Source organism: Triticum aestivum, chromosome 3B (genome assembly GCF_018294505.1).
Source record: "Triticum aestivum cultivar Chinese Spring chromosome 3B, IWGSC CS RefSeq v2.1, whole genome shotgun sequence".
NCBI classification, from domain to species: domain Eukaryota; kingdom Viridiplantae; phylum Streptophyta; class Magnoliopsida; order Poales; family Poaceae; genus Triticum; species Triticum aestivum.
This window is the reverse complement of record NC_057801.1, coordinates 503,601,605-503,673,693: the sequence shown is the minus strand read 5'-3', so window position 1 is coordinate 503,673,693 and position 72,089 is coordinate 503,601,605.

The window sequence follows — 72,089 nt, the reverse complement described above, 5'->3', positions numbered from 1 at the left end:
ATCCTTCTCGTTCTTCTTCTTCAGCAACTTCGTCTAATACGTGATCTAATCGTCGCAAGGAAATAACGAGAAAATAAGGCAATAGTAAAACAGAAAAACCAAAGTGCTCAGAAAAATGTCAACTTATTTTTGATAAATACTAGGGGGAAATATAAGAAGGGAAAAATTACTATTTATGGATTTGGAGTTGTGGAATAGGGTAAATGGATTTTCAGAGGGGAATATAAATGCTCAAATTTGAATTTAAATTTGAATAGTGCAGAAAAGTTTGATGGATATTTATGAAAGTTACACCATTAAATAGGTGGGATTTTTAGAAAAATATGGGAGTTGGAATTATTGCATTTGGGTGAATATTTTATCGTGTGGAATTTTTATAAAACAGATAGAAAAAGAAAAAGAAAAGGAAAAATGGCACTGTGCCACTGGGCCAGAAAGGCCACAGTGCAGCAGGCCCAGAGGGGATTCAGCCCGTGCAAGGCCGCCACGTCGAAGGCGTAAAGGCAAAATATGCCTTCAGCCGACGCAGCGAAATGGTTCGCGCGCGTGTGTGTTTTAAACCTGACAGGTGGGGATCACCCGTCAGAGTGTGAGGCTGACCGACGGGCCCCACGGCCGTCATCGTCAACCTTGGGCCAGAGAGGGCGGCAAGCTCACCGGCGCCACTGTGGTCGACGGCGAGGCGATCTGAGGGCACCGCGTGCTCAGGACGGAGTCGCCGCTTGGGTGGAGGTGGTTGCGGTCGCCGGGGTGGCCTGGTTCACCGACGACGAGGTCAGGCGGCGGAGGAGCTTCGGGTGGCAACGGTTCCGGCTGATTCCGGCAGCTACAGAGAGGGGAAACAAGGGGAAAACAATCAGGGGTGTTTGGGGGTTCCAGATCAAGGCAGAGGAGGAGCGGGGCAGGCCTGTACCTCGCGAACTCCGGCGAGCCGAAGCGCCGGAGCTCGAGCTCGATCTCGAGCTCGGGTGCTTCTAGAGAGGATTGGGTGGTTCAAGGGGGTGTTTTGGAGCTGCATAGGTCGACTGGTGAGGAGAGGAGGGCTCGGGGAGGTCTTATATAGCCGGGCCAGGGCTTGTCGTGGACCCATGTGCCGGCAAGGTTGTTGCCGTCGTTGTATGTCACGGGGGCGTGCGTGGGCATGTCTGGGGTGCTCGTGGGTTTGGTCCAGAGCGGGGGAAAGAAGAGAGAGGAAGAAGGAGGGGCCAGAGGCGCCGGGCGTGTGAGGCCACTTATTGGAGCTCTCGGGCGGCCGGTGCGCATGCGAGCAAGGGCAGCAGGAGGGAGAAGGAGGAGGGGGACAGAGGCGTGGCATGCTGAGGACGTCGAGGAGCATTGGCGGGCGTGAGGGGGAGAGCCGAGGTGGTCGGAGGTGCCTGGCAGGGGGCGGCTATAGTGTGGGAACGCACTGTAGCATGCTCCAGAGCGCCCAATTGGTCGGCATGGCCATTTTCTATGCAATGTGGGCGCGGCGAAAGATGTCTGGTAGCTCTAGGGCAAAGTAAAGAAGAGGGGAGGGGCATTGGATGCCCTGGGGAGCCAGTAGGAGAGGAGTAGGGTTGAGAGAGAGGGAAAGGGGCTGTCCAGAGGGGTAATAGAGGTGGTTTCACCCCTCAATCATTGAGCTAAGATGCAGCCATTGTTACTGGGGGTAGAGGAGGACTTGGAGGAGCTGTGATAAAAAGTTGAGGCCATGGAGAAGAGTGGAAGTGGTCAAAATAGGGGTTTTAGTAAAATGGCAGAAGGTGTTTGTTGCTGGTTTGGGCAAGAAGATGAACTCCTCTTGTCATGAGGCTTGACAGGGTCTAATGGCATGAGATAATAATAGGTTCCACCAAGGTTGAGTCCATTTGGGCAAAGTTGCCAATGCAACTTTTGTAAATCCTAGAAATCAACATAAATGAGTTTTCCAAGATCTAGACATGCAAGACTATTCTCCTTGATGCACCACTTGGTGAAGTGTCATCATTTGAGGTTCTGAACATGTCCACAAAAGTTGAGATCAAAAGGAGAAAGTTGCCAATGTAGAGTTGTTCAAATTTGGTTCTGGACAGAAGGGTTTTGGGGCCTTTGATCAAGTTATCATTTTCTCCAACTTGTGCCATTTGGTCTAGATGACATAATTAGACCATTGGAGCATGTGCACCAAGTTTGAGAACATTTGGACATGTTTGGCAATGTAGAGTTGCTCAAACTTCAAAATGGACAGAAATGGTTTTCAGGGGATTTGATGATGTTATATTGTTCTCCAAGACATGAGACTTGGCAAGATCATCTAATATGTCATATGTGACATGCTAGAATTTTCTTGGAATTTTTAGAGAATATTTCCTTTGTAAATATTTCAAAAGCTTGAAATATCCAGAAAGGGTTTTTGAGGGGTTTGACCAATATTTTGAACATTACCATGTGTTGAAACTCTTATATATGGACAATATATGTCCACTGAGTTTCCCTAAATTTTCACAAATATTTTTAAAGTATTAAAATTATTTTAACCTATTAAAGACCATTCCTGGCCTAAAGAAAAAGCCTTTAAATAAAATAGCAAAATGACTTTTGAAATTATAATTTTGTGGTTTTTGGGAGTCCTATACCTAATGGGAAGCAAACATACTCTTTGAAAGATTTTTCATACCCCAAATCAAGTACTTGCAGTGCAAACCTCAATTCAGGGGTCTTTGGAAAACTAAATTTAGAATATACTTTTTGGCCAAATTATTTTTGTAAGAAAATTCTATATTGTACTATACACATGATATGATCATTGGGCAGAAGTTTTGGATCAAGGAAAGGAAGTATAGAAGGTCAAGCTATGTTGACTTTAAAGAGCACTTGAAAACACGGAGAGAAAACCAACTCAAATAAAAAGTCAAATACTGCAAAAGTTTTTGTCAAACCACACTTTATCATGATTTATCATCTTAAGTGTTGTGCCATGAAAATCAGGGTGTGACATAAAAGTGAGCAAAGACGGTATTGCAATGCTTGGAAACTGTCGGTGTTCTGGGAACGGGAGTCCCCAGACATGCCTGCCTGCGGCCTGCGGCATGGCTCGAGCAGTGGCCCAGTACGACCAATCTTCATCAACGCAAGACTCGAGACCCTCGCGAGGGGCCAAGCCTCGCGGGGCGGACGACACAAGACTTCCTCAGGAGCGGCCTCGCCAGGCAGGCTGGCGAGGAGGCGGAGAGATCAAGGCAAGGGTACCTCGTGAGGTGCTCATGACGCAAGCCGTGACGATCGAGACCAGGCGGGCGCCAGGCAGGCGCCGGCCTGCGCAGTGTCCTTGTTTCCTCTTTGGTGCAAAGGGGGCAAGCACATGCATGGGGTACCGAAGCATCATGCAAAGGTTACCATTTCAGTGCAACGAGACCAAGACCAGTAGAGCGGCGAGATGGAGGTCACCGTGGAGCCCAAGGTAACATCATCACCAATGCCTTTGGCAGCCGAAGACCAACTTTAGTCAGGATAACTTGTACTAGATGTTCCCCTTCAAAATGGCCATTGTTAGCGCCCTTCCCGCTCAATATTTGGGAAGAGGACCAGGGCCTCTATAAATAGGGCTAGCCACCACAGGGAGAGGGAGGGGATTAGATCGAGAGCCGATCGAACTCATCCAAGCAGTTCATCGCACCAGCTCAAGAACACCTCTCGCGAGGCTGTTCGTCCTTTGTACTGTTCATCATCAGCCCCTGAGGCAATCCACCACACCACACACTGGAGTAGGGTATTACACCACAACGGTGGCCCGAACCAGTATAAATCTTGTGTCCCTCGTGTTGTTCATCATTTTGAGCTTAGATTCTCGCGAGGCGATCAGATGCGGATAGGTAGGGGGAAGATCTTCGAGTGCACCCCAGAGTTCGAACCTTAAGGGTCTGCCGGAACCCAACATCCAACATTTGCCGCGCCAGGTAGGGGTGCGTCAAAGCTCTCCCTTCCGTCGGCTCGCTCTCCATCAGCACCGCGCTTCTCCCTCATGGCGGACATCGCGCTTCCTACTCCGGTGCCCGGCGCCAGCGCTGGGGCCAGGGGTCTCCGGGCCTTGGCTCCCGCCTTGCGGCAGGTGCAGTGGCCGAACAAGTTCAAGCCAGACATGCCACACGCTATGACGGCACGACGGATCCGCTAGCTTTCCTCCTGGCATATGAAGAGGCCATCCTCAAGGCTGGGGGCGGCGACAGGGTCATGGCTAACTGGCTGCCTATGGCCCTCACCGGCGTTCTGCGCATGTGGCTCCTCCACCTGCCAGCGGCATCGGTGGCCTCCTAGGAGGACCTGCGCGGCCTCTTCCTCGCCCATTATGCTACGCCGGCTCCCCTGGTCATCGCAGCTCTCCTGGGCGGCTCGCAAGCCCCACCCTCCAGGCGCCACGACAAGCCGCTCGTCCGCCAGATCGACGCCGCCCTCAAGCGCCGCGAAGCTCTTCCTGGCTGGGCGGCACCCAAGGCTGACCTGACCTTCAGCTCGGATGATCACCCGGGCACGCTCCCAATGCTATGCACCCCCACCATCTGCCAGGTGGCCATCACCATGACACTCATCGACGGTGGTGCCGGCCTCAACATGCTCTCGGTGGAGGCCTTGAGCCTCCTCCACGTGCCGCTGGAGCGACTCCAACCCAGCAGGCCCTTCTCGGGCGTCGGAGGCAGTTCCACCGGCTCCCTGGGGCAGATCCGCCTCCCTGTGACCATCGGCACCCACGACAACTTCCGCACAGAGCTGGTAGACTTTGACATCGCCCCCATCGGCTTCCCGTATAATGCCATCCTCGGCTACCCTGCCTTGGCCCAGTTCATGGCGGTGACTCACCCGGCCTACAACCTCATGAAAATGCCCGGGAGAAGCGGCGTCCTTACCGTGCCTGGAGACGCGAGGGATGCACTGCAAGCACTCAAGCTCGCTTTTAAGGCGGCCGCAATGGTGCAGCCCGCCAGCACTGACGCCCTCGATCCCAAGGGGGCTGCGCCGGCTAAGAAGAAGCAGCTATTCACCCAAGACAAGGCGGAGACCAAGCAAGTACCAGTCGACGAAGATGGATCCTCTAGCGCCACCTTCACCATCGGCGCCAATCTCGACCCTGAGCAGGAAGAGGCCCTGGTGAAATTTCTGTGCAAGAACAAGGAGGTGTTTGCATGGGAACCTGATCAGTTAGCAGGGGTCCCAAGAGAGGTGATTGAGCACCATCTGAACGTGTGCCCCAACGTGCGCCCCATGAAGCAGAAGGCAAGGCGACAGTCCACCGAGAAGCAGGCCTTCATCGTCCAAGAAACCCGCAAGTTAGAGGCTGCGGGTGTCATTCACGAGGTTCGTTATCCTGAGTGGCTGGCCAACCCTGTCATTGTGCCGAAAAAGGGAGGGAAGGAGCGCATGTGCGTCGACTTCACCAACCTCAACAAGGGCTGCCCTCAGGATCCATTCCCGCTCCCTCGCATCAACCAGATCGTTGATTCAACCGCCGAGTGCGACCTGTTGTGCTTCCTGGATGCCTTCTCGGGCTATCACCAAATTAAGATGGCGGTAGAAGATGTGGAGAAAACGTCTTTCCTGGCCCCGTGCGGAGTATACTGCTATACCCGAATGCCGTTCGGGTTGCCCAACGCAGGCGCAACCTTTCAGCGACTGATGCACATCGCCTTGGGCCGGCAGCTCGGGAGAAACGCCGAGGCCTACGTCGACGACATCGTGGTGAAGTCTCGGGAGGCGAAGACCCTGATACATGACCTGGAAGAAACCTTCGCGAGTCTTTGCGAAGTGGACCTGCGACTCAACCTAGAGAAGTGCGTATCTGGAGTCCCTTCAGGCAAGCTTTTGGGCTTCCTCGTGTCCCACGGAGGTATCGAGGCTAACCCAGAGAAGGTCAAGGCAGTCGAAGACATGATTCCACCGAAGACCCTCAGAGAAATGAAGAAGCTCACCGGGTGAGTAACCGCGTTGGGACGCTTCATCTCCAAGCTGGGAGAATGGGCACTGCCCTTCTTTAAGCTGATGAAGAAGAAGGGCCCATTCGAATGGACCGAAGAGGCTAACAAAGCATTCCAAGATCTCAAGAAGTACCTAACCAGCCCTCCGGTAATGGTGGCCCCTCGCCCTCGAGAGCCCTTGGTACTCTACCTTGCAGCCATGCCCTACTCCGCCAGCGCAGCACTGGTGGCGGTTCGGGAGGAGCTCCGGGTCAAGACCACGTCGGTCGCAACCCCGGCGGCGGCAGCACAAGGCCAAGAAAGCCTCGCGAAGACTACGACCACAACAGATGGGGATCAGTCTCAGCAGGAGGACGCACCCAGGGCGGAGGAGGCCCCGCTAGGCGACCAAGTGCTGGGAGCTCCAACGTCTCGGGAGGCGCCTCGACCTCCGGAAGACGCAGGCCACACCAACACCATCAACCTCGTCGAGCATCCCGTGTACTTCATTAGCACGGTGCTGCGGGATGCGAGGGCGCGATACCCCATGCCTCAGAAACTCCTCCTTGCGTTGCTAGTGGCCTCACGCAAGCTGTGGCACTACTTTCAAGGTCACCCCATCAAGGTCGTCTCAGCATATCCCTTGGAAAGGGTGCTCAGGAGCCCTAACTCAGCTGGAAGGGTCATTGAATGGAACATCAAGTTGCAAGCATTTCAGCTGGAATTCAGCACGACCAGGGTCATCAAGGGAGCCGCTTGCAGAATTCGTGGCAGAATGGACGGAGGCACCAGGGCTCGAAGCAGGCGAGGATCGGTCACTTTCCCCAGGAAGTGAAGCACCGGACGGCTGGGTCATGTACTTCGACGGGGCGTTCTCGCGACATGGTGCAGGGGAAGGCGCAGTGCTCATATCTCCCACTCAGGACAAGCTCTATTATGTCGTGCAGCTCTGCTTCCAGCATGGAGAGAAGGTCTCCAATAACATAGCAGAATACGAGGGCCTGATAGCAGGCTTGAAAGCTGCAGCCGCTTTGGGGGTAAAGTGCCTCATCATCAAGGGCGATTCACAACTCCTCATCAACTTCTCCAACAAGGTGTACGAGCTGAAGGATGAACACATGGAAGCATATCTTGCGGAGGTCCGCAGGATGGAAAAGCAGTTTTGGGGGTTAGAGTTGTAGCACGTGCCCCGCGGAACCAATCAAGAGGCTGATGACATCGCCAGGAGGGCATCCAGGTGGCTGCCTCAGGAGCCCGGCGTCTTTGAGGAATGACTCTTCAGACCCTCAGGAGCACCGACACTGCCAAGTATAGCGCAGCCTCGGGAGGAGGTCCCTCAACCACCTGCCTCGGGAGCCCCGGCCTGTGGCCCAACCTCGGGAGCTCGCCTACTCCTGGCACTAGAGCCTCAGGAGGGATGTTGGACCACATAATTCAAAGATTACCTGACGCAAGGGACTCTGCCAGAGAAGGAGGAGGACGCAGAACACGTGACGCGGCAGGCCACGGCCTACTACATCCAAGACGGAGAACTCTACTAGAAGCGGCCGAATGATGTTTCCTTGCGTTGCATCTCCAGGGAGCAAGGGAAAGGGTTACTGGAAGACATTCATGGTGGGGACTGTGGGCACCACTCGTCTTCATGGACCCTCGTCAGCAAGGCGTTTCGGAGCGGGTTCTATTGGCCAACCACACTCAATGACGTGATCGAACTGGTAAAAGCTTGTGAAGCCTGTCAATTCCACGCTAAGCAGATTCATCAGCCGGCTCAAGGCCTGCAAACCATCCCTCTTTCATGGCCATTCGCTGTTTGGGAACTGGACATCCTTGGCCCGTTTCCTCGGGCACCAGGGGGCTACCGCTACCTCTACATCACCATCGACAAGTTCACAGAGTGGGCAGAGGTGGAAGCTGTCCACACCTTCCCAGCTGGCTCAGCGGTCAAATTCATCAAGGGCCTCGTGAGCCGGTTTGGGGTGGCTAATCGCATCATCACCGACAACGGTTCACAGTTCACCAGCAATCTCTTCAAAACATATTGTGCTAACCTTGGAACGCAGATATGCTACGCTTTGGTGGCACACCCTCATAGCAACGGCCAGGCTGAACATGCCAACACGGAGGTCCTGAAAGGCTTCAAAACCCGGACCTTCAAGAAGAAGCTGGAGGCCTGCAGCAGGGGCTGGCACGACGAGCTTCAGTCTGTGCTATGGTCCATCCGCACAATCGCTACCAAGTCGACTGGCAAAACCCCGTTTTTCCTCGTCTACGGGGTTGAGGCGGTCCTTCCTCACGAGGTCAGGCATCGCTCCGCGCAGGTCCTGGCTTTAGACGAAGCACATCAGGACGCCATGTGGGGGGTGGACCTCGTGCTAGGAGAGGAACACCGTCGGGAGGCTGCGCTTCGGGCAGCGAGATACCAATAGGTGTTGTGGCGGTACCACTGCCGCAGCATCCACCCTAGGACCCTCGAGGTAGGTGACCTCGTGCTCAGGCGGGTGCTCTCCAGGAAAGGACTACACAAGCTCTTGCCCATGTGGGAGGGCCCGTTCAAGGTTGTTCATGTCTCCAGGCCTGGCGCCGCACGCTTGGAGACTCAGGAGGGGGTGCCCATCCCGAACGCGTGGAACATCTAACACCTCCGGAAGTTTTACCCTTGAAGGAAGGCCCAGCGCCTGTAAAGAAGGCCCGACGCCTGTGAAGCTAGTCGTACCAAGAAAGGCCTGGTGCCTGTGAAGAAGGCCAACACATGTGAAGCTCATCGCCCCGAGAAAGGCCCGAAGCCTGTGAAGAAGGCCAATGCCTGTGAAGCTCGCCGCCCATGACACTCTCACGTAATAATGAGTTGGGGCTGTACACGCCCCAGAATCTCTGGAGAGCTGCCCTCGGGCCTCGGGGCTCCCGCCCACGCCTAGTGGCAGCACTTAGCTCGGCGCTGGTGAGAAGACGTCAAAGACTAGATTAGGTGACGGACACGCCTTTTTCATTTGCTTTCTGCAGTTGGCTGTTCATCCTTATTTGAAATTTTATTGGAGTTGCTTTTAGCGTTGTTTCCATCCCCGACCCGTGATTCTCTGTCTTTCTCGCCCACCTGACTCGTTTTCTCTTTCGCAAGTCTCGTGAAGGGGCTACGCGGGTGCCCTCGCGAGTGTTTTCTGACCCAGTCTCGTGAGGCTTTCCTATCCAAGTCCACCGTGGGAGCACTCCTCCCGGTCCGTGCCCCACGGGCATCGCGATGCGAGCATAGGACCAAAGCCGGTTACGCTCACGACCAGGTCCGAAAGTTATCCCCCCTGACTAATTCTTACAGGCCTCGCGCGATGAAGCCTCAGCCTCAAGAAGCAAAGACTGCGGCAAGTCCCCCGAGCTAAGTGGTTCCTACATTCGAGCACGCAGCACCAAAACACAACATGGGAATAACGAAAGTAGCATAATAGTTCAACGACAACACTCCAGCACGCCCCTACGGGGCCCCACACTACTCTCTCTTTATGTAGGAAAGGGAGGAAAAACAAAATAGACATGGCTTGCCCGGCGCCGACTCATGGTGAGGGCTCGTACTACCTCCGGAGCTCAGTCAAACCCCTCCTCACGCTTCACCGAGGCGCGACGATGGGCTGACCCGCTACCTCCCTCAAGGCGAGCACGACGGTGCGGGGGCTGGTCACGGTCACCGCTGGAGGAGTTGCCATCCGAAGGGGAGCCGCCGAGGCTTGGTGAGCTGCAAACGCCGCCGGCCACATGTCCACCTTCATCTTCATCTCGGCCATCGCCGAGGCTGGGAACCTGGTCGCCGTCATGATCTTTGGGGCAGCACCCAATGCGGCAGCCATCTTCTCCGAACACCCTCACGTAGAGGGTGGCGTCACCGTCAAACTTGAAATGCAGGGTGCACCGCCGGCTCAGGCCATGCGCACGGGCAAACATTTGCCAGCTGCAGGCCAGGGCCACGTTCCCGGCGACGGAGATCTCCAGTGAGGCCCAGGAGGCCTTGTTGCAGCAACCATCCGCTTGAAGCCAGAGGCCACCAGGAGCGCCGGTCGGGAGTTCGCCCGCAAAGAAGCGGGGAAGCTGGAGCCAGCTGCCGGTTGGGTCCACTGACCACACGACGAACTCCGCCAGCACCTCCGCCAAATGGAAGCGCGGCCTGGGACGCCGCGCGGCCACGACGCGCCTTCCCTCACCCACCAGGCGCCAATCGCCACGTGAGAGATCGCAGCCACGACCGCGGGGAGCCGCTGCGGGAGTTGCAGGATGCTTGCGGGGACAACCACGGCCGTGCTTGGGCGGGGGAGAGTCAGGCCCTTCCCGACGAGCGTTTCCCTTCTCCGCAGCCGAGAACCTCTTCGGTGGCGCCATAGAACACGGCAAGTAGCTGGGATTGAGAGAAAGAAGAAGCAAGGAGGAAGCTGTGCAGCGGGGCCTGCGCTCTCTCGCATTTATAACCGAAGGAGGCCAACCGTCAGCCTCCACGATCTCAAGTAATCATGGCTCATTTCTGCATGCAGGGACTTGTCAAGTCGAGCGGTTGCCAAGGTGGCATGGGGAAGCGGAGGCGCCCACGTCCAATCAACCGCCACGCGACGCCCAAGGCCGCAGGCTGATGGGGCCCGTAGCACTCCGCACTTGCCCCTTCGCTTCTCTGCTAAGCCAAGTCCGAGTGCGCCTTGGGCCCGGGGGCTACTGTCGGCGTTCTAGGAATGGGGGTCCCCAAACTTGCCTGCCTGCGGCCTGTGGCGTGGCTCGAGCAGTGGCCCAGTACGGCCCATCTTCATCAACGCAAGACTCGAGACCCTTGCGAGGGGCCAAGCCTCATGGGGCGGACAACACAAGACTTCCTCAGGAGCGGCCTCGCCAGGCAGGCTCGCGAGGAGGCGGAGAGATCAAGGCAAGGGTACCTCGCGAGGTGCTCGTGACACAAGCCATGATGATTGAGACCAGGCAGGCGCCAGGCGGGCGCTGGCCTGTGCAGTGTCCTTGTTTCCTCCTTGGTGCAAAGGGGGCAAGCAGAGGCGTGGAGTACCGAAGCATCAAGCAAAGGTTACCATTTTAGTGCAACAATACCAAGACCAGTAGAGCAGTAGGATGGAGGTCACCGTGGAGCCCAAGACGGCGTCATCACCAGTGCCTTTGGTAGCCGAAGACCAACTTTAGTCAGGATAACTTGTACTAGATGTTCCTCTTCAAAATGGCCGTTGTTGGCGGCCTTACCGCTCAATATTTGGGAAGAGGACCAGGGCCTCTATAAATAGGGCTAGCCACCACAGGGAGAGGGAGGGGATTGGATCGAGAGGCGATCGAACTCATCCAAGCAGTTCATCGCACCAGCTCAAGAACACCTCTCGCGAGGCTGTTCGTCCTTTGTACTGTTCATCATCAACCCCTGAGGCAATCCACCACATCACACACTAGAGTAGGGAATTACACCACAACGGTGGCCCGAACCAGTATAAATCTTGTGTCCCTCGTGTTGTTCATCGTTTTGAGCTTACATTCTCGCGAGGCGATCAGACGCGGATAGGTAGGGGGAAGATCTTCGCGCGCACCCCAGAGTTCAAACCTTAAGGGTCTGTTGGAACCCAACATCCGACAGAAACAAGACCTAGGGTTCATACTTTCACTGGTGCAAGTTCTCTCAATAATGATAACATAACTATATCATATGGCAATCCCTCAACGTGCGACAAAAGTCACTCCAAAGTTCCTATGATGGAGAACATAACATGAAATTGCTTATAGGGTACAAAAACCAGCTCAAAGTTATTCTTTCCGATCAATCCATTGAGCTATTCCTATAAGTGCCACAAACATTATAATATTCAATCCAACATAAAGAACCTCAAAGTGTGCCCCAAGATTCCTACCGGAAAAACAAGGATGAAAACATGCATTAACCCCTATGCATATATTATTCCATGTCACTTCGGGAATCTGCGAGTTGAGTGCCAAAACATACATCAAGTGAATCAATAGAACATCCCATTTCACCACAGATATCCCATCTCAAGACATACATCAAGTGATCTCAAATCCATAATAGTAATCAATCTGATAATAGTGAAACCTCAAAGGTAAAACTCAATTCATCACAAGGTAGAGGGGGAGAAACACCATATGATTCAACTATAGTAACAAAGCTCACGGTACATCAAGATCGTGTCAAATTAAGAACACGAGAGAGAGACACACACACACACACAAACACACACAGAGAGAGAGAGAGATCAAACACATAGCTACTAGTACATACCCTCAGCCTCGAGGGTGAACTACTCCCTCCTTGTCGTGGAGAACGCTTGAAAGATGAAGATGGCCACCGGTGATGGTTTCCCCCTCTGGCAGGGTGCCGGAACGGGCTCCCGATTGGTTTTTCATGGCTACAGAGGCTTGCGACAGCGAAAATCCTGATCTAGGTTTCTTTCTGGGGGTTTCGTGATTTATAGGAATTTTTAGCATCGGATTCACGTCAGGGGGGTCCACGAGGTAGCTGCAAGACAGGGGGCGTGCCCTCCACCCTTGCCGTCACCTCGGGACTCTTCTGGCCCAACTCCGGTGCTTCGGGGGTCTCTTTTGGTTCATAAAAAATCACCATAAATTTTAAGCCCATTCTGAGAACTTCCGTTTCTGCACAAAAAATGACACCACAGTAATTTTGCTGAAAACAGCGTCAGTCCGGGTTAGTTCTAATCAAATCATACCAAAATCATATAAAATTGTTTTAAACATGGAATGAACACTTCATAAATTATGGATACGTTGGAGACGTATCATTGAGCGTGCCCATCACACCCTAAAGAAGGCCGTGTCGGACGATGCTGCGGCTGCAGGCGAGCCCCATCGCTTGGCTAGGGTCTTCCCCCGCCTCATGATCGGTGGGGAAGGCTTGCGGGGGCCCGCCCATCTTCGGCGGGGGCACGGGGGCTGAGCCTCCATCATCCGCCCCCCAGCTGGGGACGGCGCCCCGCGTGAACCCATTCCTCCGCTCGAAGATGGCGCTGATGCCCGTGGTGCCCAGCCGCCAGGGACAACCAGCGATGGAGGCCCTGGGACCACCCCCGTGAATGGAGATCCACGACTGAGGAAGGACACCAAGAACGCAGACCCAGAGCCCCCCAGGGGAGCCTGGGCTTGTACATGGGTGCCTCCTCGTGCGCTGCCACACGACTCGCGAGGTGCGAAGTCGTTACAGGACCAACGTCCTCAAAATATGGTGGTGGAGGCGCGCTCGTTCCTTCACCAGAAGGGGACCTGAGGAGCAAAAGTTCAAAGAAGCACTGCAAAAAAAGATACATCCATGACATTTTGGGCTGAACGGATTTTTTTCCTGTCATGCTTATGACACTTCTCTGATGATAATTGTGACAAAACTCAGTATCATGACAGAAATGGCTTTTTCGTCCTGGGCGGGCCGGAGACACAGCTGCATGACATTCTTTGGGCCGTCCATGATAGAAAAAACTATGGTAGAAGCAAGGGCGAGGAAAATATCGGGGAGTTCCCGGTTACAGTGGGTGGTCGCGGCCGAGCAATGCACAGAGGGATTGCATGTTTCTCTCATACACGTACGTGCATGGGTGTGAGGCATTGGGCTCTAACTAAACCCGAGCGAGGCGTTCGCCTACTCAACCCGAGCGATTGCACTGGCTATGCATTACTGAACGCGAGCGATATATCGATCCCTAGCTGTTAACTGAACCCGATCGAGCGATTCCTTCGCCACTATTGCTAACTGAAGCCAATTGAACCTGCTACCTCTTGATGAACAATGAGCGTTGTTGGGGGTTAGATGAACAGGACCCCATGGTAGTTGAGGCCGTTGTCGTTGGATGAACAAGACCCTAATCGAGCCGGTTGGGATGGATGATCAGGACCCCGTGGAGGGCTGGTTGAACAGTAGCCGGTGGAGAGCAAGATGAATAGTAGCCCGTGGAGGGCTGGTTGAACAGTAGCCGGTGGAGGCTGGATGAACAGGAGCCCGTGAATGAACATGAGCTGGTGGAGACAGGAGGGAGACACCGTGGATGAACAGTCACATGTGGAGGCTAGAGGAGGTCGACGGTGGATGAACAACAGCCCGTGGAGGCTAGAGCGAGGCAGTGGACGGTGGATGAACAGTAGCCCGAGGAGTCCCGTTTTGTGGTACGCCACACCCCTCGCGATAAATCGGACCCCCGTTTCGACCATAGGAGGTCGAAGAGAAGTACGTTTCCTCTGTTTTGCGGTACGTTGCACCCCTCTGGATCAATAGGACCCCGTTTAAACCGTAGGAGGTCGAAGAGAAGTCTGTTTCCTCCGTTTTGCAGTATGCCAGACCCCTCCCGGTGAACATGATCCTATTTCGACCGTAGGCGGTCGAACAGAAGGCCGTTTCCACCGTTCTACGGTACGCTAGGCCTTGTTTTGGCTGTTCAGCCCAAGCCGGTTGGCTCCCGATGAACAGGACACATTTCGTTGACTCCCAATGAACACGACGCAGTTTCTCCGTTCCGACCCAGTCGGCTGGGTACCGATGAACAGGATGCTGTCGCTGTACGCGTTCAAGACCCCGCCCATATGTACGTACGTAGCCATATTTACTTTTTTGCAGCGTGGTTGTACGTACATGTACACGATATAGAAGGGACTGCGTGACATGCTACGTCCGCGCCTCTACTACGACATGTGCCGCTCCTTACTCGGTCACGGTTCATCGTTGCAGAGAGACCGATCAACCAGTATGTGCACACACGTTCATGACCAGACAGACAACTCTACACACGGTTCGACCGGGTGGGTCCCAGCTGTCAGGGAGGTAAGGAGGCACTACCTTGTGTGCGAAGATATAGCTAGTGGGTCCCAGCTGTCAGGGGGAGAATCATATTTTTTGCCCACAATATGGATGCACTTCCTTGTGTGCGAAGATGTAGCTGGTGGGTCCCAGCAGTCAGGGGGAATGTTTTTTTGCGAAATACGATGGCCCGTCCAGTGGGTGCCTACTGTCAGGTGGAGGAATCATTATTTTGCGCGTAATAAGGAGGCACTTCCTTGCTACGGGCCTGGACCCAGCTGTCAGCCTCTCCATGTACAGTCCTCTTCCGATGGAAGTCGTTCCTTTACCACATTGACCACGGTGCGCCAAGAGCACCAAGGCAATGGACGACGACAAGGCCTAGGAAGGGGACGATGCGGAGCCAGGAAAGACGTGATAGTGGATGCCCACACGGAGAGAAGTACAAGGGTTCACTGGTTCGGCTGTGGTGTCAGGCTGCCGTCGTCGCAGAATAACAGGGGTTGTGGGTGAGTAGAGGGATGACCTGGCCAGAGGTTGGAGCAGGGTGGGGCGGTGAGGCCTGCACGGCAGTAGAGCCGACCATGGGAGGCAGGAGCAGGCGGCACGACCGACGCTGGTTTGGGCGGCTGGAGCAAGAAGACCAGAGGTTGAAGAAGCACTACGGTCGTTGAATGGACAGCATATGGTCACTGGAGCTATAGAATCATTCATATTGACTAAGTTGACAAAGCCCTCCGTCCATGTCAACTTAGTAGGCCCACAAGTCAGCCTCCCACTATGGTGGGTCCCAGCTAGCAGGGGGTATTCATATTTTTGTGCATGATAAGGAGGCACTTCCTTGCGTGCGAAGATATAGCTCATGGGTCCGAGTAGTCAGCCGGAGGAACATTTTTTTTGTGAAATACAGAGGCCCTTCTGGTGTGTCCCAGCTGTCAGGTGGAGGAATTATTATTTTGCACATAATAAGGAGGCACTTCCTAACGTGCGGCCATGGACCTAGTTGTCAGCCTCTCCACGTGCAGTCCTCTTCCGATGGATGTCGTTTGTTGACCACGTTGACCATGCCGCCGAGAGCACCAGGGCGGTGGATGACGACGAGGGCCCAGGCTGGAACGACCCGGAGAAGCCCCACTATTTTCACGTAATAAGGAGGCACTTGCTCGTGTGTGTCCCTACTGTCAGCCTCTTGATACGTCTCCAACGTATCTATAATTTATGAAGCATTCATGCTATTTTATTATCTGTTTTGAATGATTACGAGCTTTATTATACACTTTTATATTACTTTTGGGACTAACCTACTAACCGGAGGCCCAACCCATATTGTTGTTTTATTGCCTGTTTCAGTATTTCGAAGAAAAGGAATACCAGACGGAGTCCAAATGGAATGAAACCTTCGAGAGCGTGATTTTTGAAAAGGATATGATCCGGGAGACTTGGAGTTCAAGCCAGGGAAGGCTCGAGGAAGCCAGAAGATAGGAGGGCGCGCCCCCTGTCTCCTGGGCTTCTTGAGGCTCCCCCGACCGACTTCTTTCGCCTATATAAGTCCACGTACCCTAAAACATCGAAGAAGAAGATAGATAGGGAGTTCCGCCGCTGCAAACCTCTGTAGCCACCAAAACCTCCCGGGGATCCCTCACCGGCGGCCATCTTCATCATCCCATCGCTCTCCATGACGAGGAGGGAGTAGTTCATCCTCGGGGCTGAGGGTATGTACCGGTAGCTATGTGTTTGATCTCTCTTTCTCGTGTTCTATGGCACGATCTTGATGTATCGCGAGCTTTGCTATTATAGTTGGATCTTATGATGTTTCTCCCCCTCTACTCTCTTGTAATGGATTGAGTTTTCCCTTTGAAGTTATCTTATCGGATTGAGTCTTTAAGGATTTGAGAACACTTGATGTATGTCTTGCCATGTTTATCTGTGGTGACAATGGGATATCACGTGATCCACTTGATGTATGTTTTGGTGATCAACTTGCGGGTTCCGCCCATGAACCTATGCATAAGGGTTGGCACACGTTTTTGTCTTGACTCTCCGGTAGAAACTTTGGGGCACTCTTTGAAGTACTTTGTGTTGGTTGAATAGATGAATCTGAGATTGTGTGATGCATATCATATAATCATGCCCACGGATACTTGAGGTGACAATGGAGTATCTAGGTGACAGTAGGGTTTTGGTTGATTTGTGTCTAAAGGTGTTATTCTAGTACGAACTCTTGAATAGATTGATCCGAAAGCATAACTTTGAGGTGGTTTCATACCCTACCATAATCTCTTCATTTGTTCTCCGCTATTAGTGGCTTTGGAGTGACTCTTTGTTGCATGTTGAGGGATTGTTATATGATCTATCTATGTTATTATTGTTGAGAGAACTTGCACTAGTGAAAGTATGAACCCTATGCCTTGTTTCCTAGCATTGCAATTCAGTTTACACTCACTTTTATCATTAGTTACCTTGCTGTTTTGATATTTTTAGATTACAAAAACCTTTATCTACTATCCATATTGTACTTGTATCACCATCTCTTCGCCGAACTAGTGCACCTATACAATTTACCATTGTATAGGGTGTGTTGGGGACACAAGAGACTCTTTGTTATTTGGTTGCAGGGTTGTTTGAGAGAGACCATCTTCATCCTACGCCTCCCACGGATTGATAAACATTACGTCATCCACTTGAGGGAAATTTGCTACTGTCCTACAAACATGTGCACTTGCAGGCCCAACAATGTCTACAAGAAGAAGGTTGTGTAGTAGACATCAAACTCTTTTCTAGCGCCGTTGCGGGGGAGGTGAGTGCTTGAAGGTATATCTTTAGATCTTCCAATCGAATCTTTTTGTTTCTTGTTTTACCACCAGTTTAGTCTATAAAAGAAAACCAAAAAAATGGAATTGAGTTTGTCTCATACGCTTCATCTTTTTAATATCTTTCTTGATTATGATGAAAAGGAAAATTGTGCTCAAGTGCTAGAAGAAGAAATCTATAGAATGCTTGATACTAAATCTTTGTATGATGAGCATGATTGCAATGTTGTTAGTATGAATTCCTTGAATATCCATGATGCTAATGATATGCAAAGCCACAAGCTTGGGGATGCTATGTTTGATGAAGATGATATTTTTAGCATCCCAAGTTTTGATATGCAAAGTTGTTATGATGATAGCATGCCTCTTACCTATGATGACTATATTGATGAAAGTGGGTTTGGAAGAGTGTCAACTTTAGGAAGTAGTTATCCCAATATTTTGGAGGATGTTGAATATTATTGTGATGAATATGAAAGTGGATTTGTAAGAGTGTCAACTTTATTTAGTGATGATTCCACTATCTTGGGAGAGGTTTCAATCGATTATGATGAGAACAAAGTTGCTACTTATGATGATTATTGTGATGAAACTTATGCTATAAAAAGTAGTGATGATTATATTTATAAAACTTGTCATGATTATGATTACCCTTTTTCTGAACATTACTCTTTTAATGTGGAAACAATTTATAGTATTCAAGTCTTTTATGATACTCCCACTATTCCGAATGAGGAGAATTTGGCTTATGTGGAGAGTAGTAAATTTTATATGCTTGTAGATCATGAAAAGAATGCTTTAGGTGCTGGTTATATTTTTGAATTCATTCATGATGCTACTGAAAATTATTATGAGGGAGGAACATATGCTTTTAGGAATTGCAATAATGTCAAGTTTCCTCTCTATGCGCTTCAAGTTTTGAAGCTATGCATGTTTTACCTTCCTATGCTAGTTGATTATTGTTCCCATAAGTTATTTTCTCACAAAATACCTATGCATAGGAAGAGGATTAGACTTAAATGTGCTAGTCATGTGCTTCATGATGCTCCCGTTACATTTCAATTCTTATCTTTTATGTGAGCATGATTGTCACCATCATGCCTAGCTAAAAGGCATTAAAGAAAAGCAATTGTTAGGACACAACCCAATATTTATCCTTACTGTTTTTGTGTGTCCACATTTTTATGCTACTGTATTAATCATGTTTTATAGCTTTTGTTTCAATAAAGTGCCAAGTAAGACCTTTAGGATAGCTTACGGTGATAGTTGTGTTGATCCTGCTGAGAATTAGAAACTTTTTCACCCAGTAAATTAGTTTTCCTAATTCACAGAAATGTGCTTTTGATCTGATTCTTTTTGCTCTGGATTGTACACCAATTGCTAAGGACTTCCTAATTTGGTAGGATTTTTGGAGTTCCAGAAGTATACATTTGATACAGATTACTACAGACCGTTCTGTTTTTGACAGATTCTGTTTTTCATGTGTTGTTTGCTTATTTTGATGCATCTATGGGTAGTATCAAGTGGTATGAACCATAGAGAAGTTGGAATACAGTAGATATTACACCAATATGAATTTAGAATGAGTTCATTACAGCACCTAAGTGGTGGTTTTATTTTCTTATACTAACGGAGCTTACGAGTTTTCTGTTGAGTTTTGTGTTGTGGAGTTTTCAAGTTTTGGGTAAAGATTCGATGGACTATGGAATAAGGAGTGGCAAGAGCCTAATCATGGGGATGCCCAAGGCACCCCAAGGTAATATTCAAGGACAACCAAGAGCCTAAGCTTGGGGATGCCCCTGATGGCACCCCCTCTTTCGTCTTCGTTCATCGGTAACTTTACTTGGAGTTATATTTTTATTCACCACATGATTTGTGTTTTGCTTGGAGCTTCATTTTATTTTGTTAGTATTTGCTTGCTGTTATTTAGAATAATGTTTTGCATCTCTATTTTCAATAAAAATGTCAAGGATAGCCTTTACCATGCTTATTTTTCTAGTATACATGTTGTTGTTTGAATAAAAATATAGATTCCAGCGTGGGCTCAAGCGGCGACAGGAGCCGTCTGGGCGACTCGAGCGGTGAGAGCAACCCGACGCTCGGCGCGGACTCGGCGAGCGTCAGACATGGACACGACGGAAAATCATACGCGACCAGCGGGAGAAAGATTCCGGTGCACCCCTACCTGGCGCACCAAATGTCGGATTTCGGGTTCCGACAGACCCTTGATGTTCGAACACTGGGGTGCACGCGAAGATCTTTCCCCTACCAGCCCACGTTTCGATGCTCGCAAGGGATCTAAGCTAGAAGGAAGATCACACAAGGGACATAAGATTTATACTGGTTTAGGCCACCATTGTGTTGTAATACCCTACTCTAGTGTGTGGTGTGGTCGATTGCCTCTGGGGCTGATGATGAACAGTACAAAGGGAGAACAGCCTCGTGAGGGGCTGTTCTTGAGCTGGCGCGATGAACTGCTTGGGTGAGTTCTGTCGCTTCTCTCTCTCTTTCTCTCTCCGACTGATCCGTCCCCCTCCTCTGTGGTGGCTAGCTCTATTTATAGAGGGAGGCCCTGGGCCTCTTCCCAAATAATGAGAGGGAAGGGTGCCAACAATTGGCCATTTTGAAGGGGAACATCTAGTACACTTATCCTGACTAAAGTTGGTTTTCGACTGGCAAAGGTTCTGATGATGATGCCGTACTGGGCTCCATGATGACCTCCATCCTGCCGTTCTGCTGGTCTTGGTCTTGTTGCACCAAAACGGTAACCTTTGCCTGATGCCTTGGCCTGGACTTGCCCCCTTTGCACCGAAGGGGAAACAAGGACTCTGTGCAGGCCGGCGCCCGCCTGGCGCCCGCCTGGTCTCGATCGTCATGGCTTGCATCACGGGTTCCTCGTGAGGTACCCTGCCTTGATCTCTCCGCCTCCTTGCGAGCCTGACTGATGAGGACGCTCCTGAGGGAGCTTCCTGTCGTCCACCCCGCGAGGCTTGGCCCCTCGCGAGGATCTTGAGCTTGAGCTGACGAAGCTGGGCCACGCACTGGGCCCCCACTTGAGCCACGCCGCAGGCCGCAGGCTGGCAAGTCTAGGGACCCCCATTCCTAGAACGCCGACAGTAGCCCCCAGGCCCAAGGCACGCCCGGACTTGGCCTAGCAGAGAAGCGAAGGGGCAAGTGCGAAGCTCCGCAGGCCCCAATAGCCTGCGGCCTCGGGCGTCACGTGGCGATTGATTGGACGTGGGCGTCTCCGCTTCCCCACGACGCCTCGGCAACCGCACGACTTGTCAAGTCCCTGCATGCAAAAATGGGTCATGATTACCAGCGATCGTGGACACCGACGGTTGGCCTCCTCCGGCTATATGTACGGAACGGCGCGAGCCCTTCCAGTCTATCCCTTCCTGCTACTCCCCTTCTTCTTCCTCCTCGCCCTTGCTCCTCCTTACGCCAATGGAACCAATCCGCTGATTTTCTGCAGAAGAGAAGGATAAGGCCCCCCGGGAGGGTCCCTACCCGCTTCCGCCGAAGAAGCGGCTAGTCCTCTGCCGCCGAGATGAGGGTGCTCGGCAGGAGGTGTCGAGGCCTTGGTTCGAGCGGCTGTCGCCTGGGTTCCCACTACCCTTGTACGCCCAAATCGAGGGCCCTGGAGAAGAAGGCACCGAGCGACACCGACGGTGCCGCTGTCGACGCCGGCGGGTTATGGCGATGTGCGTCGTTCCTCTTGGAGTCCACACCGAGGGCTCCTCTCGCGAGCTTGTGCTCCACGCCGCCATGCCTCCTCGATCTTGGATCCGCCTTCCTCCCTCCTTCGCCTTCGAGATCCCGCCGAGGGGGCCTCTTGAGCTCTGGCTACAGCATGCTGACAGCAGTACCCCTGCGACCGAAGCGGAGGTCGAGGTGGTCGCTCCGGGCAAGGTCTACATGACCCGTGGCTAGGGCGAGATCACCCAGGTCTGCTAGACAGGGGGCGCCCTCGTAATCCACCTCGAATACGATGGCGCCTCCTTGCTATTCTTCAAGGTCTTCGACGCGGAAGGACGCCGACTGGAATGCTGCCCCGAGAGAGGAGGTCGGGGCATCATCGTGGCGAGGACCAGGCCCGCCAACCGCTTCCCCAGCTGCTCCTCAGGCAGCAGTGGAGGTGCCGGAGGGTCCAGCAACTCCATTGAGCTCTACGTGACTCCAGAGATAAGCAACAACAGCTATGAGCCCCCGAGCTCTCGCCGTGCCCGGAGCAGGGGAGCTGTGTCAGGCCACCAGCGCCACTGATCTGTATGGGGTGGGTGCCAGCGCCTGATGGCCCACTGTTGATGATGGTGTCTTCGGCGGAGGCACGCGCTATTATCCCTCCTTAGGATTAGTACTTTTTGTTCCCTGCGAGGAATCATAGTACCACCCCGCGGGGCATGTAAGATGCTGGCCATGCCTTTTGTGAATATTATGTTCTTATTATGAGTCGATGCAAGATGCTTGTCCTGTCTCGGCTCGGTTCCCCCTTTCTTTCCTCACGAGGGCTCGGTGCTCTACGCCGACATGTCCTAGTCCCTAGGCAAGCTTCAGCCGTCGCTGGTATGCCAGGTCGCGATGTCATGGTCAAGGCCAGGAGGTGAGCGGCCCAAGGTGCAGTAAGAGCCCCTGAGTCGCGATGCTCAGGAGGTCCCCTTTGGCGCTCAAGCAGCCTCCGCTAGGCAAGAAAGGCAGACAGCATTGCCGTGATAGAGCTGCAGTAGGCGAGGGTTCAGCGAAGAGTCGGTTCAGTTTTTGCGTGACTTATTTGGTAGGTTGGCGTAGTTTCGATGAGATGCCCGGCCTGCGTGGCGGCAGTTGAGGTGTTGCTGAGTTAGGTCTTCGCTGGCTTCTTCCCGCTACCCCGCACATTCCTTCGTGCTCTACGTCCTCAGGTCCTGGCCCTCGAGCGAGCTCAGCCGCCGCTAGCATGACAGGTCGCGATGCCGTGGGTCAAGGCCAGGGGGTGAGGGCTGGAGAGCCAGTAAGAGCCCATGAGTCGCGATGCTCAGGTGCCCCCCTTTTAACGTGCAAGCGGATTGTGCCGACGAGGAGAGAAGGCTCACGACGCCCCCAGCGTTACTCCTAGAGCGGGTCCTACGTATCAATCACGAGGGAAAACAAGGTCTGTTGTCACAGTTCCCAACCAACCATTGGTCGCTCCGAGGGAGTGATTGGGGCACTGAGGGCCTGGTGAGGTGGCGCCTTACGGGGCTGCCGCGGCCAGAGCTCGACACTTAGACTTATCGGCGTTGCGGGGATGGACCCATGCGCAAGTGCCGTGCCAGAGCGAGCGGCTCCAAACGTGGGCGTCAATCGAGCAGGTGATTAGGTCAAGCATGTTAAGCACGAAAGGAGCAAATCCATTTAGATAGATGTAGAAAAAAGCAGACGCCACTGGGTCAGGCCCAAGCGGCTTGGGGATAATGCAGCCCATGGGGCGCGCCCAACAAGGTAGGTAAAGAACATAAGCAAAATGGATACATGCCGCAGGGATGGACCCACGCGACCTGGGAATGATGCAGCCCTGTGGGCGCTCCCAGCTGAAAACAGAACTTGAAAGATGTCACCTGATACGATTGAAGATGAAGGGATGCTGAAGCAGCGGTCGACGCGTGGTGAAGAAGCCAATCCTCACGAGCCTTCGGTGCCCTGAGCCTCGGGAGGCTCTGGAGGTCCGGGCGGCTCGGCAAGGTCCATCTCCATCTCCTCCAGGAACGAGCGGCGCCTGGCCACCTGAGCCTCCATAATGCTCCTCATCAGGCGCTGGTGGGTAGCAGCCGCGTTCGGCAGGCCGAAAGGCATGCGAACATAGCTGTGAGGTGGACCCTCATAACGCCCCACGCGCGAAGGCCAGAGGCACTCCTGAGACGCGGCTCAGTTGAGCCCCGGTACGTCGATGCAGACACGCATCCCACCATCCTCGCCTGGATGAGGGGCTACGGCGGGTAGGCTGCGGCTGCCGCGGATGACTCTTGACTCCTATAGCTCCTGAATGTTCCTCGTGATGAACTCCTAAGGGTTTGGCCCTCCATGCCTCCCGTCTTCCTGAGGGAAACGTGCCTTGAAGCATGCCTCCAAGTGGTGCCCGAGCGCCTCCCTCGTGACCTTGGCAAAGTCGGTGGCTCCCCAAGAAAGAGCCCCTGAGCCCTGCCCGAGGAGGGCGCCGGGCACGCCTTCCTATGCGACAGAGGGTGGCACCACCTGAATGGGCGCCAGTCCTGACGCAACGCCTCCGGTGGTGCCTGGCTCGCGAGGGTTCGGGCTAGGCGAAGCCTTCTTCTTCTTGGGGACTGCCTCGGGAAGCCTTCCGCTCCTGTGATCTGGGTCTTCAATTGCCGCAGCCTGGAAGGCACGCTTAAGAGAACACACTTCATCCCTCTCCTCACAAGGCACTGTGATGACTCCACTGCTGCCTGGCATCTTGAGGACATTGTAGCCATGGTGAGTCACTACCATGAACTTGGCCAGGGCTGGGTACCCGACGATGGCGTTGTAAGGCAGGCGAATGTGGGCGACGTCGAAGTCAATGAGCTTAGTGTGGTAGTTGTTGTGCTCCCCAAAGGTGACAGGAAGGCGAACTTGCCCTATCAAAACGGTGGAACCATCAGTGACTCCTGAGAAAGGCTTGGTTGGCTGAAGCTGGTCATATGGCACTTGAAGATTGTTGAATGTCTCGACAGACAGAATGTTGAGCCCTGCTCCGCCATCGATGAGGGTCCTGGTGACTTGCACATTGCTGATGACCGGGGAGCAAAGCATCGGGAGGACTCCGGCCGTGGCTGCGCACGTGGCCTCAAGCTTGGGGAGGACTGCATTCACCTCGCGAGCAAACTGCTTGAAGATGCGCTGAGAGGCTGGGGCCTCAGCGCCGCCCAGGATGCAAGCAATTGCACGCGGCTCCTGGAAGCCCCCATCCCCCTCGTCCTGATGATGGTCTTCATTCCTCCTTAGTGGTGGTGGCAGAGGAGGGAGGCCTGCGTTGCCCTGAGGGTGGTCCTCACGAGGTTGATCCGTCCATCCTCCCTCGCGAGGCTGGTCCTACCAGCGATCCTCGCGAGGTCGGTCACGACACCCTTGGCGAGGGCCACGGTCTTCCCATCGTCCTCCGCATCTTCCTCCTCCTCGGCCATAGCCCCGGTCGTTGCAGTTGGGGCGTCGGTCGATACGCCCATCTCGCACGGCCCTGAGCTCTTCGCACTCGTTGGTGTTGTGGGTGTGGAGGTCATGGTACATGCAGTACCGGCTGCCCTGGGATGACTCAGGCTGATCCCTGCCTCGCTTGGTGTCCGGCTCCGCTGCGAGCACAACAACCCCCTTGTGCTTCACGTCCTTGACCTTGGGCTTCTTATCTTCCGGATCGGCAGCCGGAAGCTCGAGGAAGGAGAGGCGCCCTTCCTCAGCCTTGGCGCACTTGGTTTCCAGGTTGAACAGCTCCAGGGATGTGCACAGGTCTTCATGGATTGCTAGCTCCTCTTTCATCTTGATGTCACACACGCCATCGGAGAAGGCTGAGATGATGGCTTCCTCAGTCACCTTGGGAATCCTGAGGCAAGCGTTGTTGAAGCGCTGGATGTACTTCTGCAGGGTCTCTTCTGGCTGTTGCTTGATGCAGCGCAGGTCGCTCATGGCCGGGGGGCGGTCGCGAGTGCCTTGGAAGTTGGCGATGAAGCGGGTGCGCATCTCGTCCCAGGAGGAGATCGTGCTAGGAGCCAGGTTCAGGAGCCAGGTGCGGGCACCGTCCTTAAGCACCATGGGAAACCAGTTCGCCATGACCTTCTCGTCCCCGTTGGCGGCTTTGATGCCTAGCTCGTAGAGCTGGAGGAACTCCGCGGGGTCGGCAGTGCCATCGTAGCGAGAAGGCAGGTCCGGCTTGAACTTGCCAGGCCATGCGACGCTACGTAGCTCGGCGGTGAAGGCGTGGCAGCCTGCAGTGGTCACCGGAGCTCTCTGCTGATGCGGGGCTTGTTCCTGGAAATTCCCACGCGCCGCTGCTTGGAGCAGCGCAGGGTCTTGGCGTGGCGGCGCAGGGATGTGGTCACGACGCGCCTGTGCCGGGAGGACACGAGCACCTTCTAGGGGGCGAGGGATTTCTTGGCAGCTCCTTTCTTGTTGTGCAGGCACCGGACACGGAGGGTCTCGTCCTGGGGCCACGCGCATTGGAGCCAAGGCGCCTTCTTGGGGAGGAGGTGGCGGAGGCACCTCCTGATCCTCGCCTCCTGCGCAGGGTGGAGGGCGAGGGCGCGAGAGAGACGGCAGAGGAGAGCCCCCTGCGGCGGTGACGAGCTCGGTGATGCAGGCGAGCCAGTCCTCGTAGAGGTCGTCGACGGGACGGTAGTGTAGGAGTTCACGCGCCAAGAGCAGCGCAGCGTGCGCGTCCGTGGGGGCGCGAGGGCGTGGGACGACGAACCGTCTGGAGTCAGCGACGGGGTGGCGGTGCGGCCTTCCCGCTGCACCGAAGGATGCAGGGATGAGGCCTGCTGCTCATTCCCCACCGGGCCGGTGGCGGCGTTGGCGGCGGGCGACGGGGAACAACGGGGGCGTCCGCCGACAGGAGCCGTCTGGGCGACTCGAGCGGCGAGAGCAGCCCGACGCTCGGCGAGCGTTAGACATGGACACGGTGGAAAATCACACGCGACTAGCGGGACAAAGATTCCGGCACACCCCTACCTGGCGCACCAAATGTCGGATTTCGGGTTCCGGCAGACCCTTGAGGTTCGAACACTGGGGTGTGCGCGAAGATCTTTCCCCTACCAGCCCATGTTTCCATGCTCGCAAGGGATCTAAGCTAGAAGGAAGAACACACAAGGGACACATGATTTATACTGGTTCAGGCCACCATTGTGGTGTAATACCCTACTCCAGTGTGTGGTGTGGTGGATTACCTCTGGGGCTGATGATGAATAGTACAAAGGGAGAACAGCCTCGCGAGGGGCTATTCTTGAGATGGCGCAATGAACTGCTTGAGTGAGTTCTATCGCTTCTCTCTCTCTTTCTCTCTCCGATTGATCCGCCCCCCTGCTCTGTGGTGGCTAGCTCTATTTATAGAGGGAGGCCCTGGGCCTCTTCCCAAATAATGAGCGGGAAGGGCGCCAACAATTGGCCATTTTGAAGGGGAATATCTAGTACACTTATCCTGACTAAAGTTGGTCTTCGGCTGCCAAAGGTTCAGATGATGACGCCGTCCTGGGCTCCACGATGACCTCCATCCTGCCGTTCTGCTGGTCTTGGTCTTGTTGCACTGAAACAGTAACCTTTGCCTAATGCCTTGGCCTGGGCTTGCCCCCATTACACCGAAGGGGAAACAAGGACTCTACGCAGGCCGGCGACCGCCTGGCGCCCGCCTGGTCTCGATCGTCATGGCCTCCTCGCGAGCCTGCGTGATGAGGCTGCTCCTGAGGAAGCTTCCTGTCGTCCACCCCGCGAGGCTTGGCCCGTCGCGAGGGTCTTGAGCTTGAGCTGACGAAGCTGGGCCGCACTGGGCCCCCACTTGAGCCACGCCGTAGGCTGCAGGCAGGCAAGTCTGGGGACCCCTGTTCCCAGAACGCCGATAGAAAGAATATTGAAGGAAGAGATATTTCACATATAAATATACTATCTTAGACATCTTTTATAATTGTGAGCACTCATTAAGTATGACATGCTAAAGAGTTTATGTTGGACAAGGAAGACAACATAATGGGTTATGTTTTATCACATCTCAGTTAAAGTATATTGCCATGGATCATTCAAACATGTTGAGCTTGCCTTTTCCCCTCATGCTTGCCAAATTCCTTGCACCAAGTAGAGATACTACTTGTGCTTCCAAATATCCTTAAACCCAGTTTTTCCATGAGAGTCCACGATACTACCTATGGATTGAGTAAGATCCTTCAAGTAAGTTGTCATCGGTGAAAGCAATAAAAATTGCTCTCTAAATATGTATGATTTATTAGTGTGAAGAAAATAAGCTTTATACGATCTTGTTATGGAAGCAATAAAAGTGATGGACTGCATAATAAAGGTCCATATACAAGTGGCAATATAAAGTGACATTCTTTCGCATTAAGATTTTGTGCATCCAACCCTAAAAGCGCATGACAACCTCTGCTTCCCTCTGCAAAGGGCCTATCTTTTACTTTATGTCTTTTACTTTATGCAAGAGTCAAGGTGATCTTCACCTTTCCCTTTTTCATTTTATCCTTTGGCAAGCACCTCGTGTTGGAAAGATCTTGATATATATATTCAATTGGATGTAAGTTAGCATGAACTATTACTGTTGACATCACCCAAAGGTGAATACGTTGGGAGGCAACACTATAAGCCCCTATCTTTGTCAGTGTCCGATTAAAACTCCATAACCATTAGTATTGCGTGAGTGTTAGCAATTGTGGAAGACTATATGATAGTTGAGTATGTGAAGTTTGCTAAATCAAAGCTCTGACATAGACCCTTCCTGAAAATAAGATGAATTGCAATTGTTGATGACTGCGAACATGGTTTGCTAGTTTTCAAGAAAGTTTATGGTCTATGCTTTAACATGTGAATTGCTTGTTGCTTGTTCGTGAGAAGTTTTATGAGATGAACCACTGTTATGACATATAATCATGCTAGAAGAGGTGATTGAAATTATCATTGATCAAACTTGTGCACCTTCTAGCATTCACAATTCATAAATTCTTTCTTTATCATTTACCTACTGGAGGACGAGCAGGAATTAAGCTTGGGGATGTTGATACATCTCCAACGTATCTATAATTTATGAAGCATTCATGCTATTTTATTATCTGTTTTGAATGATTACGGGCTTTATTATACACTTTTATATTACTTTTGGGACTAACCTACTAACCGGAGGCCCAACCCATATTGTTGTTTTATTGCCCGTTTCAGTATTTCAAAGAAAAGGAATATCAGACGGAGTCCAAACGGAATGAAACCTTCGGGAGCGTGATTTTTGGAAAGGATATGACCCGGTAGACTTGGAGTTCAAGCCAGGGAAGGCTCGAGGAAGCAAGGAGATAGGAGGGCGCGCCCCCGGTCTCCTGGGCCCCTCGAGGCTCCCCCGGCCGACTTCTTTTGCCTATATAAGACCATGTACCCTAAAAACATCAAAGAAGAAGATAGATCGGGAGTTCCGCCGCCGCAAGCCTCTGTAGCCACCAAAAATCTCTCGGGAGCCTGTTCTGGCACCCTGCCGGAGGGGGGATCCCTCACCGGTGGCCATCTTCATCATCCCGACGCTCTCCATGGCGAGGAGGAAGTAGTTCACCCTCGGGGCTGAGGGTATGTACCAGTAGCTATGTGTTTGATCTCTCTTTCTCTCTCGTGTTCTCTCTATGGCATGATCTTGATGTATCACGAGCTTTGCTATTATAGTTGGATCTTATGATGTTTCTCCCCCTCTACTCTCTTGTAATGGATTGAGTTTTCCCTTTGAAGTTATCTTATCGGATTGAGTCTTTAAGGATTTGAGAACACTTGATGTATGTCTTGCCGTGTTTATCTGTGGTGACAATGGGATATCACGTGATCAACTTGATGTATGTTTTGGTGATCAATTGCGGGTTCCGCCCATGAACCTATGCATAAGGGTTGGCACAAGTTTTTGTCTTGACTCTCCGGTAGAAACTTTGGGGCACTCTTTGAAGTACTTTGTGTTGGTTGAATAGATGAATCTGAGATTGTGTGATGCATATCATATAATCATGCCCACGGATACTTGAGGTGACAATGGAGTATCTAGGTGACATAGGGTTTTGGTTGATTTGTGTCTTAAGGTGTTATTCTAGTACGGACTCTTGATTAGATTGATCCGAAAGAATAACTTTGAGCTGGTTTCATACCCTACCATAATCTCTTCGTTTGTTCTCCACTATTAGTGGCTTTGGAGTGACTCTTTGTTGCATGTTGAGGGATTGTTATATGATCTATCTATGTTATTATTGTTGAGAGAACTTGCACTAGTGAAATTATGAACCCTATGCCTTGTTTCCTAGCATTGCAATACCGTTTACGCTCACTTTTATCATTAGTTACCTTGCTGTTTTTATATTTTCAGATTACAAAAACCTTTATCTACTATCCATATTGCACTTGTATCACCATCTCTTCGCCGAACTAGTGCACCTATACAATTTACCATTGTATTGGGTGTGTTGGGGACACAATAGACTCTTTGTTATTTGGTTGCAGGGTTGTTTGAGAGAGACCATATTCATCCTACGCCTCCCACGGATTGATAAACCTTAGGTCATCCACTTGAGGGAAATTTGCTACTGTCCTACAAACCTGTGCACTTGCAGGCCCAACAACGTCTACAAGAAAAAGGTTGTGTAGTAGACATCACATCTCCACTTACATTCCTCTTCCAATGGTTGTTGTTTATTGACCATGTTGATCACGTAGCGCCGAGAGCACAAATGCGATGGACAAGGGCGATGCCCAGGAAGGGAACGACTCGGAGTCGGTGAAGCCACAACATTGGATGCCCACGCTGAGGGGAGTACGAGGGCTAACTGGTCGGCTGCAGGGTGAGGCTGATGTTGCTGGAAAATAACAAGATGTGTGGGTGGGTAAAGGGATGGCCTGGCGGCAACACAGCCGGCCACAGGAAGATGGAGCAGGTAGTCCCATCGGCACTGGTTTGGGCGGCTGGAGCAGGAAGACCAGAGATTGAAGAAGCACGACGGCCGTTGGATGGACATCCAACAGTCATTGCTCTATGTTTACTAAGTTGACAAAGCCTTGCATACACGTCAAATTTTTTTTAGGACATCGTCATCGTCAACCTAGTAGGCCCAGAAGTCACCCTCCAAATCTGTGGAAAACAGCATACAACCCATCAGCCATTATTTTCAATAATTTATAGCCTATTTGCTAATTCTTCAGGATATTTTGAAGCACATATTCTTTTTATTAGCATTACAGACCATATTCTGGGCACTGCTAAAAAATTCAACAAAATTTTGCATATTTCAGTGGGGTCCGAACTCTTTTAATCACGAAATTTCGAGTCGCGTTAAAAATATTTTTAAAAAAATTATATCAAAATAAATTAAAAAAATCTTCGCAAAAAATGAATGAAATTTGAAATCTTGACTAGCAAGATGTCCGTGGGTGGCACGAAACATCAAGATGCATTTGTATGAGTAGTTTATCTTGTGGGAGAAAAGGATGAACGAGGAAGGCCTTATGTGCAAATGTGGAGAGGAGTGTAGGTAAATTGTCATACTTTCCTTCCTATCCATTAGATATAGATCGGACGACCTATATTAAAGGATGGCAGGCACACCATCATCACCAACTCCGCTTTTTATAAGAGTAAAGAAATCCAGAAAAAATGATATTCGAATGTAATTGCCAGTTAGCTTTGGTTTACAAAATTATAGCGCATTTATTACTACTTATAGCCCATTTGCTAGGGAAGCCCATTTTTTATTACTACTTACATCCCTCCTCATCTTGAAAGATTTGCAGCCCAGCAGGGTTGAGAAAAGCAAGTAGGCCTCGGTTGGATATTCTCCAAAAAAAGAGTTGGGCTAGCCATTTTCAGAAAGAAAAAAGATATCAACTGGGCTCGTCATGTGCTTAAATAAAAGTGTAAGCGTGGGCTAGACGGGCCACAGCCCCCGCACAACGCGAAGTTGAGCTCCGTCTCTAAAACTAAAGAGCAACAGAGCAAGCTGTTGGGTCCTTGGTGTTAGCTGGTCGTTGTCTCTAAAACTAAAAAGCAATTGGGCGAGCTGGTGGGTCTCATTTATTGACTACATTGACAATGGCATGGGACCTAGTTGTCAAACAATTAGAAGGAAGTATTTTTTGGCTTGTAATAACGAGGCACATGCTTGCATAATGCAATGACCCTGGTGGGTCCCTACTGTCAGCCTCTCCACATACAGTCATCTCCTGATTCCTCTCGGTTGTTGACCATGTTGACAACGCCAGATGGCGACGGGCACAACAAGCGAACCAAGGCGGAGAACGATGGTGAGGCCTCCGACGGGAATGAACAGGAGCCATGGAAGATGCGGCAGTGTAGTGGCAGGTTGAGGGGAGTACGAGGGCAACAACATGTAACTCAAGCTTACAAACAGTACAAAAATCCCAAGGATTAATTGTTCATCAAATTTAGACAAACCCAGATTGAACATGGCATTAACATCTAACCCAACCACTGTTTTTCACAGTAACAAACAAATGGATTAGTTTGATCCATAAAATCAACATCATGTGCAAAAAAATTATTGGAGGATGACTACAAGCTGTTGTAAATAGAAGCTAAGCATGTTAAGAAGCCCATTTGTCCACCTAAAACTTCTTTTTTTGTTGTTCAACATGTCCGTCCGTGAGAAATCTCTTGTTGAAAAACTTAAGCCTCATGGACAATAGTAACCTCGCATTCAACGGGAAGAATGTGACAAAGCTTCTGTTTGCCTGGTTGGATGCATATCCTTCCATCGTTATTGTCCTCAAATGAATGTCATGAGAACAGAGAAAATCCTGGTGCTTATTACGCCACTGATTGGTTATATGTTTTTCTCCATGTGTTAGTGCCTAAGTAGACATGAAGATTGAAAATAGATAAGGTCTGAAATAAGAGTATGTTAAAAGAGCGACAGCTGAACGGTTAATTCTAGTACAATATATACGAGCTTTCAATATGCATGAAATCAATCCAGCAACATTTATAGGCTATCCATGGACGAACTTTTCATGGAGCATATAACATAATATTAGTACCCAAGTGTACTCCAATATGATATAAAACTTATGCGCACAAATAAAAAATGCAGCTTATGATTACAAATGTGTAGATGATAATATACAATACCTGACAAAATGAGGAGCGAAACACCAACTTGTTTTGAGCATTAAACGGATCACGAATTACACCCAAGGTCTCCAGTTTGGGCGTAGAGGCAACAATTATTTGCAAAGGTTTATAACAATAATGTAGGAGCAACCTTTGAAGTGAATGGGCATCTTCGATGATGAGTTGTTGTCCTTCAAAACAAATTCCAATGCTTTTAAGGTGAGGCGACTTTATTTGGAGAAAACTGATAGGAATTTCTATTCCCAAAATAATCAGCAACCGCTCGAGGGCATGTCAACTAGAGTGGATGATGTTGTGCAGTGAGGCCTCCGATAGATAAACCACCACAAGTGAAAGTTTTTTTTAGCAGTGGGAGTTGAAGCATTTGTAATAGATCATTTGGTAGATGGCTACGGGTGAAGGTGGCAGTGTGGATAGAGGAGGAAAACCACGAGATGGACAACGGTGATGTGGGCACAAATTCTTGGTGTTCGGTTCGTGGTATGAAACTTTGATGGTAATGGTAGAACTCAAACTACTGGTGCTTTACGAATTCAGTGGATGTCAGCCAAGGTCCACCATGCAGGGTAAGGAAGCATGTAGCATGTCGGGATGCACAGGCATTGAATGGGGCCCTGCTGGTGAGAGGGTATGATGCCTCTAAGGAGATCAAATTCAGGAAGGACAGATATCTGACGATAGTCAAGATTGAAGGGCGCGATGCGCCATAGAGGGCGCCATCAAGTTGACAGGACTTGTGTGCGGCAGCAATCCTTGGTGCGAGAAGCGAGATGATCTCCCCAAGGATGTCGTCCGGGAGATCGCTGATGCGGTCCACCGGAGATTCTAAGGGTTCCTCAGATTCGGGTGGGGAAGGCTCGCCGCTTCTCCCCGCGCTGCCGGGTGCGAGATCTACAACCGCTATTGCCATTGGCGGGAGCCTCATCTTCTTGGCATTGGGGCCAGCCGACTCCATTTTCCTTGCGGGCGTCGCACCGAGCTCATGGTTTGAGCATAGTAGCTAGAGACGAGCCTAGTGGCAGTGCGAGTGGGAAGAAGGAGGGTTGGGGTTTTCTGTAGGAGTTGAAGAAGAGGAGCATGAGTTTTCTGTACGAGTGAGGAAGAAGGTGAGCGAGGTTTTCTGTACGAGTGAGGAAGATGGGGAGCGGGAGGAATTGGGGGGGGGGACGGAAGTGGGAGAGTCCAGCGAGCTATAGTATAAGTGGAAGCGAGGAGGAATGAGGGTTTTTCCGGGATCACCCCCTCTTCAAGAAGGATGAGGCTACACGTCAGTCGACTGACTTTTTCATCTCTGGTCAGTTGATTTTCAAGCCGTTGGATACAAAATCAAGGGCCTGCAGTTCATCTTCAACCTCCACCCCCCTGAGACGCCAGCCACCATTGGCCAAACCGTCGGCCCCCGCCACCCATGGCCGGCAGCGCTCCCGCGCCTCCTCGCCACCCGGCCCTCCATGAAAACACTACCACCGCTGGTCCGCCGCCTCCCCGGCCAGCCCTCTAGGCCCCCCTGCACCGAGCTTTTTCTCCAGCGATCCCCACGCCACCGTGCCCCCACCGCCGGTGACCACCGCCCCCACCTCGAACCCTAAGATAGATAGTGGGGTACCTCTCCGGCGAGCCCCCCTCCCTGATTTGGCTGGTTCTTCCTTAACTCCGGCGAGCCCTCCCACCCCGTGAAAATTAACTGACCCAAAAGTCGATTCAGTCGACTGAAGTGTAGCTAAATCGCTTCAAGACATATGGGCCTCTCCTCGCAAAAAACAAAAACAAATGGGCTTTAAGATGGATAGGCTTTTGTATCGGCCCCGTCGGCTGCCTGTGTTTCATACTAGAGGGCCTTAACACTAGAGGAAGCCCATTAGAGACACTCTCTAGCTCTCCAGCTTATTGCCCATACGAAAGAAAATAAGAGATGCCTCCAGCTTAATTATGGCTCCTCATCTATCAACGTACGAATAAGCTTATTTCATCTTGCGTTGGTCATTCTACCTAGTTAAGAACGTAGGAATACCTGGAGCATCATGAGGTCAGCTGACAGCAGTTGCACTAAAATTGAGGTTTGTGCTTCTGTTTGCACAGATAGACACCATATGGAGATAGACAATCCTATTTGCACAAATATTTCACGGGGTTATTTAAGAAGTGTCATTTTTTTTGCAGCGGCATATGATTGACAAAAACATCTCATATGTTATCAATGGCAACTAGTGATAGTATGAAAAAGTGCCATTATCTAAGAAGTGCCATCACACCAAATCAACACTGGCACTAGATTAACGGGGGCTTACATTAACATGCATAAAAATTGCATTATGACTTGTGCGGTTCAAGGGGTTTTAATGGGGATTAACAAGGATTGTGGGGGATTAAATCATGTACAAGCCAAATTCCCCTCCATTCCTCTCCAAACCCTTGGGAGGAGGTTGAACCAAACAAGGCCTAAGACTAACCATAGTGGTAGTAACTTAATTCCATACGGTATCATAATATGATACTCAACCCTCTCTTTGTTCATTTAATTCTACGCCACCTCATCAAATCTGCCTAGTTGGCATGCATGATACTACTTATGATACTCCCATTACAACCAACCTGGTAGAATTAATATACCTAATCTAAATGGTCACCGATCAATCTCTTTGTCCTCCTCCAGCATCCGGCCGAAGAAGAATCGTGCAAGACACTAGATGTTTTTGTCGGTGTCGCCTCGGCGGTGGCCTTCATGGGATACAATCCGCGGAGGCCTCCCGTGTACTACTGCTCCTAGATGATGGCAGTGGACGGGGACGTGTTGTCCGTTACCTCATCGACATCCGCGTAGACGCATCACCTCGTCGACATCCGCGGTGGCTTCTTTCTCTTCCTACATTGCGCGGGTACGCGCGCATTGACAGTGGATGGCGCAGGCGCAAGCACTAGAGGCGTTGTACGACATGGCAGCGTCGAGGGTAGGGACAATGCCCATGTCGTCATGCTCACTAACAAGCTAGTGTGGAGCAAGTCAGAACTCTTCCTCAAGCTGTATTGGAGCGTCCGGCTGCGGAACCACGTGTTGGCTTAGTGCGGGAACTACCTCCGATGGGCTAGGCGAGGTTGGTGGAGCAGCGAGCTGCCTCGCTCGTAAATGTCGGCCTTGGCAGGCCACCCACATGGCTTTTATGTCGGAGAACTGCTCTTCCTACTCGTCGGATGCGACCAAAAGAGTGGAGAAAATGGTGGAAGGAGGAGCTTGGCCAGCGTCCTACTCCTGAACGGACGTGTGTGGCCGGAGTGGGTTTCTCGCATTCCACACGGGTTTCTCTCTCTCTACTCTTATAAAAACAGAGTTGGTGATGATGGTGTGCCTGCCATCCTGCAGTATAGGTCGTCTAGCATCCACTCCAACTTTTTTTCACTCCCTTTGTTTTTCATGTGTCAAACACTATGTTTTTAGGGGAACACCGTGTTAATGCTATGGGATTCAAGTGGACATGCCATTCCAATCTTTTATTTTTCCTATTCCTGCATTTTAATTTCCTACGAAGAGAGTACTTACTCTAAATGATGTGCCACTGCAAGAGCCGCCTATATTAATTAACCATGCTCTAAAAACGCGGACCATCTTTGACTATAGTATACTACTGTACTAGGTTAGTAGGTGACCTTGCGCTTGGCTCTTCTCCTCTTCCGGAAGTCGAACAATAATGATGTTACTACAGTAGTACTTCTGGTAATCTGACACCAAATGAACTGTTGCACGTCCACCAGTTGTAAAATTTTCTGTTCGTGTTGCTAGCCATCGCGCACGCATAGGCGAGGGAGAAGGCATAGTAAGCAAGCTTCTCGCCGTTCTGCGAGTTGACGAGACACATCAAAGTTATTTAGTACTCTCTCCAAAAAGGGCCGACCATGTCCATGGCTACCATCTCGTGCGCCATCATAAAAAAAGAGTGGATGAACATGGATTCCCGATGACCGAGAAGGAGCAAGGAACCTCGCAGTGGAGCATCTACACTCATAATATTTTATATTATTCAGCCATATAAAATCAACCAAATCTCTCATCTAGCTGGTTCGCACGTCTTCCCCTGTTTTTTGCCGCCTGCCCACCTATAGAACCGACTCGTGATGGCCAATAGCTCTCCAAACACCTAGGGAGGCGGTTGAGCCAAACAAGTCTAACTTGTTTTTAGTGGGTACATTGACGTGGCATCGAAAGGGTGTGATAGCTGACTTTGGCAAAATAACTGACTACCACGTTGTCATAGATGAGCATGGGGCCCACTTGTCAGCGTGATGGACGGAGGAAGGAACACAAGACAAAATGGAGCACGGAAGGGTGCGAATCGATTGGCTCACCTGTGATGACAACTGGAGCAATCCACTCAGATTGTACTACGTTAAAAAATTCGTGCAAACACAACCGATTATACCGTGAGTAGGTGACTGTGCTCTTGGCTCTTCGCCTCTTCCGGAAGTCGAACAATGATGATGGTACTACAGTATAGATACTTTTGGCAATCTGACACCAAATGAACTGTCGCACGTCCACCGCCTGTATTAAGCGCACTATCATAAAGCAAAAGCTTCTACTCGTCATGTGAGCCACCGCGCACGCGCGCGAGCGAGGGAGAGGTCGTACTAGTAGTACGCAAAGCTTCTCCTCGTTTGTGAGTTGACGGGACAAATCATAAGTAGTGTATTAGTCTCCAAAAAGGGATGACCATGTCCATGGCTACCATCTCGTGCTCCGTCATTCCGTGCGTGCACGATTCACGTTCCATTGAGAAAATAATGTTGCATACGTGCCATCGAATAGAATAACTTAACTTATAAAAACCACACCACCGCGTCATGATCGAACTTTGATTCGTTCACGTGTGGTTCCCATGAACAACTACTACACTCACCAAATTATCTGGTGAGCTATCTCTTCGTACAAAAATGAGCTCACTGTGTACCCGCACGTAAGTATTAGGGAAAGAGGTAAAGAGTAGCTGCATCAGTGCCTGCAGCTCTTCTCTTCGTGCTCGTGTTCCTTTTTTCGGATGATTTGTGCACGTACTCCCCCTACGTTCGTGACCGTTGGTGAGTCTCTCCTACTATACTTAACTCCTTTTTCTTGCATGACACATAGACTTGGATGCTAGATGTCCCACGTGTCGGCAAAACTTAGAAGAACGCTTACCGACGACCGAGAAGGAGCAATAAACCTCGCGGTGGAGCGTTTGGACTATTTAATATTTTTATTCAGCGATATAAAATCTACCCAATCTTCTCCACAGTAGACCGGAAGAGTCCGAAACATGGCATCCTAGTGTAGTTACATCATACATGGCCAACCCACGTTATCACCATATTCCTTAGCCTCCGTGCGACACCTAGATCTAGTAATCCACCAGCCTGTATCGCTTCTCGCTCCTCATCTCTCTCAAAGTGCCACGGGCTGCAATTTTTCCGTCTATTGAGGTCGGTTAACTCATCACATGTTAGCGACATGCCAAGAGCATTCTAAAAAAATCACTGTACTCTATTGTTATGCTAAGAAGAGGAAGCGCTTTGATAGAAGGACCAAACGAGACAGGCGTGTCGTGCCGTGAGTGGGTCCAGTTTCTCGTTTTGAACTTGTTTGGTGTAGTAGTAACCCTTGGTTTTGAATATTCATAAGATTTTATATAGGGCCTAATGTATTCTTCGAGGTTGCCTTTGACTATTGATAAGATTTTATATAATTTGAAAATTATATCATTCGAAGATCCTTTCATGTTCTGTTTCAAAAAAAAGATCCTTTTACGTACGAATTTGATGGTATGCTTTGAGCAACTTGCATGTCCTGCTCCTGTTTGGATACTCTAACTTAGCCAGAGGTTAGACTAACTCATGACTAACCCTAAACTAACTCTAGCCAAAGAGGTGTTTGGATGACAGGGTTAGATTGACAATAAATGCACTTGATGGAGAGAGAAAAGTGTTTTTTCAGTGGGCCTCACAAGAACTAGCTCCAATTAGCACCACTTGGATGGCGGGATAGAGAGAGAAAAGTAATTTTTTAGTGGGCCCAATAAGAACTATCTCCAATTAGCACCTCTTGGGTGGGATAGGTTTTTTTGGTGGGTTTGGTGCAACTTACTCCAATTCAACCCGCATGTTTGGATAGTTTTGGGCTATTTGAGCGCCAATTAGCTCAAAATAATTGAGGGAGTCCTGGACTAGGGGGTGTCCGGATAGCCGAACTATCATCATCGGCTGGACTCCAAGACTATGAAGATACAAGATTGAAGACTTCGTCCCGTGTCCGGATGGGACTTTCCTTGGCGTGGAAGGCAAGCTTGGCAGTACGGATATGTAGATCTCCTACCATTGTAACCGACTCTATGTAACCCTAGCCCTCTCCGGTGTCTATATAAACCGGATGGCTTTAGTCCGTAGGATGAACAACAATCATACCATAGGCTAGCTTCTAGGGTTTAGCCTCCTTGATCTCGTGGTAGATCCACTCTTGTAACACACATCATCAATATTAATCAAGCAGGACGTAGGGTTTTACCTCCATCAAGAGGGCCCGAACCTGGGTAAAACATCGTGTCCCTTGTCTCCTGTTACCATCCGCCTAGATGCATAGTTCGGGACCCCCTACCCGAGATCCGCCGGTTTTGACACCGACATTGGTGCTTTCATTGAGAGTTCCTTTGTGCCATCACCGATAGGCTCGATGGCTTCTTCGATCATCATCAACGATGCAGTCCAGGGTGAGACCTTCCTCCATGAACAGATCTTTGTATTCGGCGGCTTTGCACTGCGGGCCAATTCGCTTGGCCATCTGGAGCAGATCGAAAGCTACGCCCCTGGCCGTCAGGTCAGATTTGGAAGTTTGAACTTCACGGCTGACATCCGTGGGGACTTGATCCTCGATGGATTCGAGCCACAGCCGAGCGTGCTGCACTGTCACGGCAAGCATGATTTAGCTCTGCAGCCGGATAGTACCCTGGAGGCCGCACTCGAACCCGCTCCAATCTTCAACTCGGAGCCGGCTGCGCAGGTCGAGGACGGATGGCTAGACACCGCCTCGGGGGCTGCAACCTCTACGGCGATAGAGCTGAACACTGACCTTGTCCCTCATGAAGCTCGTGACTCCAAGGTGCCGGACTCCTTGCGGGACTCCAAACCTCCCGCGCCCCTCCGATCGGATCTGATTGGGCGCCGATCATGGAGTTCACCGCAGCGGACATCTTTCAACACTCACCTTTCGGCGACATCTTGAGTTCGCTAAAGTATCTCTCGTTATCAGGAGAGCCCTGGCCGGACTGCGGTCAGGACCGTTGGGATGCGGACGACGAAGCAATTCAAAGCCCACCCACCACCCACTTGGTAGCCACTGTCGACGATCTAACCGACATGCTAGACTACGACTCCGAAGACATCGACGGTATGGACAACGATGCCGGAGACGACCAAGAACCAGCGCCCACCGGGCACTGGAAAGCCACCTCATCATATGACATATACATGGTGGATATCCCAAAGGATGGGAATGGCGAAGGAACAGCGGAGGATGACCCCTCCAAGAAACAGCCCAAGCGCCGGCGTCAGCGGCGCCGCTCTAAATCCCGCCACAGCAAGAATGAAGATTCCGGCACCGGAGATAATAATACACCGGACAGTGCCGAAGACAACCCACTCCAGCAAGATCCAGCGCGGGAGGACGGAGACGCCAGCCCTCATGAGAGAGCGGCAGAAGAAGAGGTAGAGGATTATATGCCTCCCTCCGGAGACGAGGCAAGCCTCGACGACGATGAATTCGTCGTGCCTGAGGATCCCGTCGAACAAGAGCGTTTTAAACGCAGGCTTATGGCCACGGCGAACAGCCTCAAGAAAAAGCAGCAACAGCTTAGAGCTGATCAAGATCTGCTAGCCGACAGATGGACTGAAGTCCTCGCGGCCGAAGAGCATGAGCTCGAACGCCCCTCCAAAAGCTACCCTAAACGCAAGCTGCTCCCCCTATTAGAGGAGGAGGCGTACGAACCTGCATCACCAGGAGATAATACGGCTGATCGACCACCCCGTGGTCACGACAGAGAGGCCTCTAGGCCCTCCACTAGACCCGTACCCCGGCATCGCTCGAAAAGCACAAGGCCACAGGGGAACGCTCCGGACTTGCGAGATATATTGGAGGATAGGGCAAGACAATCAAGATCGATCTATGGATCGCGTGGGCGCCCCATGATACGTGACGACAACCGTCGCACCGGACACAGTAAGTCCGGCCGGGCCGAACAAAACACACAAAGCTCTTTTGAGCTCCGTCGTGATATCACCCAGTACAGAGGCGCCGCACACCCACTATGCTTCACAGATGAAGTAATGGATCATCAAATCCCCGAAGGGTTTAAACCCGTGAATATTGAATCTTACGATGGCACAACAGACCCCGCGGTTTGGATCGAAGACTATCTCCTTCACATCCACATGGCCCGCGGTGACGATCTTCACGCCATCAAATATCTCCCCCTCAAGCTTAAAGGACCAGCCCGGCATTGGCTTAACAGCTTGCCAGCAGAGTCAATTGGGAGTTGGGAAGACCTGGAAGCCGCATTCCTCGATAACTTCCAAGGCACGTATGTGCGACCACCAGACGCTGATGACCTCAGCCACATAATTCAGCAGCCAGACGAATCGGCCAGACAATTCTGGACACGGTTCTTAACCAAGAAAAACCAAATCGTCGACTGTCCGGATGCGGAGGCCCTTGCGGCCTTCAAGCATAATATCCGCGACGAGTGGCTTGCCCGGCACCTGGGACAGGAAAAGCCAAAATCCATGGCAGCCCTCACATCACTCATGACCCGCTTCTGCGCGGGTGAGGACAGCTGGCTAGCACGCAGCAACAACCTCAGCAAAAATTCTGGCAGTCCGGATATCAAGGACCGTAATGGCAGGTCGCGTCGTAACAAAAACAAACGCCGCATTAACGGCGACAATAGTGAGGATACGGCAGTCAATGCCGGATTCAGAGGCTCTAAACCCGGTCAGCGGAAAAAGCCATTCAAAAGAACTACTCCGGGTCCGTCCAATTTGGACCGAATACTCGACCGCTTGTGCCAGATACACGGCACCCCCGAAAAGCCAGCTAACCACACCAACAGGGACTGTTGGGTATTCAAGCAGGCAGGCAAGTTAATTGCCGAAAACAATGACAAGGGGCTGCATAGCGATGACGAGGAAGAGACCCGACCGCCGAACAATAGAGGACAGAAGGGTTTCCCCCCACAGGTGCGGACGGTGAACATGATATACGCAACGCACATACCCAAAAGGGAGCGGAAGCGTGCACTCAGGGATGTATACGCGATGGAGCCAGTTGCCCCGAAGTTCAATCCATGGTCCTCCTGCCCGATCACTTTTGACCGAAGGGACCACCCCACCAGCATCCGCCACGGCGGATTCGCCGCATTGGTCTTAGACCCAATCGTCGATGGATTTCACCTCACCAGAGTCCTGATGGACGGCGGCAGCAGCCTGAACCTGCTTTATCAGGATACAGTGCGCAAAATGGGCATAGACCCCTCAAGGATTAAACCTACCAAGACGACCTTTAAAGGCGTCATACCAGGTGTAGAAGCCAATTGTACAGGCTCAGTTACACTGGAAGTGGTCTTCGGATCCCCGGATAACTTCCGAAGCGAGGAGTTAATCTTCGACATAGTTCCGTTCCGCAGCGGCTATCATGCCCTGCTCGGACGTACCGCGTTTGCAAAGTTCAACGCGGTGCCGCACTACGCATACCTCAAGCTCAAGATGCCAGGCCCTCGAGGAGTCATCACGGTCAACGGAAACACTGAACGTTCTCTCCGCACGGAGGAACATACAGCGGCTCTCGCGGCAGAAGTACAATGCAGCCTCTTAAGGCAATTCTCGAGTCCGGCCGTTAAGCGGCCGGACACAGCTAAGCGCGCCCGGAGTAACCTACAACAAGACCACCTGGCATGTTCCGAGCACGCGTAGCAGTGCGGCCCCAACCCCAGCCCCTGTAAAACGTCAAGACAGGTCCTTCGCGTACACCATTACGCTCTGAAGATACCATGGGCATGGGGAGAGGGGCACGACCACGATAGGCCCAGACTGCGGCTCAACCACACCAGGGGCTCTCAAGTGTGTCATTCTTTTTTTTCTTTTCTTTTCTTTTTTCCTTTTTATTTTTTTCCCACAGGACTCCGTTCGTCAGAGGCCCTGTCCGGCAGCAGACATGCCGAACTCACGATGCAACAGCCAGGGAAGGAGAAAGGCTACAACGAATATCCAGGTGGTCTCCATTACGTGCATTATATCTGTTTTATGCACCATTCCGCACCCTACCCCTGGAGGGGGACATGTTTAACAGTCCCATCCCTTGCTTATCGCACCATTTGTATCGTTCTGCACTTACATCAGTTTTTCTTGAATAAAGTAATGCAGCACCTTTTTGCTTCCAATTGCATTTCTTTCTTATACATATGTTCATCTATGACATGTCGCATCCGTACATTTTGGTACGGCTAAATACACCAGGGGCTTACGTTTCCCGCATCATGGTGTGATAAGTCCGAACACTTTCACAAGTGCGGCACCCCGAACTTATAGCATTATATGCATCGGCTCCGAATCATGTCTTGGGTCAATAGTTGGGTTTGCCCGGCTCCCATGTTTTGGTACCTTACGTTCCGTTGTATCGGCTAAGGTAGCACTGGGAGAACCACTGCGATTGCGCCCCAGTTGAGCTGGGTTAACGCCTCAGTGGAGAAAGCTAAAACTGACCGTCATGATGAGGCGAGAGCTGGTCGCTGTTCGAGAGGTTTTTTGCGAGTCCTTAAAGACTTATGCCGCTTAGAGCGAGGAGCCGACTTAGTCCGGCCCAGGCGTGGATAGCGCCCCAAATTCGGCCTTCCGAAGACTAGGGGCTTCGCCGAAATTTAAAATTATAGAATTCTATGGCTAAGTGAGAGTGTTCAAGCATTATAAGTCCGGTTGCCTTGTTCGTTGTGTTGAGCGCCTCCCTAGATGGACCCAAATATGGGAACAAGAGTGCTCAAATTTATCCCGAACACCCCAGCACTCGTGGCATGGGGGCTGAAGCCGACGACTTGCCATCTCTCAGATTTGATAAACAGCCGCACAGAAGGTAATATTTTAAATTAAAATGCGTTGCTTAGCGCAAATGAACTAAGTTTTCAGCGCACAGGATAACAAAATGCGAGTCTACTCAAATATTACATCTTTGGAGCACTCACCCGCAATAGTGCGGGCGCCCTTCAGCACACTCTTATAATACATCTCGGGCGTGCGATGCTCCTTGCCCTCTGGTGGCGGGTCCGTCACGAGCTTCTGGGCATCCATCTTGCCCCAGTGCACCTTTGCGCGGGCAAGGGCCCGACGGGCACCTTCAATACAGGCGGAGTGCTTGATGACTTCAACCCACGGGCACGCATCCACCAGCCGCCGCACCAGGCCGAAGTAGCTCCCAGGCATGGCCTCCTTAGGCCACAGCCGAACTATGAGGCCCTTCATGGCCTGTTCGGCCGCCTTGTGGAGCTCGACCAGCTGCTTCAGCTGGTCGCTAAGGGGCACCGGATGTCCGGCCTCAGCATACTGAGACCAGAAGACCTTCTCCGTCGAGCTCCCCTCCTCGGCCCGGTAGAACGCGGCAGCATCGGACACGCTGCGAGGAAGATCTGCGAACGCTCCTGGAGAGCTCCGAATTCGGGTAAGCAACAGGTAATTAACACTCACATGCTTACTTTGCATGAAAAATGCCTTACCCGCTGCTATTTTCTTCACCGCCTCGATCTCCTGGAGGGCCTTGTAGGCTTCGGCCTTAGCGGCTTTGGCACTCTCAAGAGCCGTTGCAAGCTCAGACTCTCGAGTCTTCGAGTCACGCTCCAGGCTCTCATGTTTTTTCACGAGATCCTGGAGCTCTTGCTGTACCTCCGCCACCCGCGCCTCCTGCTTCTCTCGCTCGGTGCGCTCCGCGGCCGCATTGCGTTCGGCCGCGGCCACCGCCTCTTTCAGGGTCGCCACCTCGTTAGTGGCCCCTGCAATACCCACGTTATCCTTGTCATTCTTTTTGCAACCAAAATCCTTTTCTGTAAGGTACAATTTTAATAAGGTGTTACTCACCTTCCTTGTCCTCGAGCTGCTTCTTGGCACGGCCGAGCTCGTTCTCGGACCGCTCGAGGCTTTCCTTCAAAGTATTGACCTCCGCAGTCAGTGCGGCAGAGGTCAGCAGCGCAGCCTGCAATCCCATATTGACATATTTTTTATGACTCCTGCGTATATCTTCTTAGATCCTCAGTCCGGCTTTTCTTTCCGAACACCGAACCGAGCATCAGGGGCTACTGTCTATGCGGTACTATTTTACATATATCAAAATTCTTACCTCAAAGCCTGTTAGAAGGCTGCTGCAGGCTTCGGTCAGCCCGCTCTTGGCGAGCTGCACCTTCTGAATCACCGCACTCATAACAGTGCGGTGTTCCTCTTCGATGGAGGCGCCATTGAGCGCCTCCAGCAAGCTATCCGGCGCCTCCGGTTGGACGGAGGCTGCCGGTGTCACGGTCTTGCCCTTCTTACGAAGGGGCCGCCCGCCGGACTCCGGAGCCACTATGGGATCCGGAGCCGAGTCCGGTGCAAAGTCCGGGAGGTTGTCCTGCGACACCTCCGGGGCCTCCTCCTCCTGGCGGGTCCCTTCCCGGGATCCCACCTCGGCATCGTCCGTGTCACGGGGGGTGGAGGCGGTCGGAAGAGAATCCATATCCGACGCACCTAAGGACCCGCTCGACGAAGCGGGAAGATCGTCCTTGGGCGGACTGCAGGGTTGTATGCGGCATTAGAAAGACATTGTGTGGCAAAAAGAAAAACCATGAAGTTATTCGGGAGTCCGGATACTCACGATCTCGCCAGGGGCTTGGCCCTTGGAGGCCAGTCCTCGTCGTCGTCACTGGCGTTGGCAGAGCAGTCCGGGGGAAGAGTTTTTCCCTTCTTGGACCCTTCGGCCTCCCTCGTTGGGGAGGCCTTCCTTTTCTTCTCTCCCCCCACTGGGGGAGAGGCTTTCTTCTTCTCCTCCTCACCTTGGTGAGAGGAGTCGGCCTCGGAGTCGTCATCCGATAGCACCTGAAAACGGGAACTCTTCCGAGTCCCCGTGGCCTTCTTCTTGGCCTTCTTCTCCGGCACCACGTGGGGTGCCGGAGCCAGCAGCCCCGTTAGGCGGGCGTCCGCTGGGTCCTCTGGCAATGGGGCCGGACAGATAGTCTGTTCGGCCTTCGCCAGCCAGTCCTGTCAAAGGAAAGGGAGTTTAGATCCCGCATAGAGTCAAACTATGGAAAACGAGCGTTCCGTAAAGGACAAAATCACTTACCTCGTCAGCCGGACGCTGCGAGCTGAATCCGCGATCTTCGGTAGCGGATGCGGGAGCCTCGGCGCCCTTGAACAGCACCTTCCAGACATCTTCGTACGTAGTGTCGAAGAGCCCGCTCAGAGTCTGGTGCTGCGCCGGATCGAACTCCCACATGTTGAAACCCCGTCGTTGGCACGGGAGAATCCGGCGGATGAGCATGACCTGGACTACGTTGACAAGCTTGAGCTTCTTGTCCACCAGCTTTTGGATACAGGCTTGGAGTCCGGTCAGCTCCTCCGAATCACCCCAGATCCGGCCACTCTCTTTCCAGGAGGTGAGCCGTGTAGGGAATGCCAGATCTGAATTCGGGGGCCGCTGCCCATTCAGGGTCACGCGGCTCGGTGATGTAGAACCACCCCGATTGCCACCCCTTAATGGTTTCCACGAAAGTGCCCTCCAGCCAAGTAACGTGGGACATCCTGCCCACCATGGCGTCTCCGCACTCCGCTTGGCTGCCCTTCACAACCTTCGGCTTGACACTGAAGGTCTTGAGCTACAAGCCGAAGTGGGGCTGGATGCAGAGGAAGGCCTCACACACGACAATGAACGCCGAGATGTTGAGGATGAAATTCGGGGCCAGATCATGGAAATCCAGGCCGTAGTAGAACATGAGCCCCCGGACGAAGGGATGAAGTGGGAAGCCCAGTCCGCGGAGGAAATGGGGAAGAAATACTACCCTCTCATGGGGCCTGGGGGTGGGGATGAGCTCTCCCTCATCGGGGAGCCGGTGCACGATGTTGCTGGACAAATATCTGGCGTCGCGCAGCTTCTGGATCTGCCCCTCCGTGGCGGAGGAGGCCATCCATTTGCCTCCTGCTCCGGACATAGTTGAAGAAGGTTGAGGTGAGAAGTGCGGACTTGGGCGCTGGAGCTTGAGTTCGCGGAGATGGATAAGCCAAGGAGGAAGAAGGCGCATGTAAAAGGGTTGGATCTTTATCCCCTTATATGGGCGGACAAAAACATGTGTCCCCACCGACCTGGTAAAACTCGCTTATCTCCCAAGCGCCGCAATCAATGGCGCGGTTGGGTTACCCACGTCCGTATTGATGGGAATCCCAGAATAAGGGGAACAAGATCTCTGCTTTGACAAGACGTGCCAAGGAAACCGCTTCGCTAAACGCACTGAGGTGTTACATTAAAAACAATTCAAGTAAAGGCTTGGTAGTGGTGTGATGTCACGCCACAAAACGCGTCAACAGATTGAACTGGTGTAATATTATTCTCTCTACGGTGGTACGTGGAATTTATTTTTGCAGAGCCGGACACTATCCTGGTGTTCACAATCTTCTATAAATTATTCGGAGGAGGAACCCGCCTTGCAATGCCGAAGACAATATGCGCGCCGGACTCGTCGTCATTGAAGCCTGGTTCAGGGGCTACTGAGGGAGTCCTGGACTAGGGGGTGTCCGGATAGCCGAACTATCATCATCGGCCGGACTCCAAGACTATGAAGATACAAGATTGAAGACTTCGTCCCGTGTCCGGATGGGACTTTCCTTGGCGTGGAAGGCAAGCTTGGCGATACGGATATGTAGATCTCCTACCATTGTAACCGACTCTGTGTAACCCTAGCCCTCTCCGGTGTCTATATAAACCGGATGGCTTTAGTCCATAGGACGAACAACAATCATACCATAGGCTAGCTTCTAGGGTTTAGCCTCCTTGATCTCGTGGTAGATCCACTCTTGTAACACACATCATCAATATTAATCAAGCAGGACGTAGGGTTTTACCTCCATCAAGAGGGACCGAACCTGGGTAAAACATCGTGTCCCTTGTCTCCTGTTACCATCTGCCTGGACGCACAGTTCGGGACCCCCTACCCGAGATCCGCCGGTTTTGACACCAACACTAACTCTAACCCATGGATCCAAACAGGTCCAAATTTAGTCTCGGAAAATGCATTAAGCCCTATATACATGGATAGATGGAGTACATGATACTAGCAAATGCTCACCATTAGTAGTACTTCATTAGTTGGTTTCGATTTTTGATTTAGTTGTTGTGCTGCTACCGTCCAAAGTTCGCGTGTGGTTCTTTCTAGATTAAAAAAAAGGAGGTAGTACTTACTATGGGAAAGGTGAAGTGATGGTTGCTTCGTCCGAGCAACTTATTACTCTGGGAATATTGGAGTACCAGCTGATCAACGAAGAGAGAAATGATGGTTTCTTTGTCCGAGCAACTTACAGTGGTGAAGGTGGGGCTTTGTGATTTGACTGCTCACTAGTCATTATTATTGTGGTGCAACAACCGGGGTGAATCTTCCCTGCAGTTGTGCGCTCAATATTGCTGCATGGTTGGTGGAGCCGGATGAAGGATGCCCCACATGTCGACGAAACGAAGTTGAATTGTTTCTGGCATTGCTCTCAATCCTTAGGATTTGTTTATATGTACGCATAATGTTCCAGCATAATGAAATTGTAATGTGATGCTATGAAGGTTTCAACTTTGGTTCCCGCAGGGAAAAAAGGTTTCAACTTAGGATTCAACATTCCATCAAATACAAATGAAACTATCATGGCTGCTAATGCATCTCAGTGGTTCGCAGATCAGCGCCAATATTCACATCACAACTAAAGACAAAGTTGTGAGAAGGTGTACAAATAAAGAAAATATATAATTGATTGATGTTGTTCATAGGCATTGCTCCATTTCCTAGGCACATTGTTCATTGGTTGGCAGCTAGTTTCACCCAGCTCTGTAGCAAAAAAATAGGTGTATAGAGGACATCACAATTCAATCATTTTGTGCAGCTCCACTAAAATCGAGTTGATCCTCCCTGTTTGCAAAGATATTCAGTCAATGTGATTACAATAATAGTGGAACTAGATGATGAAACATAACACACATAAATAGAAGCCGATCACCTCTGTGATCTCTCTTTAGGACTAACTACTTGTTGTCAAAGATTAGGCACGGAGTTGGATGAGGAGGATAGAAAAACCAATCTCCCTTTCTGCAGTCCCACAGAAATGTAAAAATGTTGCCCTGGTGACATTTTGGTGGAACTGCACAAAACATTCTTAAGAAAAAACTGATTTGTGCAGTTCATCGAAAGGTCGCAATTGCAACGAGGTGAAATGGATAGCCCTATTTGCAAAAGGAGGTAAAAAGGAAACAATTACTGCCCAATAACACGAGTTGAAGACACATACACCGACAAAAAAGAAGCATATTCCATGTAATAAGGGAAAGATAGCAACATGGTGGTTTATCAAAAAATGGTTTGAGGACAAGATTGAAAGAAGGAATGTATGCCAGCCGAGATACGTTTTAAGAAAACAACTAAAGAAGATCCACATGCAGGATTTTCCACATGCAACAACGTGGGAAGATGGGCATTGGAGCAAGGCCACAGCAAGCTATACCTGAGGGTCATTGGCATGTAACTAGGAGGGCGCCGGCGGCCGGGATCTGCCCATACTGCGGCAGCGAGCAAGTGGCGAAGGCCCTACGGCGCCGGAGCTTGGTCAGAGAGAACGGCGGGTACCGCAGATCGGGATGTGCTGCCTCAATGCCATCCAACATAGAAACGATGCACATCCTCTCTTTTCACCAGCGGACGGGATGCGGCTGGATCAGTGACCAACGGTGAGAGAGAGAGGCTACCGCCGCCTTGTGTGAGATAGTGTGACAAGAGACAAAACCCGGCAGGCAGGCTCCATTGTATATAGTGGAGTGGATTTTTCTTTTTTCCCGATGACAATCGTTTTATATTTGTATGTGCCATGGAGGAATATAACTTTATTTAATACTAACGCGTCAAGTCAAACTTTGTTCCGTCTACACGTAGTACACAACCCTCCTTCGAGTAAACAACCGCTACACGTGTCAAATTATCATGTGGGATGCCTTTTCGTACAGAAATGAACTCCACCCAGTACCCACGCAGGTGTGTCCGGGAACGAGACGTGAGTACGTGTGTCGTGCGTGCACCTCTTCTTTAGGTGCAAGTACGTATGTGGGTGGGTGTGAGAGAGATGGTTTGTGCGAAACAGAGGCAATGAGTCGATGATATCTCAAAAAAAACGTAACATATGCAATGTGTGTGAAATAGAGTCATGGATATATCATATATAGAGGGAGCGATCCACGAGAAGAGAGTGGAGGGATCATTGGCGTGAGATATCGATAGAATCGAAAACAGGGATGAAGTGTGTGGGTGTGTGATTGATAAAGAGTGCCATTGAATTTGTGTTTGCCCATGTCAAAGATACACGGTGGCTGGCCTATTGGAATGTGAGAGGGTAGAGGTACAGTTTTTCTCTGTGGCATGGATACCCACCTAAAATGTTCGACTGTCGGTGTGTGTGTGTGTGGGGGGGGTAGAGACGTAACTATAGAGAGGTAGATCGACTAGTATATGTGTGGAGAAGGAGAGAGACCTAGCTATGTATTGAGCGAGATCGATCAGCATCCATGAATATGTGTAGCAGAGGAATAAGGTTGGAAGAAAGACAAAGGTAGAGTGTCGGAGGGTTGGTGGTGGAGTTTCTTCTCACAAATGGTGGGAGAGGCCTTCTAGACAAACGGAGGGTACGAGTGCAATATCAATAAGATAGGGGATGTCTGCCTGTCTATGCGCGTGCGTGTGAGAGACGGGACTGGAGGTATGCAAAGATGATGAGGGGGACGATATGGTTGTGGTAAGCAGATGTAACTACAGAGGAAGATCAATCGTCGTGTGTCCGAGAAAGGGAGAGACATAACTAGTGAGGTAAGTCGACCGGTGTGTGGAGAAAAAGAATTATAGTGGACCTAGCAATATGTAGGGAGATCGGTATGTATACATGCATGCATGTGTCAGAAGAAAATAAGGTCCGGATAGACGGACAGAGGGAGAGGGGTGCGGCTAGGAGGTGGTGCAAGAGGCCTACTATGTCAAGGTGGGAGGAGTGTGCGAGTATGAGATCGATGAAAAGAGGGGCGGGAGTGTGCACCTGCGTGGAACCGTATTGGACATAGGGGGCATGGACGGTGAGAAGAGAAGAGGGGAAGTGTGTGTTTGTGGCAGGAACACTTGGATGGAGAGGTATATCGACCGGTGTGTGCCATAAAGAAGGACCTGGTGTCGGTGGGAAATGACACCTATGGGATCACTGGAATCCCTACTACGGTTGCGGGGCGCTGGATCGTGAGAAGAGCAGGACTAGCAGACATCACAAAGGGAATTTACCCAGGTTCGGGCCGCAAAGATGCGTAAAACCCTATGATCCTGCTTTGGTGGATGTATTTAGTGTTCTTGAGCTCTTGAACTAGCTCTGGGTGCTGTCAGGTTCGAAGGAGCCGAATCCTTCTCTCGTGCGCCATGGGCCTCCTTTTATAGGCGAAAGGGGCTGCCACAATGGCACACAAGAGGTGGAAAGTGCTACAGCGCTGTGAGCTTATCCCTGGTATTACAGGACAAAGTGCATTTAATTCGTGGCTTAGGTGTCCCTCACTTTATCGGGGACGGGAGCGAGGCCCGTCCTGTCCGTCGCCGCTCCTCCTTGCTTGGACACGCGCCCTGGCCAGCGATGCATGCGGTGCCATGTAGGCAGGCAAGCAGCTGAGGTGGCGCGGTGGTGGAGCTTCCACGAAGATCTGCATGCCGCCACGCAGGTGCCTGCCCAGCTGGTTGGGCTGGCAGCTGCAAGCGAACGGTGGCGAGGAATTGATCGGTGCGGGCCTGGCAGTGGCCCCGCGGTTGTCTCTGGCGAGGGTCTTGTCGGCTGGCCCGGCGAGGGTCTTGTCGTGGCGCGCTGGCGTCCCCGGCAAGGATCTTGCCGGGGGTCTTGTGGGTTTCTTCGGTGAGGATATTGGCGAGGATTGTTACCCTCCAATCATCACCTGATCTTGAGCATTCTATGTCTTCACAAAGATCTGCATGCCACCATGGGGGTGCCTCCTGAGCCCTGGTCCAACATTGTTGTTGACATTGGAGGTCGTGGGTTCAAGGGTGGCCCGCTCCACTGGTGTAGGCGAGTTGCCCCGGCAAGGGGCTTGCCAGGGCTGTGGAGACTGCCCTCGGCAAGGGTCTTGCCGGGGAAACTTGCTTCGCCCATCTGCACTTTGTGGCCTTGGTCCTTGTCATTGCTTTGTTTGTCTTGTGCCTTCAGCTTCTCCCCGGCTTCCCTTCCCTGCCCTGTTATGCGTGGCCATGGCGGGTGGCTCTAACTGCTCGTGCACAAGTAAAGGGGTGAAAAGCAGAGCCCCTACTTTTGTACACCGACAAGAGCCCCCGGGCTTGGGCCATACATAAGCGCAACACGTTGTTGGGCCAGGCCGAGAACGGTGCACGGGCAGTTGGGGCGGATTTTTACAGCGGTAACTGCTCCATCCGCTGCGCTTCCCCATGACCCGCGTTGAACGCACAACGTGGGGGTCATGTGCGCGCGCGTGACGAAAGCATGCTGGTGTCATCTCGTGGTGGAGAGTAAAGAGGCGGCTTGCGTGTCTCTTTGAGACCGCAGGGCCGCTGCTCATTTACCACCCTCGCTTAGGAACCGTCGCTCCACGCGTCCCACTGCGCCTATCCCTTGCACCACATTTGATGTATGCATGATGCAGGGTGAATGACAGGTGCACGGGATGTGGGAAGTCATGCGCGTCCGTGGGTTGATTCCCACGCGCCTTCAATGGAGCGGGGAGGGCGGTCGACAGCCCCGCTTGCTGTCATTTCAATGTGCCAGATTGGCTGAGAGGGGGCGGCTGAGCCTCGCCCCCGCCCCTTTATAAGGAGGGGAGCGGGAGGAACGGTTCCTCTCAACCCTTCGCCATCTGCCTCTCCCCATTCCTGCTTCCTCCTTTCTTCTGCCATGGCGAGGGGGCGTGGCATGCTTCATCGGTGGTGGCGAGGGTCACGGCTAGACAGCGCATCGCTCCTCCCCAAGAGCTCTTAGCGGCGGAGCCGGCCGCTAGAGGGAAGGGGAGGGGGCGAGGTCGAGGCCGTCGTGGCGGTCGAGGGAGAGGAGGACGGGGCGGCAGATCGGCCTCGCCTCCGCCAGCGGCCCCTCCTCCAATGGAGGGCCACGTCGGGGACAACCCTTGCGAGTTCTTCGTTAGGCTGCGCCAGCCGCTGCGCCGTCGTCTTCGCCTCCCGACTCCATTTGCGCGGGAGATGGAGCTGGATCCGCCGCAGGTGTTGCGGTTGCATATGAGGGGTTGCAGGAACAGCGGCACATGGGCCGACGTCGAGTTCCCCGCCCCTCACGTGATGTATCTCCGCCGAGGGTGGAAAACTTTAGCTCGCATCCACAGCTTGACGGACAGGAGGCCACTCTCCACCAAAGATGTCGGTGGGAAACGACACCTATGGGATCACTGGAATCCCTACTACAGTTGCGGGGTGCTGGATCATGAGAAGACCGGGACTAGCAGACAACACAAAGGGAATTTACCCAGGTTCGGGCCGCAAAGATGCGTAAAACCCTACGATCCTGCTTTGGTGGATGTATTTATTGTTCTTGAGCTCTTGAACTAGCTCTGTGTGCTGTCAGATTTGAAGGAGCTGAATCCTTCTCTCATGCGCCATGGGCCTCCTTTTATAGGTGAAAGGGGCTGCCACAGTGGCACACAGGAAGTGGAAAGTGCTACAGTGATGTGAGCTTATCCCTGGTATTACAGGACAAAGTGCACTTAATGCGTGGCTTAGGTGTCCCTCACTTTATCGGGAATGGGAGCAAGGCTCGTCTCGTCCGTCGCCGCTCCTCCTTGCCTCGACACACGCCCTGGCCAGTGATGCATGTGGTGCCATGTAGGCATGCAAGCAGCTGAGGTGGCGTGGTGGTGGAGCTTCCACGAAGATCTGCATGCCGCCACGCAGGTGCCTACCCAACTGGTTGGGCTGGCAGCTGCATGCGAACGGCAGCGGGGAGTTGATCGATGCGGGCCTGACAGTGGCCCCGCGGTTGCCTCTAGTGAGGGTCTTGTCGGGTGGCCTGGCAAGGGTCTTGCCATGGCGCGCTGGCGTCCCCGGCAAGGATCTTGCCGAGGGTCTCGTGGGTTTCTTCGGTGAGGATCTTGGCGAGGATTGTTACCCTCCAATCATCACCTGATCTTGAGCATTCTATGTCTTCACAAAGATCTGCATGCCACCATGGGGGTGCCTCCCGAGACCTGGTCCAACGTGGTTGTTGACATTGGAGGCCGTGGGTTCAAGGGTGGCCCGCTCCACTGGTGTGGGCGAGTTGCCTTGGCAAGGGGCTTGCCGGGGCTGCGGAGGCTGCCCTCGGCAAGGGTCTTGCCGGGGAAACCTGCTTCGCCCATTTTCACTTTGTGGCCTTGGTCCTTGTCGTTGCTTTGTTTGTCTTGTGCCTTTGGCTTCTCTCCGGCTTCCCTTCCCTGCCCTGTTATGCGTGGCTGAGGCGGGTGGCTCTAACTGCCCGTGCACAAGTAAAGGGGTCAAAGGCAGAGCCCCTAATTTTGTACACCGACAGCCGGGGGGCCTACACACACCATGGGTGAATGACCTAAAGAGAAATAGCGAATGTGCGCGATGAAGGGGACGTTGAGGAAGGGGGAGGGGGCGGGCGTGTGCATGCATGATAGAAAGTTAGCGCTAGCTACAAAGAGAAGAGGATCGTGAAGGTGTAAAAGACGAACAGAGATCATAATTCATTATAAAAAAGTGGATTCGAATATTTGACTACGATATCATAGTGATTTAAACCGACGCATGCATTAATGAATATATATAATGGTGATACGCATGGTGTGGTTATGAACATGTTATACTTCATAAAATATATAGAACATTGATTATAATTTGGTATAATGTGTGGCTTTTGCAGCTTAGGGCTAAATACTTGTCATAATGTAGGGGGCTGGGCACTATACTTTGTGTGATGAACACGGTGTATGTATGGGACATGGTTTGGATTATGAATATCTAGTTAGTACATCAAATGTACTATTATTTGGAATCAACATCAAGTGTACTCAAAAATTTGAATTCGAGTTCATATAGTACACATAGTTCATATCTATCTCTATAGTAATCATATGGTGTGTTGTTAAGATAATACACGAATGATGGTTTAAGTTGGCAACAATCATTATTGTAGATTCTTATTCAAATAGAGAAACGAATTCAAATTTAGTTCGAATTGCAGCGGTAGTATAGACATTTGGAATGCACTAAAATGTTGGTATGAGTAGGTTACATACATTATATAGCCAGTGAAAAAATTTAATTGGACATAACATGGATTCATAGCTTTGAATAGCATTTGTACAAAAAACTGGACAAGACTCTCTCTTTGTGAGGTGTGAATAGTTTTATTTTTTTCATTTTTTTCGTTGAGGGAAGTGCGAATTGATTTGGTACCTCATGTCTACTACGCAACCTTCTTCTTGTAGACGTTGTTGGGCCTCCAAGTGCAGAGGTTTGTAGGACAGTAGCAAATTTCCCTCAAGTGGATGACCTAAGGTTTATCAATCCGTGGGAGGCATAGGATGAAGATGGTCTCTCTCAAACAACCCTGCAACCAAATAACAAAGAGTCTCTTGTGTCCCCATCACACCCAATACAATGGTTAATTGTATAGGTGCACTAGTTCGGCCAAGAGATGGTGATACAAGTGCAATATAGATGGTAGATATAGGTATTTGTAATCTGAAAATATGAAAACAGCAAGGTAACTAATGATAAAAGTGAGCGTAAACGGTATTGCAATGCTAGGAAACAAGACCTTGGATTCATACTTTCACTAGTGCAAGTTCTCTCAACAATAATAACATAATTGGATCATATAACTATCCATCAACATGCAACAAAGAGTAACTCCAAAGCCACTAATAGCGGAGAACAAACGAAGAGATTATGGTAGGGTACGGAACCACCTCAAAGTTATCCTTTCTGTTCTATCTATTCAAGAGTCCGTAGTAAAATAACATGAAGCTATTATTTCCGTTCGATCTATCATAGAGTTCATACTAGAATAACACCTTAAGACACAAATCAACAAAAACCCTAATGTCACATAGATACTCCATTGTCACCTCAAGTATCCGTGGGCATGATTATATGATATGCATCACACATTCTCAGATTCATCTATTCAACCAACACAAAGTACTTCAAAGAGTGCCCCAAAGTTTCTACCGGAGAGTCAATACGAAAACGTGTGCCAACCCCTATGCATAGGTTCATGGGCGGAACCCGCAAGTTGATCACCAAAACATACATCAAGTGGATCACGTGATATCCCATTGTCACCACAGATAAGCACGGCAAGACATACATCAAGTGTTCTCAAATCCTTAAAACTCAATCCGACAAGATAACTTCAAAGGGAAAACTCAATTCATCACAAGAGAGTAGAGGGGGGAGAAACATCATAAGATCCAACTATAATAGCAAAGCTCGCGATACATCAAGATCGTGCCATAGAGAGAACACGAGAGAGAGATATCAAACACATAGCTACTAGTACATACCCTCAGCCCCGAGGGTGAACTACTCTCTCCTCATCATGGATAGCGCCGGGATGATGAAGATGGCCACCGGTGAGGGATTCCCCCTCCGGCAGGGTGTCGGAACAGGCTCCTGAGAGGTTTTTGGTGGCTACAGAGGCTTGCGGCGGCGGAACTCCCGATCTATCTTGTTCTTCGATGTTTTTAGGGTATATGGGAATATATAGGCGAAAGAAGTCGGTCGGGGGAGCCTCGAGGGGCCGACGAGGGTGGAGGGCACGCCCAGGGGGGTGGGCGTGCCCCCCTATCTCGTGGCCTCCTCGACGCTTCCCTGGCTTGCACTCCAAGTTCCCGTGATTGCTTCTATTCCAAAAATAACTTTTCCGAAGGTTTCATTTCATTTGGACTCCGTTTGATATTCCTTTTCTTCGAAACACTGAAATAGGCAAGAAAACAACAATATGGGCTGGGCCTCTGGTTAGTAGGTTAGTCCCAGAAATGATATAAATGTGTAAAGTAAAGCCCATAAACATCCAAAACAGGTAATATAATAGCATGGAACAGTAAAAAATTATAGATACGTTGGAGACGTATCAAGCATCCCCAAGCTTAATTCCTACTCGTCCTCGAGTAGGTAAATGATAAAAACAGAATTTTTGATGTGGAATGCTACCTAGCATAATTCTCAATGTAATTTTCTCTATTGTGGCATGAATGTTCAGATCCAAATGATTCAAAATAAAAGTTCATATTGACATAAGAAATAGTAATACTTCAAGCATACTAATCGAAGAAATCATGTCTTCTCAAAATAACAAGGCTAAAGAAAGTTCATCCCTACAAAATCATATAGTGAGGATATGCTTCCTTTTCATCACACAAAATACTTCCATCAATAACAACCCCAGTTTCAGCCAAGCAATTGGTTCATACTTTTTAACGCGCTTCAGCCTTTTTCAACTCTCAAGCAATACATGAGCGTGAGCCATCGATATAGCACTATGGGTGGAATAGAATATGATGATGGAGGTTGTGTGGAGAAGACAAAAAAGGAGAAAGTTTCACATTGACAAGGCTAATCAACGGGCTATGGAGATGCCCTTCAATTGATGTCAACATGAGGAGTAGGGTTTGCCATGCAACAAATGCACTAGAGCTATAAATGTATGAAAGCCCAATAAAAGAAACTACGTGGGTGTGCATCCAACTTGCTTGCTCACGAAGACCTAGGGCATTTTGAGGAAGCCCATCGTAGGAATATACAAGACAAATTCTATAATGAAAAATTCCCATGAGTATATGAAAGTGACAACATATGAGACATGCTACATGAAGAACATGGTGCTACTTTGAAGCACAAGTGTAGAAAAAGAGATAGTAACATTGCCCCCTTTTTATTTATTTATTTTTCTTTTTTGGGCCTTTCTTTTTTCTTTTTGGCCTTTCTTCTTTTTTTCTTTTTTTCTTTGGCCTTTCATTTTTTTTCTTTTTTTGGGGGACAATGCTCTAATAATGATGATCATCACACTTTTATTGATTTACAACTCATGAATTACAACTCAAAGCTAGAACAAGATATGACTCTATATGAATGCCTCCGGCGGTGTACCGGGATGGGCAATGAAACAAGAGTGACATGTATGAAAAATTATGCAAAGTGGCCTTGCCACAAATACGATGTCAACTACATGATCATGCAATGGCAATATGACAATAGTAATGAAAGTCATGATGATGAACGGCGGTGGAAAGTTGCATGGCAATATATCTTGGAATGGCTATGGAAATGCCATAATAGGTAGGTATGGTGGCTGTTTTGAGGAAGATATAAGGAGGTTTATGTGTGGTAGAGTGTATCATATCACGGGGTTTGGATGCACCGGCGAAGTTTGCACCAACTATCAAGGTGAGAAAGGGCAATGCACGGTACCGAAGAGGCTAGCAATGATGGAAAGGTAAAAGTGCGTATAATCCATGGACTCAACATTAGTCAAAAGAACTCATATACTTATTGCAAAAGTTTTATTAGCCCTCGAAGCAAAGTACTACTACGCATGCTCCTAGGGGAGAGGTTGGTTGGAGTTAACCATCGCGCGCCCCCGACCTCCACTCAAAGGAAGGCAATCAAAAGAGCACCCTATGAAATAAATTTGTTACACAAATTTCACCATATGTGCATGCTATGGGACTTGCCAACTTCAACACAAGCATTCTTTAAATTCATAATCACCAAACTAGCATGACTTTAATATCACTACCTCCATATCTCAAAACAATTATCAAGTATCAAATTGATCATAGCATCCAATTCACTTCCTATGATAGTTTTTATTACACCCAACTTGGATGCCCACCATTCTAGGACCAATTTTATAACCATGGCAAATATCAGGCTGTTCTGAGAGACTCTCAAAATAATATAAGTGAAGCTTGAGAGACTAGCAATTTCTACAAAATTAAGCCACCGCCGTGCTCTAAAAGATATAAGTGAAGCACTAGAGCAAAAACTATCTAGCTCAAATAATATAAGTGAAGCACATAGCATATTCCAATAAATTATAATCAAGTGGGCTTCTCCCAAAAGGTGTGTACAGAAAGGATGATTGTGGAAAACTAAAAAGCAAATACTAATATCATACAAGACGCTCCAAGCAAAACACATATCATGTGGTGAATAAAAATATAGCTCCAAGTAAAGTTACCGATGAACGAAGACGAAAGAGGGGATGCCTTCCGGGGGAATCCCCAAGATTAGGCTTTTGGCTATTCTTGAATATCTTTGGGTGCCATGGGCATCCCAAGCTTAGGCTTTTGCCACTCCTTATTCCATAGTCCATCAAATCTTTACCCAAAACTTGAAAACTTCACAACACAAAACTCAACTGAAAACTCGTAAGCTCCGTTAGTATAGGAAAATAAAACAACCACTTAGGTACTGTAATGAAATCATTCTAAATTCATAATGGTGTAATATCTACTGTATTCCAACTTATCTATGGTTCATACCCTCCGATACTACTCATAGATTCATCAAAATAAGCAAACAACACATAGAAAACAGAATTTGTATCAAACGTATACTTCTGTAACTCCTAAAATTCTACTAAATTAGGAGGTACTAAGAAATTTGTTTACCAATCCATAGCAAAAAGAATCAGATCAAGATCATGTTTCTGTGAATTACCAAAACTAATTTACTGGGTGCAAAAGTTTCTGATTCTCAGCTGGATCAACCCAACTATCATCGTAAGCTATCCTAAAGGTCTTACTTGGCACTTTATTGAAACAAAAGCTATAAAACATGATTACTACAGTAGCATAATAATGTGAACACACAAAAATAGTAAGGAAAAGTGTTGGGTTGTCTCCCAACAAGCGCTTTTCTATAATGCCTTTCTAGCTAGGCATGACGATGACAATGATGCTCACATAAAAGATAAGAGTTTAAACATAAAGAGAGCATCATGAAGCATATCACTAGCACATTTAAACCTAACCCACTTCGTATGCATAGGGATTTTGTGAGCAAACAACTTATGGGAACAACAATCAACTAGCATAGGAAGGCAAAACAAGCATAACTTCAAGATTTGAAGAACATAGAGAGGAAACTTGACATTATTGCAATTCCTACAAGCATAAGTTTCCCCCTCATAATAATTTTCAGTAGAATCATGAAGGAATTCAACAATATAACCAGCACCTAAATCACTCTTTTCATGATCTACAAGCATAGAAAATTTACTACTCTCCTCATAAGCAAATTTCTTCTCATGAATAGTAGTGGGAACAAACTTAACAAAATAATTATCATGTGAAGCATAATCCAATTGAAAACTAAAATCATGATGACAAGTTTCATGGTTATCATTATTCCTAATAGCATACAAGTCATCACAATAATCATCATAGATAGCAACTTTGTTCTCATAATCAATTGGAACCTCTTCCGAAATAGTGGAATCATCAATAAATAAAGTTGACACTCTTCCAAACCCACTTTCATAAATATAATCATCATAAATAGGAGGCATGCTTCCATCATAATAAATATTCTCATCAAAACTTGGGAGACAAAAAATATCATCTTCATCAAACATAGCTTCCCCAAGCTTGTGGCTTTGCATATCATTAGCATCATGGATATTCAAGGAATCCATACTAACAACATTGCAAGCATGCTCATCATTCACATATTTTATGCCAAGCATTCTATGTAATTCTTCTTCTAGTACTTGAGCATAATTTTCCTTCCCATCATTTTCACGAAAGATATTAAAAAGATGAAGCGTATGAGACAAACTTAACTCCATTTTTTTGTAGTTTTCCTTTATAAACTAAACTAGTGATAAAACAAGAAACAAAATGATTCGATTGCAAGATCTAAAGATATACCTTCAAGCACTCACCTCCCCGGAAACGGCGCCAGAAAAGAGCTTGATGTCAACTACGCAACCTTCTTCTTGTAGACGTTGTTAGGCCTCCAAGTGCAGAGGTTTGTAGGACAGTAGCAAATTTCCCTCAAGTGGATGACCTAAGGTTTATCAATCCGTGGGAGGCGTAGGATGAAGATGGTCTCTCTCAAACAACCCTGCAACCAAATAACAAAGAGTCTCTTGTGTCCCCAACACACCCAATACAATGGTTAATTGTGTAGGTGCACTAGTTCGGCGAAGAGATGGTGATACAAGTGCAATATAGATGGTAGATATAGGTATTTGTAATATGAAAATATAAAAACAGCAAGGTAACTAATGATAAAAGTGAGCGTAAACGGTATTGCAATGCTAGGAAACAAGACCTAGGGTTCATAGTTTCACTAGTGCAAGTTCTCTCAACAATAATAAAATAATTGGATCATATAACTATCCCTCAACATGCAACAAAGAGTAACTCCAAATCCACTAATAGTGGAGAACAAACGAAGAGATTATGTAGGGTATGAAACCACCTCAAAGTTATCCTTTCTGTTGTATCTATTCAAGAGTCTATAGTAAAATAACATGAAGCTATTATTTCCGTTCGATCTATCATAGAGTTCATACTAGAATAACACCTTAAGAGACAAATCAACCAAAACCCTAATGTCACCTAGATACTCCATTGTCACCTCAAGTATCCGTGGGCATGATTATATGATATGCATCACACAATCTCAGATTCATCTATTCAACCAACACAAAGTACTTCAAAGAGTGCCCCAAAGTTTCTACCGGAGAGTCAAGACGAAAACGTGTGCCAACCCCTATGCATAGGTTCATGGGCGGAACCCGCAAGTTGATCACCAAAACATACATCAAGTGGATCATGTGATATCCCATTGTCACCACAGATAAGCACGGCAAGACATACATCAAGTGTTCTCAAATCCTTAAAACTCAATCCGACAAGATAACTTCAAAGGGAAAACTCAATTCATCACAAGAGAGTAGAGGGGGGAGAAACATCATAAGATCCAACTATAATAGCAAAGCTCGTGATACATCAAGATCGTGCCATAGAGAGAACACGAGAGAGAGAGATCAAACACATAGCTACTGGTACATACCCTAAGCCCCGAGGGTGAACTACTCCCTTCTCGTCATGGATAGCGCCAGGATGATGAGTATGGCCACCGGTCAGGGATTCCCCCTCCGGCAGGGTGCCGGAACGGGCTCCCGATAGGTTTTTGGTGGCTACACAGGCTTGTGGCGGAGGAATCCCGATCTATCTTGTTCTTCGATGTTTTTAGGGTATATGAGAATATATAGGCGAAAGAAGTCGGTCGGGGGAGCCTCGAGGGGCCCACGAGGGTGGAGGGTGCGCCCAGGGGGGTGGGCACCCCCCCTTATCTTGTGGCCTCCTCGACGCTTCCCTTGCGTGCACTCTAAGTTCCCAGGATTGCTTCTATTCCAAAAATAACTTTTCCGAAGGTTTCATTCTGTTTGGACTCCGTTTGATATTCCTTTTATTCAAAACACTGAAATAGGCAAGAAAACAACAATATGGGTTGGGCCTCTGGTTAGTAGGTTAGTCTCAAAAATGATATAAATGTGTAAAGTAAAGCCCATAAACATCCCAAACGGGTAATATAATAGCATGGAACAATAAAAAATTATAGATACGTTGGAGACGTATCAGTACCTACAATATTACACGTTAGGATTGTCCCTAAAATTCAACCCGCGCCTTGTTATATCCCGAAAATTCAGATATCATGCTACCAGAACTCGCGCCTTGCTATCCCGAAATTACAACGCACGCGAAAACTCCCTCCAGCTACCAAATCCCGACACGTCAAATCCCCCTTCTAATCCTGAGCCGAAAGGGCCACTAGTTCAAATTGGTGGGGGTACTTTTGTAACACATCCTACATTTTGGATAAGCGCGTCCCTAATACATGGTCCCCCTCCGATCGCCTCCTTGTCGCCATTCAAAATCCCAGGCCGCCATTGTCGGTGTCCAAACCGGCGGATCTCGGGTAGGGGGTCCCGAACTGTGCGTCTAAGATTAATGGTAACAGGAGACGGGAGACATGATGTTTACCCAGGTTCGGGCCCTCTCAATGGAGGTAATACCCTACTTCCTGCTTGATTGACCTTGATGATATGAGTATTACAAGAGTTGATCTACCACAAGATCGTAGAGGCTAAACCCTAGAAGCTAGCCTATGATTATGATTGTTGTTGTCCTACGGCCTAAACACTCTGGTTTATATAGACAGTGGAGGGGGCTAGAGTTACAGAGAGTCGGTTATAGAGAAGAAGATCTACATATCTGAATTGCCAAGCTTGCCTTCCACGCAAAGGAGAGTCCCAACTGGACATGGGAGGAAGTCTTCAATCTTGTATCTTCATAGTCCAATAGTCCGGCCAAAGTATATAGTCCGGCTGTCCGAGGACCCCTTAATCCAGGACTCTCTCAGTAGCCCCTGAACCAGGCTTCAATGACGATGAGTCCGGTGCGCAGATTGTCTTCGGCATTGCAAGGCCGGTTCCTTCTCCGAATACTCCATAGAAGATTTTGAGCACAAGGATTGTGTCCGGCTCTGTAAAACAAATTCCACATACCACCGTAGAGAGCACAATATTCCACAAATCCAATCTGCTAACAACTTTTAATAGTGTGACATCACGCCATGGTCCGGTTATTACAAACCATTTTCCCAGCCTGCCACTACACGTGTTGTGAGGCAGTTTTATTGGCACGTCTTGTCGAAGCAGAGATCGTGTTCCCCTTATCACAGGATTCTCATCAATACGGGTGTGGGTAACCCAACCACGCTTGTTAATGTGTCTCCTCGATTTTAGGCAAGTTCCGAACGGACACGCGGAGGACGCTTGATATTCGCCATCTTTATAAAGGGGCCAAGGCCTGTCTTTTTCTCTCCATGCTTGTTCCTTCCCTTACCCCACCTCGAGTTCCAACACCCAAGGCTCAGGCTAAGCGCTTCGGACCTTCAACCATGTCCGGATCCAACCTTCAAGGCCGGTGGATGGCCTCCTCTGTCATAGAGGAGGACATCAAGAAGCTTAGGGAGGCCAGGTATCTCACCGCCGAAATCCCGCACAGGCTGCCTGCTCAAGGGCATGTCATCCCCACTCCCGAACCCAACGAGAGTGTCGTATTTGTTTCCCACTTCCTCCGAGGGCTAGGTTTTGGTCTTGATCCCTTTGTGAGAGGGCTCATGTTCTATTACGGGCTAGATTTCCATGATCTAGCACTAGATTCCATCCTTCACATCTCGTCGTTTATCATCGTGTGTGAGGCCTTACTCCGCATCACCCCACACTTCGGCTTATGGCTCAAGACCTTCAGTTTGAAGCCGAAGATGATCGACGGGTGACACGCAGAGTGCGGAGGCGCTTTAATAAGCAAAGGCGCCGACGCCCTTTGGCCAAAGGGTTCCTTCCCGGAGGTGTCTGATTTATGGCAACGGGAGTGGTTTTGTATCACAGCTCCCTGAGGTACAAAGCGGGCAGGCCCCCTGTCTTCCGCCTGAGCCCTCCGCCTCAACTGGCATCATGGGTTAACAACGGGCTGGACTAGAGACCAGTTGATGACGTGCTGACATTGCAAAGCCACATCCGAGATCTCCTCGAGAGGGATGTCAGTCTCGTCAAGGTAATGCAAGTAATGTTAGTTCGTCGGCTCCTGCCATGCCAACGTCGATCTCTCCGTATGTGGGAGTTCAACCCGGAAGGACCGCGAACTATTCAACAATTCTTCGGCGTGACGCTCGAAGGGATGTATGGATTGTTCTTTGGATCACGAATAAAGTGTCCGGACACCACCGACGATGCGGGTCTTAACTGCAACCGTCCGGATACCCAAGTAAGTAATTCCGCAACCGAACATGCCGTCTTTTATATTTCTTACAACATCATACTGAAACATTGCTCTCGGCCAGGGCTGGATTAGAAAGGTGGAGAGGATTAGGTGTTCGGCCCCCCTTCCCGAAGGCTCGCCGGATCCTGTTCTAACCAGGATGCTCGAGCATGCACCTTATCAAGTGCCATCAGGAGAAGATGAAGGGAGGAATCAACAAGCCGAGAGCCAGGGGAATTAGTGTTTCCACGAAGGAGGATAATGGGAGAGGTGAGTCTAGAATCCCCTCTCCTCAAGGAAAGAAAAGGGCCGCCCCTAAAGACTTAGAAACGGAGGCTTCCAAATGAGGTAAGAGGACTTTGCCAGGGGGCCCTGCCCCGAAGGGTGTCCTTACCGCACAGTGCCCGCAAGGGGGCCAGCCCTCAATCGAGTTGTAAGTGGATCAAAAAGTAATTTGGTAAATATATCCTGCTTCATCTTTGAGAATAATAACTGAGACGTATATCTTGCAGTCCGGCTCGCAGCCCTTCTCAACAGAGTTCGTCTTCGGGGGATCTTCTTCCGAAGATGATGGAGAGCGAAATGCCTCCTCCTGCCTCCCCACCTCATGGGGCGGACGAACCCGAGGTGTCGTCACGGAGGATTTCTCCTTATCCGCCAAGGCCAGAAGGTAAATCTTCGGCCGCCCGAAGTCTGGAGTATTCGGCTCCTAAGAAGAGCAACAGAAAGAGTCCGGGACTATCTAATGCACAACCGGACACACTAATGGGTCTTCCGGAGCAAGAGCTATCTCAGAGGCACATCGTACCTTAATGGGTATGGTGGTTGAGAGGATTTGATCCGCCAAAAGCGGGTTTAATGAAGCTTTTACGAGCCTGCTAAGAGGCTTTGAGGTACCCAAAGTAGCATATATGTATTCTTGACAGTACCGCACACGCTAGGTGTGCTCTATATAGATAGTAGCCCCTAAGACTCTGGTTGCTATCCAAAGGTGGCAAAAAGAGGATCATAGTCCCAGGTAATGATTGTGCTGCTTTTATGTGCAGGCGGCCGAGGGTCCGGTGGCTGGGCGAACTGCTGATATTGCCGAACTGAGCCGGTAGCTTGATGTGGCGGATGCCGACATCGCGCTTGTGAACAAGCGGCTTGACGAGGCACGGAGTATGTATTTTCAGGTGGTCAGCAAATATTAAGAGGAGCATGATGCTAGTCTCCATAATATGTTGTGACTGCAGATGGAGCTGCTGCCGTGGAGACCCTTCGGGCGGAACTTGCCCGAGCCAAGGAACAAGCCAGGATAAGTGATGTGGCCGCCCTGAAGGCGACCGAACAGGCTGCTCATCGCCAGAGCGAGGACAAAATAGCCAAGATGGCTGTTGAGCTAAAAGGTGCCGTCGGCCGATATGAGCTCCTTGAAAAGGAAAGCCAAGCGAAAAAGGCTGACCTAAAGAAGGCCTTGGAAGCAGCCAAGGAAACACACTCTTAATATAGAGCGGTAAGGGAGGAGCTTCGTGAAGCCGGAGATATCGCGGCTGGGAGGCCCTTTTTGTTGCGGGTGATGTTTGGAGATCCGAAGTATGCCCCTCTGGATCAATTGTGGAGTGCTGCAGACGCGTACTTGGACTTGGCAAAGAGTGTTGCTGATGCGACCGAGTTTTTCAAAGATCAGAAAGATCATGAGGTGGAAAAGTTGTTCTGGTCGCAGTTCAGTGCTCCGACGCGTCCGCTGCCATTGAATGAACAAATGGCCGAGTGGGCCGAGCTCCATAGGTTGTCCGGGCTTGGATCATCTTTGGCCGAAGGGACCAAGTCCAGACAATTATTTTGGTTTGGTGCAATGATTCCTTGGTGCTGTGTCGCATATCGACGCTGTGAAGAGGTCGGCGTGCATAGAGGGTGCGCGGATGGCTCTTGCCCGTGTTAAAACATATTGGGCAGGGATGGAGGCCACCGCTATTGCAACCTGGGGTCCGGCGGGAGGCCAGGACCCGGCCGAGCACTATTTTGAAGAAGTCCTAGAAGGCGCACATTTGATAGAGGCTCAGTGCTCGAAGAGTACCACGTTCGAGTCACATGTATCTCAATTGTAAAAACAATGCTATTTGGATTATAAAGGTTGTGGTTATACTTTTGCCCGAAAGTATTATAGTGCCTCATGTGCAGCTGTTTATATATATATCCTGAAAGTTTGCAGCCGTCGGCTTCAGCCCCCACGCATATAATGCGGGGGTGTTCAAAAAAGCGCGTACTCACACTTGATCCAACGTCTTGGTCCGTTAAGGAGGTGGTAGCGCGGCGAACAAGGCAATCGGACTATGTAGCTTTAACACTTTCACTTAGCCATAGGAGTTTGACGGTGGGGCTACTATATAGCCCCTGGTACTTCCGTGTTCATCCGAATACGGTGCGTACGTACATGACCGGGAAACTGTTCCTTCATTAATGCGGAGGAATTGCGAAGATTCCGCTGAGTCATCGAATGGTTGACCAGTCTCGCGCTATATCATGACAGTCAGTTTTCAGCTTTCTCTATTGAGGTGCTCATCCAGATGAACCAGGGCACAATCGCAGTAGTTCTCCCGGTGCCACCTTAGCCGATAGAGCGGAACGTAAGGTAGCAAAACACGGGAGCCGGGCAAACCCAACTATTGACAAAAGACATGATTCGAAGCTGATGCATATAAGGCCAAACTCGCGACGCCGAACACTCCCTAAGGTATTCGGACTTTACAACATATACTGGGCTGAGTAACGCCCTCGATAATGAGCCCTGAGTTTCCAGGTGCATGCATTAGTCTGGCGTGATGAAATGCCAATAACGCCAGTATCCCTCCCGGTTGTGTTAAGTGTCCGAAGGGTATGAAGCAACAAGAGACATAAAAAAGGGTTTACGCGGGGTCTTAATCTAAAAAGAAACCTTTGAGCAGGGCCCTGCTGCACGTTTGCGCCTTTATCTCTGTTGTGCCATATCCTGGAAGGGTGTAGCACGATGATCATCTGTAAAAAGGAAATACCCAGGTGAAAGACTTCGTGCGAGGAGTTGGTTATTCTGAACGAACCATGAAAATGCAGTCTGTTATTATATTAATAGGGTCAAGCAGAACTATGGGCTTTTTTACATGCGGGCAGCCCCTAACGCCGCCTATGGGGGTATATCCATCGTCCCAAGCTCAGGTTTATCTGGGCTGTTACAACTGGTGGTGCGCCAGACTCGTCTAACCGTGTCCGTGGTTTTGACGACCGATCATTTATTCTGGTTGGAGAGGTCGTTCAGTGTTCGGCTGCTAGAGCCGCCACATATTATTCCGCATGTAACGAATGCTCCACTAACTGTGATGACGCCACATGGACTGGGCATCTTAAGTTTAAGATAAGGGTAGTGTGGTATTGCATTAAAATGAGCGAAGGCCGTTCTTCCAATTAGTGCGTGATAGCCGCTTCGGAATGGATCGATGTCGAAGATTAATTCTTCACTTCTGAAGTTGTCGGGAGAACCGAATACAACCTCTAGTACTAGAGAGCCCGTGCAGCGGGCCTCGACGCCTCGTATTACTCCTTTAAAGGTAGTATTGCTTTGGCTGATTCTTGATGGGTCTATCCCCATTTTGCGGACAGTGCCCTGATATATCAGATTAAGACTACTGCCGCCATCCATAAGGACTCGGGTGAGATGGCATCCGTCAATTATTGGGTCGAGCACCAAGGCAGCCGACCCTCCGTGCCAGATACTAGTCAGATGATCCCTGTGATCGAAAGTGATCGGGCAGGCCGACCAAGGATTGAACTTGGGGGCGACGGGTTCTACAGCGTATACGTCTCGGAGTGCGCGTTTGGATCTTCTCTTTGGTATGTGAGTTGCGTAAATCATATTCACTGTTTTGACTTCTGGTGGGAATTTTTTCTGTCCCCCAATGTTCAGCTGCCGAGGCTCATCCTCGTCTTCACTTGGCGTCTCCCTCCCTTTGTGACCGGCGTTTAGCTTGTCGGCCTGCTTGAAAACCTAGCATTCTCTGTTGGTGTGATTTGCAGGTTTTTCGGGGGTGCATTGAATCTGACATAATCTGTCTAGAATCTTGTGCAGGCTGGACGGTCCATCTCTACTGCCTTCAAATGGATTTTTTATTGACTGGGTCGAGAGCCCCTGAATCCGGAGTTGACCGCTGTGTTATCTGGTCCTTTCGACTTGAGGGGCAGGTATTTAATGGCGTGGAGATCATCTCCGCGAGCCATGTGGATGTGAAGGATAAAGTCCTCAATCCAGACCCTAGGGTCTGTCGTTCCATCGTATGCCTCTATATTCACGGGTTTAAATCCCTCTGGAAATTCATGATCCAACACCTCATCGGTGAATCACAGGGGGTGCACGGCACCCATGTATTTGGATGTGTCATGGCATGCTGTCAACGATTGTTGTGTTCGGTGTTGATTCCGAGCTGGTATTCGATTGATATGATCGTTTTGGTGGTTGTGATCCTGCGCCGGAGCACGCTTCCTAGATCCATAGATGGACCTGGCCATGCCGGCTTTTTTGTCCAGGAGCTCACGTAAATTGTGTGCTGACTTGTGTGCGGCATCATTAGCCGCCCTGTCGCGACCACGGGGTGGGCGATCCTGTGGATCGGCCTTATTATTTTTAGGCGGGATGGGCTCTATGTCCTCGTCGTCGAATTCGGGCAGCAGCTTGCGCTTTGGGTAGCTCTTTGTGTGGCAATCACCGCCGTATTTTTCTTCAGTGTCAAGCACTTTGTTCCATCTGCGGTTGAGCGTATCCTGTGTGCCTTAAGCCTTTGCTTCTGCTTCTTCAAGCTCCTCGCGGTGGCAATAAGCCTTCTATGGAGGTTCTCTTGCTCCAAGTGTTTTTCCGGGATGATGAGTGCATCGTTGTCCGGACTGTTCTGCTCTCCGGAGACAGATTGATGAGTTTTACCCTCGGCATCTCCGTGATTGGATACCGGCTCCGGACTATGTTCACCGTCCCCGGGCTCATCCTGCTCCATCGCTGGGTCCACGGGGTCGTCGTTTCCTTTGGAGTCGACCGGGGTTTTATTTCTTCTTGCGCTGTTATCGCTGTTTTTACTGTGGCGGGAGTTAGAGCGGCGCCTACGTCGTCGCTTTGGTTGCTGCTTGATGGGATTGTCCTCCGTTGCATCCTCGCCATTGCTTTCTTTTTGGGTGTCCACCATGTATATATCATATGATGAGGTGGCTGTCCAGCGCCCCATCGGCGGTGGTTCCTGTTCGTATCCAGCATCGTCGTCCATACCGTCGATTCTTCGGAGTCAAAGTCAAGCATGTCGGTTAAGTCACTGACAGTGGCTACGAAATGGGTGGTGGGTGGGGAATGAATTTCTTCGTCGTCCGCTTCCCACTCGAGCCGGACATAGTTCGGCCAAGAGTCCCCTGACAGAGAGAGAGAGAGAGAAAGACCTTAATGAATTTAGCACGTTGCCCAAGGGTGAGTGCTGAAAGATGTCTGCGGAGGTAAACTCCATGACCGGTGCCCAATCAGATTCGATAGGCACAGACGTACGTGGTTCGGATCCTATGGCCAGAAACGAGTCTGAGGGTCCGATGACACAAATCTCTTTGGAGGTGAAGTCTGTTTTCGGCTCCAGCGCCGATGAGTGTGCGGCCTCCGTGGCGGGGTCCATCCACCCATCCTCGGATGGCACGAACTGCTCCAGATTAAGGGCCGGTGCAGCCGCAGGTGTGATCTCCTGAACACCATTTGTCGTGGAATTAACACGTCAGATGTCCTCATGGAAGGACTTAGTCGCAGAGCCATCGCAACGGGTTAGCTTGAAGGGGTTAAACTGGAAAAGGGACACGGGAGTTTATACTAGTTCGGCCCCTTCGATGAAGGTAAAAGCCTACGTCTAGTTGTGATGGGATTGATTGGATTTCGATGACCAGGGAGCAAATATGCTTTGCCTGAGTCTCAAGTTGTTGTTTCCTGTCCCTAAACCACCGCCGGGTCGTCCCTTTATATACACAGGTTGACGCCCGGCCGGTCTACAGAGTCCCGAGGCCGACTCACACAAAGTGTCCGGCTCGGTCTCTCCTTTCCTTACTTACAACAAGTTACCTAACCATGGCGGTTTACCACTATGGGCCCTAATCCGCCTCTGGGCTCCGGGCCTCTAAGCTTCATTAGTAAATTGCCATCTTATGGATCTTCATGGGCTTCAACATAGTCAAGGGTGAACCGAGCCCTCCTGGCCGGTTTACACTCAGTAGTTATATCCCCAACATTAGGCCCCAGATTAATTTGAACCTGTTCGTGTCAATCTTCAATACTTAGAGAAATCTTGTGAACATCTCCTTATATTCTCGTGAACCGCCATGTTGCCTTCCCCTGTAAATTTTGTTAAACCGCCATGACGTCATCCTCTGGACACAGCAACGGACCATCATGACATCATCTCTTTATAAAAAGATTAAAAAGATTCCCTTCATTGATGGTATCCCGAAAATCGAGGCGACAGGCACGCCATCTTTGCCGCTCCAGGCTCCTCGATTCTTGTGCCTACCATTTATCCTTTTCTCCTTATAAATAAAGCCTGAGGGTCCTTTTCTTTCTTCCCCTTCCGTGCCTTCTTCTTCCTCCTCACGACGCTCAAGCTCTGCAGCTCCACCGCCGCCCTCGACCCTTGAGAACTGTATCGACAAAGGCCGCTGCATCAACCTGAAACGAACCAGAGTTCGCGGCATCCCTCCGCAGTAGATCTGCACTGGTTAGTTTCTCTTTCCCGTATCTTTAGATCTGTACTAGGGTTAACGAGTTCATCCATGTTTATAAGTGTTCATCCTAGTTCTTCGTTTTTCCTTTTGTTGTGGTTACTTTAGTCCAATAGTACCATAGATCTCGTGCGGTAGTTACTCCGCATCCATTTTCAGTGCTAGTAGATCTTCCCTTTTTGTAGAGAATCCCTAGTAGATCGCACGACCTTCTCTGTTCTGTTTAACGCCATTACAGGTTGCAGAAATTTTCCTTTACTGAAGCATGGTAGATCCAAATAAATTTCATCATTGTGTGAAACCCGTTTCTGTCACCACTTAGCAGATTTTCATCTCTGACTCCTCCACCTAAGGGCGGTTTAAACTTTTAGCAGTCGGTGATCCGCCATATATCATTATCCCTCACTTAAACTGTCGTCTTGACTTGGATAATAAACTCCGGTTTACCTTACTTATATGCCTTCATCAAGTTCTCCGGTTTAACACCGATTAGTGTGTACCAACCAACTGTCATAAACTGGCCTTCTTTTTTCCCTTTACAGTTTGTTTCCAAGATGACTAAGCAATTCGCCGCTTGCAACTGGGTTCCATCCCGGATCACAGAAACGCAAATCAACGGATACGTTGTAACGGGCGCTCTAGCTTCAAAGAATGTCCTTCACTGGCGGGTTCCTGGCCCTGAGTGCCCTCCTGAGCCTCAAGATGGTGAAGTTATTGTTTTCATGCAGCACTTAGACCAGGGCTTAAGCCCTCCCAGATCAAAAAAATTCCGGGATGTCCTTGCGAGCTTCCAACTCCACCCACAAGATATCGGTCCAAATTCCGTATCAAACATATGCAACTTCCAAGTATTTTGTGAAGTCTCCCTTCAAGAAGAACCATCTGTTGAGCTGTTCCGGGTCTTCTTTCATCTATTTCTTTCATCTAAACCGTTGAACTGAATTTT